This window comes from Vairimorpha necatrix, chromosome 3 (genome assembly GCF_036630325.1).
Source record: "Vairimorpha necatrix chromosome 3, complete sequence".
NCBI lineage: Eukaryota > Fungi > Microsporidia > Nosematidae > Vairimorpha > Vairimorpha necatrix.
Genome location: NC_088818.1, coordinates 975,743 through 1,040,595, shown reverse-complemented (window position 1 = coordinate 1,040,595; position 64,853 = coordinate 975,743). Strand labels below are relative to the sequence as shown.

Below are 64,853 nucleotides of genomic sequence, written 5' to 3'. Positions count from 1 at the left end.
GTCCATCACACAAAAAGCATTTGTTTCTATAACTCATTGGTATTCTTTTTGAATATGCTATTGCTGAGGACCACTTTACTAGATTACATCTCAATCTAGTATATGTTCTAATTTTTCTATTATTTATTTTGTTCATGACATATTTTATTTGTGAATTTCTTATGTCATATTGGTTTGCTATTGATGCAGCTAAGGAAGTATTTAGAGTTCTTCGACTTCTTAGTACATCAATTATTTTTGAAGTGATAAATTTACTATCACTTGATTCGTATTCGTCGCCGACAAATCGTTTTAACCATCTTTGTGTTCTTGAACACCAGGTAGTTTTTCTTTCTTTCGGATTTATTGCAATTATATCCGATATGATTGTCTTATTGTGTTTCCACTTGTTGTATGCTCTAAATCTACTTAAAGCTGCTTGTATATGAATTCGTTCGATACTGAACTCGTCCATTACTCTATCTAGTGGAACTAATACTCTTTTGAATATCATTCTGATAGATTTTCTCAAGATCCTGTCAATCTTACCTGCTCTTGTACTTGACATTCCCCACAGTTCACTACCATACATTAGTGTGGGTACTAGTACACATTTGATTAAGATCGCCTTGAAGTAAAGGTTGATGCTATTATTCATCAACTTGGGCATCAAGGCGTCTAAGGCTTTCTTGCCACGCATTGCTGCGTCTTTGACCAAATGTTCTTCTAGCGTGTTTCTTTTAATTAAGACACCTAGATATCTGTATTCAGTGACTTCTTCAATCACACCAAAGTCTGTACTGAGAGAATACAAACTTCGGAATTCTTGTATGTTAGAATGAGCATTCCATTCTAATACTCCGCTTTTTGTGCAGTTAATCTTCATTCTGTTATTAACCGCCCAATTAGAAATTCTATTGATCTTATTATTAAGATCATCAATGTTGTTTCCGAAGACAACAATATCATCTGCGAACATCAGTCCCGGAACTCTCGTATTTGATCTTGGGATCAAAACTCCTTCTATGCCGTCAAAAATATCATTGATGAATATATTGAACAGCATTGGAGAACAAGGGCACCCTTGTCTCACTCCTTTTCTGTAGCTATAGCCACTTGACGTGTCACCACCAATTTTCACACGCATGGTGGTATATTTATAAATATCCTTTATTGTATTGATTAAATACAATGGGATATTAAGTTTTGTAAGCTTCTCAAATAATAAGTCATGACTTACATTATCATAAGCTTTTTCAAAGTCAATAAAACACATTATTGTGTTCAGGCCTCTGAATTCTCTTCTTCTCACTATTTCTAGTAGAGATGTAATCTGATTCATACACTCTTCACCTGCTCGGAATCCTGCTTGGTATCTAGAGAGTATATCTTGTTCTTCGACAAATTGAGTTAACCTGTCATTTATTATCTTGAGATAGATCTTACTAATTGTGTTAATTAAGGAGATTCCCCTATAGTTATTTAGATCTGTCTCATCTCCTTTTTTGTGGAGGCAAATCATGTTTGCCATGCTCCAGTATTCAGGAGGACTATTTCCACAAATATATTTATTAAATTCATGTAGCATGAATTTAAAGAATTTATCTTCTACTGCTCTAGTCAGTAAGTGTTTGTATAGCTCGGTTGGAATCTCATCAGGACCGGCTGCTTTGTTATTTCCACATTTATTCAGTGCGGATAGAAATTCTTCATCTGTTATCTCTGGGGGAAGATCAACAAGATCTACTTTATCATAGACATTGACATCTATATCATTCTCTGACGCCAAATCAGCGTAAAATTTATTCGCTATTTCTAGCTTCTTTGCTCGGCAAGTCTGAAGAATCTTATTGTGGTCAATTAGAGCCACTTGATCCAAACGAATGGAAACACTTCTATTTTTCAGCCATTGCCAGAATTCTCGGGATCTGTTACTTTTAAAGAGCTTTATTCCTCTTAAAGCCCAAAGTTTCGATCTATCTTTGCGAATCAACTTTTTAGTTTCGTCTACTCTCTTTTTGAGATATTCGAATCTAATTGAGTTGATTTCGTTGTAATTTTTCATAACAGCTCTTGCTGCTAGACGTCTTTCTTTGAAGACTTTTAAATATCTCCATCTCATTGTAAGTCCAGTATGGACTTTTTTCTTTCTGTAAATCTTTAACGATGTACAAACTTTTTGAATAATCTCAGGAAGATTATTCATGTTTAATTGTTGATTACTCAACTTCCTTTTAAGCTTTTTAATCACTTTTAGATTTTCCAGCATCTTCTTATCATAAACTAGTTGATCTGAGATCTTATCAACGGCAAGTTTAATTTTTCTTTTGAGCACTAAGTGATCACTTAATACCCAAGACTTGGATATAATGATCTTCTCATTATCATTACTTTTTAGTCGAAAGATGGTATCAATTTTCCTCTTAGATCTTTTACCATCTTTGAGGATCCTTGTACCATCGTTGCTGTTATATTTTATTGTAACTGGCAAACCAACTACATTTAGTTTTTTCTTGAGACTAGAACTCTGCATATTCATATCTCCCATCACTATGATCTCACTATAGTTATTTCTGAAATTCTCTTTTTCTAAAAGAGAAAGTAATCTGGCCAAGGTCTCCCTCTTGAGATCCTTGTCTTGTGGTATGTAGACATTTAAGACTAAATACTTAATCCATTTGCCTGCGGAACTAAACTCAACTACGGTTTGCAGGATATTTGAGTCTGTTCCTTTTTTGGAACATCTGATCGCTCCATTATTTCTAACCAGAGTTATTAATCCTGGTTTATTTTTTCCACCACTAGGTGTTTCAACTGTAGTGTATTTTTCAAGTTTTAAAGGTCTTGTAGATTGTCTCCAAGTTTCCTGTAAACACATGATTTCTGGCTTCTCCTTCTTAAGAAGAAACTCAAGTTCTTCTCTCTTATTGGAGAGATGATTAATGTTTAGACTTAAGAGTTTTATGTTCTCTTTGGTCTTTTTATTTACTTTACTAGATTTCTCTAGTTCTTTTCTATTATCATTTAAAACTTTAAAGCCTTTAGCTTTAACTGTCTTAATCAATGAATTTGCGTATAGTTTTTCAACTATTATTTTTGTAAAAGACGTGTCTCTTCGTCTATACTTTCTTGCTGTAATGATGGAATTCTCCAAAAGAGATTTCTTCTTACATAAGTCTTTGAGGAGATCTTTCACTCCATAAGGAATTCTTTGTATCTTGACAATACGATATTTTTCTTGTACTTTCTTCCACCATATATTCTTTCTAATAGAAAAATATTTGAAACTATTCAGTCTCCTTGGTGTTTTGAAAGTATTTTTTAATTTATAATAACCAATTGGATTATGCATTTTTTTATTTAAAGATTTAAAAATATCGCTTTTGTTATAAGAAAATAATTTCCTATAAAAACAGGACTTTAGCAAAGATACTTTATTCATTATTAAAGTCCTTGAATTCTCGGGCAGGTTCACCCATCATTTTTTTTAAGTAAATAAAGGAATCGTATTCGGGACTTTCTTTATTCAATTCTTTAGTTATGTACCTACATGCTTTCACAAGTGGTACAAACTTTTTATGTGTTCCGGAGAGTCTCAGTAGTTCTCCAAGAACAATTGATTTATTAAAAGATAAGAAGCCAGCAAAGAATTCTTCATCATCGCAGATGTCGGAACCTACAAATCTTTCTTTAATTTTTTTAAGTACCTTTTGGCACACGTTTTCTCTAATCATCATGAGTACTACTTCTGACTCTTTAAATTGTTTTATAAGGGTAATATCTTTGCTTTGCACTTCCATCATCGCTGCCCAGGCATCTCTAGATTGGGGCTTCCCTTCCAACCCGAGTCCAGACACAAGAGCTAACTTGAACTTGCATTTAGATATGTATCTACCACCCTTAATAATTTTCATGAGAGCTTCGTCTGATAGCCCTTCAGCCCAGTTTTTCTTTGGTAAAACTGAGCTTCCCTTTTTCTGAGATTTCTCACCTTTTTTGTTCTCCATTTTGGGGGTAGAATTTTTTTTACGATTTTGTGATCTTCTTTTTTCATGATCTTTTTTAGGAATGATAAATTTTCTCCTTAAAACTTCATAAATAGTATTTTTGGGCACTTTTATATTGCCACCGATTTCTACTTTAAGTGATTTAAATCTATTAAAGTTGGATTTATACGTGGGGTTGACACTTCTGTTTTTCTTCAAGTCTATCTGGACTTTAGGCTTGAATGTGTGTTTGACAGATGTCCATCCGTCTTCATTTGTATGGTAAAGTTTTACTCCATTCTTAGGAGCTTTTCTTTTACCAGCTATAATAGCAGAGATAGTTGACAGATGTCTAACTACTGCTTTTTTATTAATGGAGGCTAAGTCTAGCTTAACATCTTTTGTTTTAATATTTTTATTAATAACAATATTTGTAGACGCATTTGAGACACCTATACATTTTCTTTTGCCATCTTCCGACAATCGATCTTCCTCTTCTGCTTTGACAGCAGACACGATATTTTTGACATTAATTAAAACATCTTCATTGATGATTTTTAGTTGAGAAATATCATTGTTTCCAGTAGCTAACTGAAGGGTTTCGCTACTGGTATCATTTGGAACATCGGAGTTATTATCCTTTTGTTCTACACATTCTTTTGAGTGATTCTCAATCATTATCTCGATTTTATTTTTGGATGATTCGGTAATTTGATTACTGTCATCCATCAGATTATTTTTAATCAAATTTTTTAATTTGATATTTTGTTTTTCTAGCTTGTCATGGAAGAGCTCCAAATATGTCTGCTGAATCAATACTAATTCAGTTGTGCTAGATATGTATCTTTTAAGATCAATAAGATCTTTGTTATTTTCTTTTTTTGACGTGTCAAAAATATCATTTTTATTAATTCTTTCTGAGAGAATTTTGATTTTCTTGAGAAAATATTTCATTTCTCCATCATTTTTGAAAGTAACACTTGGGAAACTTTTATTAGCATATACATGCTTAGTTTGTTGTTTTAAATACATTTCTGTATCTAAATTGTTGTTTGGACTACCAAAGTGGTCACTTTTTGCTCTACTGAGCTCGCTCCTGGTTTGTTTTGTCTCACCCTTCATACGTCAAAATTTTCTCTACTGAGCTTGCTCCTGGTTTGTTGCGCTTTACCCTTCATAGGGTGTTGGTAAGACTAAAAAAATAAAATAAAATTGTTTATTGTAAAAAAAGACAGAATCAGCAAAACGAAGAAAAGCCACCAAGCCACCAAAAACTCCACCAATAAAGAAAAACATCAATAATTGCGATTACACGCCAGCATACCTCAACGGCCTCGCTTGTAGGAGAAAAATTTGTTCCCGTAGGTAACAGATCCTTAGTCATCTCTGACTACATATTTCGCGGACCTGACGAAAACACAACGCCTGGTTCAATACACCATTTAAGAACACGACTCAGTTCAGCGGAACAATACAGCTTCAGTATCATGCCCAACCTCTCCCAGGTTAAAAATATGAAGAATTACTCGAAAGTTAACGGTGTCCTTCTCACCAGCAATGGGTCTCCCACCCCTAGAGTATAGCTGACCCTACTTACCAACCAGCAGCCGAAGGTTGGTAAGACTTAGAGATCTGCACCTAGTTAAAAAACATCGGTCCCGCCCTCCGCGACGTAGACTCTCTCTTGTAAGGGTACCAAATCTAGACATAAAGTACGCTCTCTTATAGTATACAACACCTACTTTACATACAAAAAAAGCAGTAACCTCAAAATGTCGGCATACACCTTCATTCTTACAGTTCTGCTTAAAAGAGTAGTATTCTCCTAAATGTATCTTTGAGCTACGCTTCAGGCTTAAGAGGCCTTCAGCCTTAATCGAAACGACGTAGCTAAGCAACATAACTTAATAGTTAATCGCACTACCAGTGGTCATCACTTAGAGTTCCTCTCGTACTATCAAAGTTCACTCAAAAATACTTACAGTAGGGTAAAACTAACCTGTCTCACGACGGTCTAAACCCATCTCACGTTCCTCATTACCGGGTGAACAATCCAACACTTCGTAACATATACACTACGATGATCAGAAGAGACGACATCGAAGAATCAAAAAGCAGAGTCGCTATGATCGCTTGCCTGCTACAAGCCAGTTATCCCTGTGGTAACTTTTCAATCACCCAATACATAATGAATGTAATTGGGATCGCTAGGCCAAGGTTTCCCTACTAAATACAGTCATATGCATAAAGTAAAGCAGATTTATTCCCTTATAATAAACTGATGGTTACCATCCATCATTCATCTACCTTAGGACAGCTGTGTTACTTTTTAACAGCTGTACCGCCCCAGCCAAACTCCCCATATATTCTAATAAATAAATATTCAAACATACTAGTGGTTTCACAATACTTCTCCCACCTCTCTACAATATACCGAATATTTATTAAAACATACTAAAGTCAAGCTCAACAGGGTCTTCTTTCCCCGCTGATAAATAACAAGCCCGTTCCCTTGTCTCGTGGTTTCACAAAATTGTAAGTAGGGACAGTAGGAATCTCGTTGCTCCATTCATGCGCGTCACCAATTAAATGACGAGGCATTTGGCTACCTTAAGAGAGTCATAGTTACTCCCGCCGTTTACATTCGCTTACACAACTTTAACAATAAATGCACTGGGCAGAATTCACTTCTTGTAAATACAAAAAGCTATGTTTTTAATAAACAGTCAGATTCCTTACATAGTAAAAGTTCTAGCATGCTAGAGCCAATCTTTATCCCAAAGTTACAGATCTAATTTGCCGAATTCCCTTACTTACTTTAATTTAAAATATTTGTTATGATACAAAGACACCTGATGCGGTATAGGTACGGTTAAAATTATTTTATTTTTATCAAGTATATATAATTAACTATTTCTTATCATGACAATCCATAGTTAAAATAAAATTTAATTCATTTATCTTAAATTTATTGAAATATACTGTCATTATCAAGTTACCTTATAATAATTTAATAAAGAATTATTAATCTTTTTTGTTTTTATAAATAACACCGATTCACTTCAATAATAATTGAAAACCCTAGTCTATATCTATACAAATATATTGTTACTGCCTCCAAGATCAGCTCATTTGTTTCTTCTATATACACTCACATATATACTTCAATACAAACAAATTGCACAGCTACCTAAATATTTATTAGAAACATCTCATAAAAGTAGTAATCTTCTTCCATTTTATACAATAATACATTCGGTAGGTACGTTGTAACACGTTTCTTAGCGGATTTCTACTTCCATAACAACCGCCCTACTGTCTCAATGTATTCATCATATTTATGGTATAATATCTACTATTTAGAATATTTAATGTTTCATAAGGTTCATCCCTTTTTGCACATCATTCTTACAATCATGTGCCCACTAGTTATACAATAGATTCATTATATAAATTTAATTTATATAATTCCATAGAATTAAAGATTTCTCATAGTTAAAAAAACTATAACAGTGTCCTACATCTATGTCCTATATAATAATAACTGCTGTCCTGAGAGACATTTCGCTGTGAACCAGCTACCACACAGTTCGATTGGTCTTTCGCCACTATACACATCTTAAATCATCGATTTGCACGTCAGAATGATTATGGTCTTCCAATAAACTGTTGCTTATCTTCAACCAGAACATGTATAGTTCACTGTGTTTCGGGTCTTATAATTATAACTAATCAAGTTAATAAAGATTAAAAAATTTAATTTTTATCTTGCTATAATTATAATCTCCTTGGTCCGTGTTTCAAGACGGGTCCTTAAAAATAAGGCTAAACTCCACACATTTTCACAAGTTCCTTCGCAGTACTTATTTTCTATCGGTATACCATTATATTTAACCTTAGATATTTCATTCTACCTTCATTCAAACTGCACTACCAAGCAGCTCTACTCAAGTACATTATTCTATTCTATTAATAACGAATATAATATTCTCTATAAATATAATTAATAGAATAAACCATTTACAACTCCAATTAAGGATTACAATGGAGGGTTATTTCTTGTTCACTCGCTGCTACTAAAGAAATCCTAGTTAGTTTCTTTTCCTCCTTTTAATGATATGCTTAAGTTCAAAGGGTTATCAATACATTATAAATATTTTAATTAGGTAAATAATATACTTTCGTATTCTATTACGACCTTCATCGTTATGGTATCCTATTGATCCCATGTGTGGGTAAATTTAATAATTAAAATTAATTTAAATTTAACTTATTATGATCCTGCTAATGGTTCTCCAACAGCAACCATGTTACGACTTATATCAGATCTAATACATATTGTTCAAGTAGTTTTCACTAATTTCACAACACATATCATCTTAGATAGCGACGGGCGGTGTGTACAAAGAACAGGGACACATTCAATTCTACTTATTTAATAAAATTTACTAGCAATTCCAAGTTCAAATATCTCTTACAAAATATTATCCCATAAAGATTATATATCTATTGTATTGCGCGTGCAGCCCAAAATGTCTGAGGGCATAACGGACCTGTTTTAATCCTTTCCTTCCTACACTGATTGTGTCTGTCTATTAATAAAAGGGTCTCACGTCTTGTTGAAATTAATCAAAACTTCACAGCATCCATTGAAAACGGCCATGCACCACTATTATCATTCTCAGATTATAAATCTTCTCTGAATAATAAAATATTGGTAAGTTACCTCGCGTTGAGTCAAATTAAGCCGCACAATCCACTCCTTGTGGTATTCTTCCGTCAATTTCTTTAATTTTCAATCTTGCGATCATACTATCCCCAGAGCCAAAAAACTCAAATTTCTATCATCTAATACAATTAATATCATATCACATCGTCGGCATAGTTTACTGCTGGAACTACAATGGTATCTAATCATCTTCGCTCCTCCAGCTTACGTCCTTGTTCAAAAAATACATACAAGTGTACAGCTTTCGCTTCTGTTCGTCCAGTCAGGGTCGTCACATTTCATCTCTCTCCCAACTATACAGTACACCTCATATTGCTTCTTAAATATAAACTACGGACTTTTTAACTGCATCAATCATCATACACACTCTTGGAACAAGTATTACCGCGGCTGCTGGCACTTGATTTGCCCTCCAATTAATCACCTCATATACTTTTACAATATGAAACAATAGAATATTACTTCCCATAACTGCCTCAGATAAAATCCATAGGTCAAGTTTCGCCCCTGCTGCAATCCTTAGACTTAGTAGCCGTCTCTCAGGCTCCTTCTCCGGAATATTACAAAGTAATACCGTTACCCGTCATTGCCTTGTTAAGCCATTACCTTAACAACTAGCTGATAGGTCTCACTCTTACTGTATATGTCTTATGCTACACTTTAACGCAGTTATACTAATTTAATACATTAAATAAAGTGAGTATTACTGAGCAGTCCATTTTTCCATATCAAAAACATGCATGGGTTAATCTTAGAGAATAGCGTCTACGTCAGGCAGAATCAACCTGGTGTTGTGTATTAAAAATCAATATATTTGATTTTAATCAGTATTTATGAAAATATTAGAAATATATATATTTCTTAATACAAATTCTTATAATATAAAATATGAAAACTATAATTGTTTAAAAATACTTAATAAATGATATAATATCAGATTGGATGAAATAAAATTTTACAAGGGTAAAAAATTATTTTAATAAATCAGCAAATGATTGATTAATCACTGATTCACTGATCAAAAGTGTGATCTGAGATTAGCAACATTTATAATTGTGTAAAAATTGAATAAAAAGGGATTTTAAATTGTTTTTATGAGTAACTGAGACTGTATGATTTTACAGTATTATACATGAACACAACTTATATATTTATCTTAAACTATGATTATTCTGACAATTAAATGATCTATTTTCTATTTCTCAGAAATAAAATTATATTGTCTATTGCACATACGTTTTGTTTATTTGCTGGGTTAACATAAAAATAAGTAACTTGACATCTATATGATGATAGATGACAATTTGACGTCGATTTACACATAATAAAAATATTCTAAACCTTTTCCATGGTGAGTTTGTGATGTATAATACAAATATTACATCATGTATAATTGTATATTAATTTATGTTAGTAAAAGTAAATATGCTCTTAAAACATATTTTTATTGCTTCACTTACTGAAAGCTTTATTGGTCTTGCTCTAGATTAGATTACATGCCTTTCTTTTATTTTTAATGTTTATTTGTTTAACAAGAATACTAATTGTTTGTATCGTACATTATAAATATATCTCTAAAAATATTTTTTGTTTATTTATCGACGTTTCACGGTCAATGATAAGATGTTTAACAGATTTATTTTATGTGATATGTCGTTATGACGTGACACGGGCATTGCAAAATATATTCACATACGTCGATTATATTGGCTTTTTTTTAAACCCCAACGCTACGGAATATGAAATTTCTTAAATTTTAACATGAACCCAAAAGAGATATAAAAAATTATGAACCCACGGGAAACCCCACTGTAATATGAAAAAATATAAAAAAGAACATACTAGCATAATCAACATTAGAAAAAAATGATTACATTACAACGCTGCTTTAAATTGACGATGTCTTATAGGGTCATCGAGTTATTGACTATTTTAAGGTTAAAAAGAAAATGGGGCTGCAAAAATATGAAAATAATAAAACTAAAAAAACATCCATTTGCTGGATCTTTTTGAATAATTATTCTAATTAATTCTAAAAGTAAATTTTTGAGATATGAATCAATATTACTATGTTTTACTCCGTGCTGTTTAATCATTTTTGATTTCGTACCGAATCAAAAATTTTTATTGTTATTTGCGTTTAATCTTCTTCATTTGTATTTCCTAGTGTCGTAACCTCGGATGAGGTGTCCGAAACGAAGTTGTTGTTCTATGAATGAACAAATAAATGGTTTGTTTTTAATTAAAGGTTTATTATCATAATCTCGCTGTGGAGTCATGTACGTAGGTCGTCTGTCTCTTTGGTTTTTTCTTTTCATTTTGTATGCCCTTCTTTGAATATTTTTTATTTATAGAAAATATTTTCTAAAAATTGAAAAGGAAGAAAAATTTAAGAAATAATTGTGGTGGATACCACATCCTGCCTCTCTCATGGTTTGACGTTTCTTACGTGAACTTAATCTTCAATTCCTTGTACCTTTATCTATCGCTACTTTTTGCCTACCTCTGTTATGTAGTGCGGTCCGATGTATTCCTTATCTGTAAGCTTAGTATTTTGATTCTTAATGTAAACTTCTTGTCCTATCTGATATTTTTTCTTGACTTCTGAAGACGCAGTATGGGGCTTATAAGTAATCTGGGTTAGGTTTAAATAGAAATTATATCCTCTTAATATTGATTTAGGTGACAGCTTGATTGTACTATTCGTATTCTCATTAAGTCTAAAGTTTATCTTTCTTGTTATTGATTTAATCTCTTTTCCTTTATTCATTTTTATCACTTCCGTGATTGTCTTATTAATCGCCTCACTTATTCCATTTGCATAAGGCGCATAAGGGGAATAAGTATGTAAATGATGTCGTTTTCTGTTAAGTATTGTTCGACTTCTTTGTCTTAAACTCGGTGCCATTATCTGATATAAGTGATTTAGGTTTCTTATGTTTCTTAATCCATTTCTTTAAACATGATAACACACTTTCGCTATTGGCATTATATGTAAAGTAAACTCTTGATAACCTTGTGAATATGTCCGTTATAGTCATGTAATATACTTTTTCGGTAACTTCATCGTGTGATATTCCTTCTAAACTGAATGTTCCGTATGTATCTGTATAGATCTTTTCAAAAATATTAGAGGCTCCTATTTTAACGCTGGCCTTTTCTTTTCTTGTTTTATCTTATAGTGTTTACACTTCCTGCACTCTCGAATTACTTCTACAACTTTATGTTTTATATTTTCAATTTTGTAATATCGATAAATGTTTTCGTACGTCTTCGTAACCCCTACGTGTCCACTAAACTTATGAATCAACTTTATAAAGCGGAGGTCCTTTTCCTGTTTAATAATTCTCCTGTTTTCCTCGTCTCTTTCTCCTGTTAAAAATTCTTTTACTCTTTTTGCAAACTTTCCTTCTTTCGTCAGTTTTATTTGATTTATCATTGTTAATCTTGATGATGTATCAGCTACGTTATTTTTGCTCCCTTCTATTTTGACTAGTTCAACATTGAAGTCTTGTAATAACAAATGCCATCTTTTCATTCTGGATGTCGCTGCCGTGTTTATTGTAATACAATTTTTATTATCCGAATAGATTATGGTATGATAACCTTGTACTATATTTCTAAAGAATAACACGCATTTTGTTGTTGCATATAATTCCTTTTCGACAATGGAGTAGTTTTTTTCTGTGCTATTCAATTTTTTACTATAATAACCTAATGTTCCATGATCTTGGTAAAGTTCCTCTAATACCTATGTTAAAAGCGTCGCATTTCAATTTAAAAACTCTTGAAAAGTCGGGGAACTTCAAGGCACTTCCTTCCTTAATTTCGTTGCATATCTTTTGTATGCATTTGTTATGGTCCTCGTTTATTTTTATTTCCTTTGATTTTAATAAATCTGTTATTTTATTGATACGTGTACTTAAATCATCAACAAATGGTCTATACCAATTTAAAAGTTCTATTGGGCATTGTAGATCTCTTTAGTTTCTATTTCTTTAGTGAATATCTTATGTTTTAAATATTTTAAGTCTGGTTCTATGCCTCGTGAAGATATGAGATATCCTAAAAGGGTTATCTTTTTCTGGTAAAAATGAAATTTGCCTAGATTAATTTGTATATTATTGTTTTCTAATCGTGTAATAACTTCTTCTAATATTTTGTCGTGTTCGTGTATTGTATTGGCAAAAATTACTATATCATCAATGTAAACGAAAACATTAGGTAGGTCTCCGAGAACACTCAAAATTACTCGTTGGAAAAGTTTCGGTCCTATTTATAACCCAAATGGTATCCCTACATATTGATAGCGTTGATTGAAGAGTATAAATGTAGTTAGGGGTCGCGACTCTTTGGCAGCGGTATCTGGTTAAAACTATTTTTTAAATCTAATTGCGTAAATATCTTCTTTTCTTCAATACCTTTTATGTTTTCTAAAATGTTTGGGATACTGCAAGGTTCATCAATTAAATAATTATTTAAGTAACGGTAGTCTATGACAAGTCGTACTTGCCCATTTTTCTTACAAATCAAAAATCCTGGTGACGTAATGTGGCTATCAGTTTTCACTATAATGCCTTCGTGTATTAACCGTGTTATCTCTTCTTGAGCCGGTATTTTAAATTTTTCTGGTACCAGATAGTTCTTATATTGGGTAACTATGTCCTGTTCCGTTATATTTAGATTTATTGGTTTCATGTATATAGGTTGACTTGTATTTAGTTTTTCAGTATACTCCTGTGATGCCCTGATCAAACAAAACATAGCTCATCACATTGTTTGTTTACTATTCTTAACAAATACTCCATGTCCATGTAATGATGCACTATGCTATTTTTCAAGAATGGTTTTCTAAGACTTCTTGTTGTTTGTTTGTTTACAAACAAACATGTAAAACTATAAATAGAAAAAAAGCCCAAAAGGGCATGGTGAGTAAGAAGGTCAAAGCAAACTCAATTAACAAAAAAAATAATAGTTTTGAAAACACCTCTAACCTCATCGAGACGTATCTTCGCCTAGGATACGTCAAGTTGAATTCAACCAGAGAAATCCTAAGCAAGGTACATCTGTCGAAATACGAAAGGAAACAGACAGAAAGTTTCAAGGGAAAGTTCATTACATTCGAAACCAAATAGAAGGCTTAGAACAGAAGTTCACGACGTACCTTTACATCATTGAAGATATACTAAATATGAATATCATAGAATGGTTAAAAGATATTGAGAATGTATCTGAAGATAATATATGGACACTGAAACAACTAATGATGGTGACAAGGAAAATGAGCAAAGACTCATTGATCGAAAAAGAGAAGATAGTGGAAGACTTTTTTTAATACACGAGATTATCTGATCGGTCTTAGATTTCCGATAGAACATAGTAGAAGCATACTTTCTAAATTAGCTTCAATTAAACAAACAGACTATGAAACCATCGAAGAATATATTAAAGAAATTAAAGAGCTTGCAAATATATATGCCGTAACGCATAAACTCACTAAACCCGAATTTAATAGAAGAGTTGAAGAAACATTTTACAGTGGGCTTGGTCCTTATACAGATGGTGAGCTTTTCAAGCACGATTTCAAAGACTATAATGATGCTATAAGTTACCTGTACACACTTGAAAAAAAAAATAATCTCTAAACAAATAATGCTAGAAACTAAAAATGGCAACTTTATAAAAAAAGAGTCTATAAAAGAAAAGTCTGAAGTGATAGAAAACAATAAGTTGTGTAGATATCATAAGAATAACGATCATGACTCGAAAGAATGCGAGACCTATCAGAAATTTTTAAAAGAAAAAAGTAAAAGACATGAAGAAAAACGTAAAGGTGAGACTAAAAACTTTATTATAGGTGAAAAGGGGCTGAACACAAAAACACCAGTGTGGACGGCGGATAGTCCGGACCAATCAGATTGTCTTCTTGACATCTGAAACATGATAATTCTGAAACAACGTTTCAGAATTAAATATAAATACATCCTCGAATTTATGAGGATGGGCAATAATAAAAAGAATACTCTAAAACCTCATATTTCGGCCAACGTCAACACTGGCGACAACGCAAACCAATCTGTTGAGAAGGACAGATTAAGTACTTTACTAGAAGCAGTGGGCTTCAGGAAGGATGGCATAAGACCATTCAGTGGTAAAGGAGGCATGGAAGTTGAGCTATGGCTGGAACAATTCTCGTATTTAGAAGGGGAATGGAAAGGCGAAAAACTTCTATCCTATATGAAACCCTATGTCGTGGGAAGAGCGAAAAAATGGATGATAGCGATGGAAGACATCGAATATACTGACTTCATCAGTTTTAAACAAGCTCTTATAACTAAATTTGGTGTAAATAAACAAACGACAAGAAATGAAATCAAAGAGTTATACAGAATATTAATATCTGGTCCTAACGAAAGTGGCCTGGAAGATTTCATAATGGAGGTTATAACCCAGAATAGGAAAGCTAAATTAGAGTTTAATACAGTCAAAATGGAACTGATCGAGTTTTTCCCAACTGTTCTTCACGACAAAGTAAAAGAGTCGATGGACTGGAAGAGCATCATCAAAATCTTAAATGATAACGAAGATTTTATTAAAAGATTAGGTAAATATAATAAAATTACACCAGAAATAAAGTCTAAAAACTCATCTTTAATAACAAAACAGAGAAAAGATACTAAAGCAGAAATTTCATGTTTTAACTGCGGAGGGCAACATTATGCGAGTAGATGTCCGAGCAAAAACCAAAATCTGAAGAAAGAAAAAGCGGCTTATTCAAGTTCTAGAAGGGCTCAAATTATTTCTAAAGACACTAAAAAACTCAACGAAGTCAATGAAAATAAAACTGATTTAGTTTATTTAAAAGTCAAAATTTATAATAAAACTGTTAATGCCTTACTAGATACAGGAGCATCGCATTCGTTTATAGATAAAAGTCTCATACAAGAATGTAAGTTAGAAAACATGAGAAGAGAACGCATAACAACTGCCACTGGTATAGTTTCTAGTTATGGTAGCATTAATGGAGTCCTGGAGATTGAAGGAAAGAGGTACAAAATCCCCCTCCAGGTGATGTGTCCATTAAGCGAAGATGTAATATTAGGAAGAGATTTCTTGGAAATAAACAAAGGAGCGATTGATTTCCATAACAAAAGAATTACTCTTGGGAAAAATATATTAAAAACCGGAAATATAAAAAAAAATATGGATTGTCTGGAGTTAAGACATATATCTAAAGAGACATCACGACAGCCAAGTGTTCACAGCACATGTAACACAACGTTGGAATTAGTCAAAGACTACTTTGAAAGGCTGAAAGGACGTGAAGAAGGTCTCAGCAATACGTTGGGAATAGCCCATAAAATTGATTTACGCCCCAACGTGACAATAGCTAATATGAGAAGTTATACTATGAACGGTAAAAAGAAGGAGTTCATAATTAACGAATGCCTAGAGTTGGCTAAAAATGGAATCATAACAGAAAGCGTGAGTAGGTGGAATGCACCTATAGTAGTGGTTAAAAAACGCACGGGAGGACACAGGATGTGTATAGATTATCGAGAATTAAATAATCGAACGGTAAAAGAAGTTTGCCAGCCTCCAACTATTGAGGAGTGTCTTAATTCATTGAGTGGAGCCAGATATTTCACACAATTAGATCTAGAAAAGGGGTATCATCAAGTGCCCATGGATCCAGAGTCACAAGAGTTGACAGCCTTTATGTCACCAGTAGGTAAGTTTCAATATAGAATGATGCCTTTCGGCTTAACTAATGCCCCGGCAACATTCCAGAGACTAATGTATGGAGTTTTCAGAAATTTAATAAATTCCAAAGTCGTAGTTTATATGGACGACATTACCATATATAGTAAAACGCATGAAGAACACCACAGAGATGTAAGAGAGGTCCTTCAAGTCTTGTTAGCAAACGGACTTAAAATAAGTACTGAGAAAAGCGTTTTCTGCACGAAGAGGGTGGATTTATTAGGTCATTCAGTAATGGATGGAAAGGTATTCCCAGATGAAAAGAGACTAGGTCCTTTTAAAGATAAGCTAAAGATAGAAACTATTAAACAGTTACACTCATTTGTTGGCGGAATAGGCTACTTCAGAAACTATGTTAAGAATTTTTCTAGTAAAACATTTATATTAAACGAAATAATCAATAGGAAAAGAGAATTTTCAAAAATTGAAGTCGAGAAAACTGTAAATGACCTACGACTAGAATTAATAAATTCGGCGTTTTTAGAACTCCCAAATATGGAAGAGATGTTCATAATAGAAGCAGATGCATCAGATTATTGTATAGGCGGTGTTCTCAAACAGAAAAAGAATCAGAAGGATGTGGTCATCAGATTCTGTAGCAGAAATCTAATGCCTGCTGAGAGGAACTATCCTACACTTGAAAAGGAAACTCTTGCAATAATTTATGCGGTGAAGACTTTTAAAAACTATTTACATAAAAAATTTGTCATAAGAACAGATCACAAATCTCTTGTATGGCTTTATAAAGTAAAGAATCCACAAGGAAGGATTGCTAGATGGTTGATGTTCCTGGCAGACATGGAATTTGTGATTGAATATAAGAAAGGGAAAGATAATGTAGTAGCAGACTGCCTTTCAAGAGTCCAATTAAAATCAATAACCAAGGAAGATGGCGATGGGGCGTCTACGAAATTAATCTTAGAAGCTCATTCCTTAAAAGGACAAAGTTGTGCCAATAACACGTACAATTTTTTGAAGATACATCATGCGGGATCAGGAATATCTCGAGATAGAGTGAAAGATATATTGAGAACATGTGGAACATGTTTAAAATTTAAAAGGAATAGACCGTTCAAACAATATCCAACAAATGTAGAAGGAACATTCATGGAAATTGGGATCGACTGCATCGGTCCACTGCCAAAGTCGAAATCAGGACACAAATTCATTGTTCTCGCAACCGACTACTTTACTAAATGGGTTGAGGGTAAAGTTCTAAAAGAGAAATCGGCAGAAGAGATAGCAAGATTTCTAGTGGAAGACGTATTCTCAAGACATGGGACGGTCAAAACGATCAGGAGTGATCAGGGATTAGAGTTCACAAATAAACTAGTGAACTCAGTAGCATCGTTATGGGGAAGTAGATTTAAACATTCATCTCCATACCACCCACAAGCTAATGGTCTTGCAGAGAGAACAAACAAGACCATGATAGAAAAAATATCAAAAGCCATGGTAGATCATGAACAGAACTGGGATAGAGTATTCCCGTATGTGTTAATGCAATATAGGATTGGTATAGTGGAACGCTTTAATGCGTCACCCTTTATGTAACTATACGGCAGAGAGCCTTTAGTTCCAAGCAATTTAATTGAGATACCATCAGACTTTGATTTATATTTTGTTGATCCAATTGAATATGTAAGACAGAAAAGAGAGAAAATAAATATTATTAAAGAAAGAATAATGGAAGTAGAAGATAAGAAAAAGGCTAAGTCTAACGAACGAAACTTATATAAAGCAGACCCCAATGACTTAGACATAGGAGATACAGTTCTTTTAAAGAAACACGCACTATTGAAGAGAAAATTCGAATCACCATACGAAGATGAAGAGTTCGAAATTATCACTAAGAAAGGCAAAGGTGCTTATCAAATAAGAAGTTGTAATGGAGGGAAAACATTTGATATTAATCGAAAAGATTTAGTTGCTGTAACCGAAACTGAAAAGACGATATCTTATTTGATGAAGGGGAGAGTGTGGACGGCGGATAGTCCGGACCAATCAGATTGTCTTCTTGACATCTGAAACATGATAATTCTGAAACAACGTTTCAGAATTAAATATAAATACATCCTCGAATTTATGAGGATGGGCAATAATAAAAAGAATACTCTAAAACCTCATATTTTGGCTAACGTCAACACACCAGAATTACCAGGGACAATTAAAAATTTCAAAACATCGTTTTTAATAGACACGGGAGCCACCAGAAATTTTATAAAAAGTGACGTTGCTGTAAAATTAAAACTGTCGATCGTAGAAGATTCCCCTATAACTATAAAATACGGGAATGATAAGAAGGAAGAGTGTACACAAACTGTGACCGAAGAAATACTTCTTGGAACCAAGAAAACAAGCCATATTGTAAAACTCTATTTGCTAAAAAATTGCCCCGTCGAATTCGTATTAGGTAACGAATTTTTTAGTGGAAATAATGTAATAATAAATTACAAAAATCAGACAATAAAAATCAACATTAAAATCCTTAGCACGAGATGTCAAGAGGACGGCGAAGATGACATAGATAGCACGAAATATGTAAACGAGCTTAATCAGTTCGTGATGAAAACTAAAGATGATCCCAATAAATGGGCTAAAGACACAAAAAACAGAATAATTATCGAAAACGACCAGACGAGAAACTTTCTGCAATTTATGCATTGAAAATCCATACACGTAGGCTCTACTATTCTTCATCACAATATTAAGCCCATATTCAAAGTTTTAGGTATTAAGAAATTGATTAAAGAAATGACCGGAAATTGTATCGATTGCATTAAAACTAAAAAGAAAACCAGAAATACCAAATCACATAAAAATATTGTAGCCTCTTCACCATTCGAAAAAGTATCGAGTTATGTTTATGGACCATTTAGTCTAGAGAACTACATGCATAATGGTATATGTCAAAGATGATACTATATTACCATTGTAGACGTATATACGAGAACTTTAAAAGTATATTTTGCGTACAAGTCTACAGCTGAGCGCATAATTGCATGTCTAAAAGACTGGATAGGTATCTATGAAAGGCCGAAGACCTTTATTTGCGATAATGGATCACAATATGAATCTGAGAGACTAGTAAAATTTTGTAAAGAACAAGAGATTCACAAGATAGCAACTCCGATATACCATCCAAGTAGCAATGGAATTATGCTAGCGACTAAACCAAACTATTACGCAATGCCTTAGATTATACAAAGGTAGAAACATCAAATCAATAACAGAAGCAATCCATCTAAGACACAATTTTAATTATAATACCACACTAAAAATACCGCCAGCTACTTTAACGATAAATCACAATCCATGTGATCCTTACGAGGAGGAAATTTCTAAATTTGACACTAACTGTAGAAACGCTACTGAGTTAAAAACCAGCACTACCAAGGCCACAGCATTTGAGGTAGGACAACAAGTCTTTGTAAGAAATTTTAAAGCGAAAAAATTAGACGATCAATACATAGGACCCGTAGCAGTGACTAAAGTAGGAAGAAAGGGAAAATGGTATAAGTTGGAAGGATTTGAAAGCGAAATTCACGAGGATGATATCAAATCCGGAGGAGTGGGCAGGATGTGATGACCTGATCAAACAAAACATAGCTCATCACATTGTTTGTGTCGTAGCCCATCAAAAACTAGCCAATCATCTTTCGACAAATGTTAGTATTTGATTGGCTACTAAAACTATTTAAAAACATTTCCAAAAGAGGGGATGGAAAATTATAATAAACAGTTTGACATGGCGACAACTACAAAAAATGCCAATTATTTTTCGGGGGGGGGCCAAGTGAAGACGTTAGCACTTGGATAAGAGATATCATGTTGTTGGGGGAAGTCTCTGAATGGACAGAGCAAGAAATAAAAAAAGCGTTAATTTTCAAAATGAAAGGGAATGCATTATCTTGGGCATCCCAAATTTTAGTAGGAAAGATAAACTCTATACCTCTCGAAGACTTGGTAAAAATGTTAAAAGTCAGATTTGGTGCAAGCAAGGACGATGATATTAATCTAAGCAGATTCCTCTCTCTCTCCCCATACCAGAAACAAGGGAAGATTTTTCCAAAATGCTAACACAAGCGACTATCATCTCGGGAAGAAATTTAATATACCTAATTGCATTGTGTAAAATGATCATCAATAAATCCCCATCTGTGATTTAGCCACTGTTATTCCAAGCTTCAAAATCCGCCGAAACATGGGAAAACTTCATTCAAATGGCAGAAGAAATATCTTGGATAGCTTATCCAGATAAAATGTTGTCAAGGGTGGAAGATTACGGAAATAATAAATTAAACGCGTATAGTTATGGCAAAGGGCCAACTTTTAAAGAAAACTATGGCAAGGGGCCATATAACAACAGAAAATACGGCAAGGGACCGTCTAACGGAGGGAGACAGGCAGGAAACTCCTATAAAAACAAAAAGTATTGTATTGTACATGGAGAAGGATCCCATGCTACTAAAGAATGCAATAAATTGACGAAATTCATTGAGGACGAAAGAAGAAAACATCCTAGCAACCTTAATATAGTAGAAGAAGAAGCGGAACTAGACAAAAAAATAAATGATGATATTTTTTATTCATTATGCAGAGTTATCAACGACGACAATCCTTTTTTCATAGAGGGTTATATATTTAATAAAAAGAAGAGCGTTTTATTAGATACTGGTGCTGATGTGTCACTCATTGGTTATCCAGACATCCCGAAACATCTACATAAACATATCAACACATATTCGGGGATCGTCAAAGGAGCGGGAAATAACACGTTAAAAATAGTTGGACAACTAAAAAATTGCACCATAACAATAAAAAATAAAACTATTACATTCTCTCCATTGATAATGCAAGATACGCGGTATATAATCCTAGGATCCGAGGTTATAAAAAGAAATTTGAAATTAGTCACCGAGATATTTACAGAAATATCTCCAAATGCTAAACAAAAGGTTAATTACTGTAACGATCTAACGAAATCAAAAATAGAGGAAGAATTTAAAGACTTATTCAAGACAGAAATAGGAGAATTTAATCTATGTACAGCTGGTAAACATAGCATAGAAGTTAATTGCAAAAAAAACAATTTGCCAAAGAAATGGTAGGATACCGGTTGCACAAGAGGACATAATTGAAAAGGAAATTCAGAAATTACTCAAGCTGGGAATAATCAGAGATAGTAAAAGCCCCTGGTGTAGTAGGATAGTCATGGTTCCGAAACCCGATAAAACTTGGAGAATGTGCATAGATTATAGGGGATTAAATTCTATAACAGTCAAGGACTCATACATGTCCCCTAGAATTGACGAAATTTTAGATAGTTGTTGTAAAGCTTCATTTTTTAAAATCTTAGACGCCACAAGTGGATTTCAACAACTCCCCATGGAAGAAAAGGACAAAGAAAAAACAGCCTTTTCATTTAGGGGTCGTTTATATGAATACAATAGGATGCCGTTTGGACTTTGCAACGCTCAGGCCACATTTCAGCGAGCGATGGACAATATTTTTAGATGTGAAAACAGAAAATTTATAATACCCTATTTAGATGATATCATTATTTATTCTAAAACCAAGGACGACCACGATAAACACTCACAAATAGCGTTAGGAAAAATTAGAGCCGCTGGGTTATCACTCAATTTAAAAAAATGTAAGTTCTATAAAAATGAAATTAAAATTTTAGGAAACATCATAGGAAACGGATATATAAAAGTTGATCCTGAAAGAATTAGTCAAATAAATACCTACCCAATACCTACCACTATAAAGGAACTAAGAAGCTTCCTAGGTACTGTTAATTACTGTAGAGACTTTATTAAAAACATAGCATCCCTTACAGGACCACTATATGATATATTAAAAGGAGAAAAACTAAGTTCCAATAAAAAGATCCACTTAACCGAAGAACAAACAGATTCATTTAATAAAACGAAATTAGAAATGGGAAAAAGCACAATCAGGACGCAGCCCGATTTTCAGAAGCATTTCATACTTATGACGGATGCTTCGGATTCAGGAATAGGAGCTGTTTTATTGCAAGAGAACGAAAAAGGCGAAGAAAAAATGATCGCGGCATACAGCAAAAGACTTGATAAATGCCAAAAAACTATTCAGTAACTGACAAGGAATTATTGGGCCTAATAAAAGGAATAGGCCACTTTCGCCATTACCTATTAGGGAAAAAATTTATCCTTAGAACTGACCACAAAGCTCTTATCTATCTCATGCAAACAAAAGACCCATCTAGCCGACTTTTAAGATGGTCATTGAAACTTGCCGAATACGATTTCAAAATAGAACACGTAAAGGGAGACGATAATATAGCAGACGGATTCAGTAGATTCTTTCAACAAAAAGAAATAAATAAAGTAAATACACAAGAACTAAGTGTAGAGGACAGAAAGCAAATTCTTATAGAATACCATAATATTTCGGGCCATGGTTCTACAAACACCATGAAATTCATGATTTCCCAAAATTACGCGTGGAAAAACATGCATAGAGATATAGAAAAATTTTGTTCACAATGCGCAATATGTCTTATGTCAAGGGGACCAAGAACTAAAACAAAAAATAAGGTAATCATATCAGAAAGACCCAACGAACTCTGGGAAATTGATTTACTAGGTAAAATGTACGAAAGTACGGGATCGAAATATGTTTTTGTGGCCATTGATCATTACACAAAATGGATAGAGACTAAGATACTAAATAACAAAAGTTCTAAAGAAATTTATCGCGCTGTGGAAGAGCTAATTATAAGAAAACACGGAATACCAGAAAGGATTTTGACGGATAACGGATTGGAATTTAGCAACCAAGAAGTATCTTCGTTACAGAAAAAATATAATATAAATTGGGAATTTGGCTCCCCATACCACCATCAGACAACAGGTGCAGTAGAAAGAGTAAACCAAACTCTTAGAAATGCGCTAAGAAGAATGTCGTTGTTCGGAGAACGAGATTGGAGCCCCTTCTTAAAAAAGGCAACATTAGCTATCAACCTCTCTTTTAATCGAGCCATTGGAACCTCCCCGTATATTATGAAACATGGACATCAGATGCAAACGGAAGTAGATAAGAAACTTGAAATTATTCCTAAAAGATATTCCAAGCAACACTTGCTTGAGAAAAGAAATAAAAACTTCATTAAGTACAAAAAAGATATAATCAAAGGGAAAATTGACATTAAAGAAAAACTTGAAGTTGGTGAACTCGTGATGATCTATAGGAATCTACCTGGGAAAGATAAATTAAGCTCAAAATGGCTCCCTGGATACAAAATATCAGAAATACTATCGGAAGACGCGTACATGGTGAGGCCATTTGACAACAAAGGCGAATTTAGAGTTAATAAAAGCCACATAAAAAGGGATACATCAAAAACTGAGTGAGGGGGTGTCGTAGCCCATCAAAAACTAGCCAATCATCTTTCGACAAATGTTAGTATTTGATTGGCTACTAAAACTATTTAAAAACATTTCCAAAAGAGGGGATGGAAAATTATAATAAACAGTTTGACAGTTTGTTTACTATTCTTAACAAATACTCCATGTCCATGTAATGATGCACTATGCTATTTTTCAAGAATGGTCTTTCTAAAACTTCTTGTTGTTTGTTTGTTTACAAACAAACATGTAAAACTATAAATAAAAAAAAGCCCAAATGGGCATGGTGAGTAAGAAGGTCAAAGCAAACTCAATTAACAATAAAAATAATAGTTTTGAAAACACCTCAAACCTCATCGAGACGTATCTTCGCCTAGGATACGTCAACTCTTTACGTAATTTGTCAGTAAATTCATGTTCTGTATCAAATTCTCGATGACAAGCGAATTTTTCGAAGAAAATTTTGTCTGTATCTGACACTTCCTCTTGTGGTTGACTTTCGTGAATCAACGGTATTTTTATTTTTTTCAATCTCATTTCATAATTCTCATAGTCGATTATGCATCCATTGTTGCTTAAAAATACATTTCCTAGTATTAAATGATGTGCTGGATTATCCATGAGGTAAAATTCACTAATGAAGGGTTCCGCGCATTCCTTGGTCATAAATTTCATATCTGCTGTTTCATTTAAGGTAAATACTTGGCTGTTCCCGAATAATACCTTTATTTACTGATTTTCGCGTTTATCAAGTTTAAGTCTTTCTACTAGATTTGCACTAACAATGTTTCTAGTGGACGCCGTGTCTATTAATGCGGTAATTTCTTCATTGTTGATCAATTTTACTTTTATAAAAATATCTGTTATTGGTTCTGTGGGTTCAATATCATCGTATTATGTCGTTCAGTTTTTCTAAATGTCTTATTTTCGGCACTATGACCAACATAGTTTTGCTTCTCCTTAGGTAATATGCTAGAATTTGACGCGTTAAACTTTACTGGCTTGTTAGTTTCCCCGTTTTCATTCCAGCTTTTTGTAGCGAAATATTTTTTTTGATTTTCTAATTGAAGATTACAGATGTTTAGATTGCTTTGCTCTTGTTCTAGTAAGTTGTTAATTAATTTCTTTTTGTATTTAATAGGTAATTATAAAGGGTATCAAAATCTTCATCCTTCTCCAGGGATTAACCGTGGAGTTTTGTAAACCGTCCTAGGTTATTTAAAAGGGGGTCGTGTAATTCTCTAGCGTACTCAGTTTTGGTGGTTTTTATTAAGGTGGTATAAATCTTCAGGCAAGTTTCTATCTCTTGCAAATATTTTTAATAGTTTTGTAGTTATTTTGGTAGATTCTGTCTAGTTTCTTGGCGATCAAGGAGTAGGAACTCCTTGGATACTTCAATTTAATTAATTCCTCTTTCATGCTTTCGTAGCTCTTCAGAAAATATATCTCGATCCACGTCTGGATCTCGGAATAGATTGTTTAAAATTAGCTGAAGATTTTCTTCTGTCCAAGATTGCTGTTTCATAAGGGATTCAAATTCTTTGAACCAGTGGTAAATATCAACAGTCTCTAGATCATCTACCTGTAATATATCGACAGTATATTTAGTCGTTTTCCCAAGGATTGGGACTAAAATTTTACGTATTTCTTATTCTTTGTAGTTTCGTTCGTGGGATCTTTTTTCTTATTTGATATCAAATTGTCGTAACCTTGGATGAGGTGTCCGAAACGAAGTTGTTGTTCTATGAATGAACAAATAAATGGTTTGTTTTTAATTAAAGGTTTATTATCATAATCTCGCTGTGGAGTCATGTACGTAGGTCGTCTGTCTCTTTGGTTGTTCTTTTCATTTTGTATGCCCTTCTTTGAATATTTTTTATTTATAGAAAATATTTTCTAAAAATTGAAAAGGAAGAAAAATTTAAGAAATAATTGTGGTGGATACCACACCTATTCAATAAATAACATTAATGTATTCAAGATTTATATTTGCTGCTACACTTAAATAACTAGTATGGGCATTGGAAATAAGAACTGATTCTAGTAAAACTCTATCTCCTATATTCCTTGTTAGAATATTAATTTTCGATCAGGAACATGACGACATAGAAATAAATTTTTATTAACTGCCTCAAACAACCCTAAATCCATACAGTATCTTTTGCTACATTGTCAGTTCTAGATGGAACTCTAATAGTTCCTCTTCTTCACAATTGACATATCTTAAGCGGAGATACGTCCTAATATGATTAAGGGTATTTTTAAAAGTATAGTTTTCATTGTTTTTAGATTTTGTATCAGTCTTCCTACTAATTTATCTTAAGGGGGGGTTTCGCTATTTATAGTTTTACATGTTTGTTTGTAAACAAACATACAACAAAAAGTTCTAAAAAGACTATCCTAAAACGCAGTAAAGATCAAAATACATAAAAATGGAGTATTTGTTAAGCGTAGTAAACAAATAATGTAAAGACCTTTGTTTTGTTGAATCAAGTCATCACAACAATACAGTTCACTCTCCGCCCTTGCACCTCTTTCCCCGACTTGCAGTCTTTTTAAAATTTCTTTTTAATTTATATTCTTAATTTTAGCTATATATTAAAATATTGTCATTTAACACACTCGTTAACCTTTAAACAATCTATAATTGCTGTTACAAAGGATTAAAAACACAACAAAAAAGATAATTAAGAATGATATTGACTGCTGGGTAAAAAACTATTTTTTTGCCTTACGTTCTCGTTTTATACATCTATAAACAAATCTTTCCTTTTCTTTTTCCGAAGATATTCTAACTTTGCTACGACATAATCACAAGAACCACAACGTCTAATAAGGGCAATAATTTTAGTTTTTTTCATATAGTCTTTACATAGGCCAAGTCTATAAAACGAAGGATGTATCTGTGACACGGGCAGCCTCCCTGACTGCTCGGTGTGTCTTAAAATGAGTTTTTACGAAACTGTTTATTAGTTTGTTTTTTTTCTTGCAAGTAAGAGAAAGGGAGAAACCTTACATAGGGACCAGAGGGATTCGGGTGTGATCCTCATCCAACTGGTACTGTGAGATTCTTACTCACTAAAACTCCCTCCATACAACTTGCCGGAGCAGCAAGCTCCGCCGTATCCATTGGACTTTGGCTCCGGGAGAACACTTTCCATTTATACCTCAAATCGCGTCCAGAGTGACCTCACAGCGGATATACTTAAAAAGCATGGTTATCTATAATCCGAGGAGAGACATCATTGTACTGACTCAAAGGTCCCTTTAATCATATGTATTGCACACACACAACTCCTTATACGACCACATCACCAGCCCGGTGTTTTTATTGGGCTGCGCTGACCACCAGTCTCCCACTAGTTTCGGCCACCGTGTTACAGATTCTTTAGGATAGGGTCCACGAGACCTTTTATTGCCCTACTTCGTCTAATCTCTTAGTAGCTCAAGTATCCCAATCTAGAGTGCACCAGCCATGGACTCCGACCAGGCCTTTACCATTAGATACATTTATGTATCATACAGCCATCACAAGGGTGATACTGTTTATGGCCTTGAGGTGCGTTTCTACACTAGATGCTAATCCCCTTGTGGCTGGGTACACACAAGTTCTACTGAATCAACTTAATGATTATCGTAAACATTTTCATCATCTGAGTTGTTCCAACTGCATCATAGAAAAAAGAAACAATTTTGGTGTCCCTGGGAATCGAACCCAGCCATTGCTCAATAGAAGCATCGTCTTCTACCACTGGGCTAAAAACACCCTTTATTGGTTTGTTGCTCTCTCATAACAAGGCAAATGGCAGAAATTCGGTCTTTTTTGTTTAAATTTTAATTAATGTCAAAGTTGTCAAGAATAGAAGGGAAAAGTATTATCTTAAGTAACTTTTCATATTATGGCATTATAGATAAAAACATACACTTTCTAAGTCGTTTGCTTGGCAACGATGACGTATTTAGTTTACGTCATTGACACGGCTCTTATTGAGATTTGACGGCCGAGTGGTTTTAGTTTAGATGTTTGTACTGATTTCTAGAGCCCCAAGAAGGTTGTCGTGTGACAGTATCAAACTATGAAATTTTATTTTCTGTTGTTTTATGAGTCTTTTTTTAAAAAAAATGTAAATTTTTGCTTTTCTCTGTTTTACGGTCCCAAAAATGCGACCAAAAAACAGAGAACATATTTTCCCGACCAAATGTGATATTGTTATGTCCTTTCATAACATAATTTTATTTTATTTATTTTATTTTCCCTCCAAGTTTTTAAAAAAAAATTATAAATAAAATTTTAAGAAAAGGAGGGCATGATGAATTTAGGAAACAACCGTAATCAAAATAATAAATATAATAGTAATAAAAACATTAAAAATATTAAACATAACAAAAGCCTCATAGAGGCATATCTGAAAAATGGCCATGTCCCCATAGGACATCTCAATTTGAATTCAAATTGAGAAGAATAAAAACATTTATAAGGAGAAGAAATCTGATAATGAGGATGACTTTTTACAAGTAAAGATTAGAATTCCAGAAACAGAAACGGAATTTAACAAGAAAATAAGAATAATTAGAAACATAGATAACTGGAACATTACAACCTGGTTCATAGAATTTGAATCAATAGCGATCCAGAATGCTGGACAAATGAACAACAAGTTTTAATTTTAACGAATTTAATCCCAGATTCACGATTAGATAATGAGATTTTTGCAAAAGATTGCGTAACCATTAGAAGGAATATAATTAAGATCAAATATGGAGCTAGTAACTGTGACATTTTGAGCGAGGCATTTCGAATTTTGCAAATCAGCTACCGAACGATAACCGAGTATTACGACGCTATTTATGAGAGAATTGTCATATACAGCGCTTACTACGAAATAAGCAAGACGGAATTTAATAGACATATGAGTGAATGTTTTTTCAGCGGACTAGGAAGAAATAGTAACTTCGAGATAGTAAAGGCAAGAATACAAGATAATTTACAGGAAGCTTTAGAATATTTAAAAAACCTTGACAAAGTAATAAACAAAGAAATTGAACGTTACGAAAATAAGATTACAAATAATATTGTTGATAATGATGAACCCAAAAAACATTTTGATGCTACCAATACAAGAAATAACTACAACACTCGAAAATGGTGTTCCATTCATAAGAATAACTCACACCAGACCAAAGAATGCTTTTATAATCAACATCCAAATAGTCGACCAGCCAATAAAGGATCAAGAAATCTTGAAGAGACGAAAATAATTACCGAACCTATGACAAAGATAAGTACCATAATACTTTCTGGTAAAATCAACGGAAAAGATGCTAAGTTAATCTTAGATTCTGGTGCTACAAAAAACTTTATTGGAAGCAAGCTAGCCACCGGCCTAGGACTAGATATTAAAGAAGATGCGACCGTAGACGTAAAGTTTGCAAATAATCAGACAGAAACCAGTTGTAACTCAACATTGGTAAAATTGGAAGTAAACGACTTAATGGAGTGTCGATTAGTGAAATTACAGGTGTTACAGGAAGGACCTGATGAGGTGATATTAGGAACGGAATTTTTGCATGGGAATGGATTTATCTTAAACTATAAATTAGGCCTAGTTGAGTATAAAAATAGGAACATATCATTTCACGATAAGAGCAAGGAATGTGAACTAGATAATCTATTGTTCGAGAAACTCAACTTGGCAACAGAGAAAGAACTAAAGTTAAATAAAACAATGGATCTCTATAAGCTTAATAACGATAAATTTAAATGCATTAAAACAAACACTTTACAAAAAATAGTTTATGACAAAAGCCTCAAGTATTATGAAGCTCATCCTTATAAAGTTCCATTGGCATACGTAGGAAGATTAAAGGAAGAATTGGCACGATTGGAAAGTGAAGAAATTATAGAAAGATGTAATTCTAAGTTTGCCAGCCCGGCATTTGTAATAGAAAAGAAAAACAAGGATTTAAGATTGGTGATAGATTACAGACATGTGAATAAATATATACTTGATGAAATATATCAAATTCCGAATATTCATGACAATCTATTATTACTATCTGGGAACCTATACTTTTCACAATTAGACCTCACTAACGGATTTAATCAAGCCCCAATAGATGTAGAGAGCAGAGTAATAACAGGGTTTTACATACTAGGAAAGCACTATCAATATAAAAGAATTCCTTTTGGAATAAAATCGGGTCCGAAGCTATTTCAAAGAATCATATCAGAATTATTAGAAGAAATTGATAATGTTTTCGTGTATATCGACGATATCGTCATATACGGGAAGAGTAAAGATGCGCATGACGAAACTTTACTACAAGTTCTGAAAACACTATATAACCATAACTTACGAATCAACTTTGATAAATCAAAGTTTTGCAAGACAGAAATAGAAATACTAGGATGTATCGTAAACAATCGCGGAATACGCGCAAACTTGAAGAATTTAGATGAGAAAATACTACTAAAAGAACCAAAAACAAAGAAAGAACTACAGAGGCTTCTAGGAATCATAAATTGGTTTAGAACCTTTGTACCAAACTTAAGTACAAAAATCAATCAAGTAACGAACTTATTGAAGAAAACCGACACCCAGAAAATAAAATGGAGCTCGTCGCATACAATGGAAATCAATAATATTGTAGAAATTATCAAAAAGAATATTAACCTAGTTAGCCCAGATTTTAATAAGAAGTTTATATTACAATGCGATGCATCCGATACAGGAATGGGCTCCGTATTAATTCAAGCCCACGGACTCATAGGGTGTTATTCAAAGAAATTTCTAAGTTCGGAAGTGAATTATTCGATAGTAGAGAAGGAATTATTCGCGATAGTTAAGTCAATGGATCATTTTAGAAGAATAATACAAGGTAATTACGTTAGAATTGAGACAGACAGTAAAAACTGTACATTTGAGAATAAGAAAATTTCGAATAGATTAGAAAGATGGAAAGTTTTATTGAACGAATTTAATTTTGAAATATTTAGTATAGATGGGATGAAAAATAACATTGCAGACCACCTATCGCGGTGTTATATTATATCGCAAGGTAAAGCAGATAAACAGAAATACGACGAAAAGGTACGGAGCTATTGCACATATGCAAATAATAGCATGGGAGTAAAAGATTTATTAAAAGACAATAAGCAGAGAATAATTATCAGTGAAAATAAAGCAAAAGAGTTTATAAAGTTTATACACGAAATTTCTGAACATTGCGGCGAAGTAATTATGTATCTTAATATTAAGAAACACTACTGGGTACATAACATCAAAAGAAATATAACTGAAGTATGTCATGAATGCAGAAAATGTTTAATCAACAAAGAGAGGAATAAAAAAAAATACAGCAACGTGAAAATATACAGCGAGATAATATTTGAGACAATCAGTACCGACATTTATGGACCTTTTAGTTTGGAGGAGTTTGAAGGTACATACTACTCGACCAAAGGGTTCATACTAACAATTACAGATGTATTTTCCAGATATACAAAGATATTTTTTAATGAAAAAATACGAAGTCAAGAAGTTATAGAATGCTTAGAAGTATGGCAAGAACATTTTACTAAACCAAAAAAGGTAGTTTCAGATAACGGAACTCAGTATACAAGCCATTTAGTAAAAAATTATTTGCAGAAACAAGGAATAAAACAACAACTGATACCGGCGTATCATCCACAAAGTAACGGAGTGTCAGAAAGAATTAACAGGACAATTTCCGAAATGTTGAGGATGAATAAAAAAAAGAATATGAAGAGTATAGTTAAAAGCATTGAACATAGAATTAATAATAACGTCAATACGACGATAGGCTGCTCTCCAAGGGAAGTCGTATTTAAAAGAAGTTTTTATGATCTAGAATCAAAGGAAATGGAATACAGTCAGCCAAGCAGAACAGAGGTTCATGACACTGATATCGTAACATGTGGACAAGAAGTCTACAGGAAAAATCCTTCTACTAATAAATTAGAACCAAAGTATTGCGGACCCTATAAAGTCTCAGAAGTAGGTATAAATGGAAGATGGGTAAAACTAATTGGATATAACGACTGGATACATCTAAGTCAGCTGAAGTTCTAGAGGAGGCAGGATGTTATGTCCTTTCATAACATAATTTTATTTTATTTATTTTATTTTCACTCCAAGTTTTTAAAAAAAAATTATAAATAAAATTTTAAGAAAAGGAGGGCATGATGAATTTAGGAAACAACCGTAATCAAAATAATAAATATAATAGTAATAAAAACATTAAAAATATTAAACATAACAAAAGCCTCATAGAGGCATATCTGAAAAATGGCCATGTCCCCATAGGACATCTCAGATATAATATCATATTTGAATTTATAATATTGTCATGTCCTCAAAACCATGACATCTGTGTATTACTGTGTTAAAACTTTAATCAGTAAAACACTGCTCCGAACGAATAGTCAAGGGCGGTGATCTCTAACTATCGGACATGAAACGTTATGTTTCATAAATAAATATAAATAGTCCGAAAAAGTTAGAAAACACCGAGCATGAAGAATAACAATAAAACAGATTAAACATAAATAAATATAAATACAATACAAATATTTTAGAAATGTATTTAAAAAACGGAGATATTACTTCGGTTTATGTCAAATATGTGCTGTGAAAAAACATTGGCTATTAAATCTGTATCGCACAAAAGAAATTTGATTGAAGACTATTTTCAAAAAGATTCCGAATTTAAATGTCGTAGAAGCGTAAAATAATGGCCATGACAGCCCTTGACTTCTTTATCTACATGTTTCTAAATAATGTCGCATATAATATTTATTTTTTTGAAATGGCTGCCGCCTTCACGTTGATTTGTTCATATTTATTAATTTTTTTAAAATATATAAATACCTTAGCTGTAAATAAACTTACGAGCATAAGCAGTATAACTACGTGAAAGGCAATAAAATGTTGCTATAGACGGAAAAATAAAATTATTTACTTGTCCATTGGAATATAATTTCTTTTGCCAAGCTTTGGTATGCCTCGAACATTATTTTCCGATTTATGAGCCCAATATTCTTCAACGACGATTGCTGGCTGTTTCTTCGATGATATAAGCTTCTCGTTTTCAACATAGTCAAATGTTAACTTAAATATTGATCCATCTTCAGAACAAGGCGACTTCATAAAAATATCCTTTTCTGTATCGTATCCAAAGCATTTCTCGTTGTTTCTGATCGTATACTTTTCGTAATCAAAAAACACAATATTAAATACTTGATTTGTTCCTCCATGTTTCTTATATAAAATTAGTTTTGTTCCATTTCCCGCAACATCAAACACCTTTTTATATTTTGGTACCTCAATAAAAATTTTACCATTATCTTCATGTCTTATTACTGCCTTTATTATGCTATTCTTATCCGTGCATCCATAAATTTTTACACCATCTTGACTACACAAACTCAATTTTGACTTAGTGTTTGTAAAGAGCACCTTAGATGATTCACTGCGGTTTAAATATAGTTGTATTAACAATAAATGCATATCTTGGTTTCTTGGAAAAAGCTTTTATTTTATTATATACAGACTAACAAATTAAAATTGAAACTTTATAATCAAAAATGTCAGCTTTCATACGCTCAATTCTAATTGGCGCCAAGAATTAAGTCATATGTTGTATAAATAGTTTTGTTGAGAGATTAAATAATGACAATAAACATATTATTTATGGCCTATAGATCTACAATTGCATATCTAATCTGTAGAGGGGACGTAGAACATAAATTAAAAATCATATCTTTGTAAACGAACTGTGAGAGAGATCTTCATTACTATAAAACGTACCACTTATAGGATAGCATATACTTTGTTCTTTATTTTGGGGCCAGAGAGTTTTATTTACGTAAAATATGATATCTAAAATATAAAAAAATAATCTACATTTTTTTCATCATTTATTCTTATTTAAAAAGATCTTAATTTCAGTTGTGCTTTGTTTATTCATAAAGAATCATTTTGCTTTTCAATGATTTTAATTTATCAACTTTTTATTGCTGAGAATTTATGGCATTTGTAAGGTTACATGTTTATATAAAGTTTGATGCACTGTATCAATATGTTCTTCATAAGGGCATTCATAATAGAATAATTCCAGATTTTTATTGTATGATTGTATCTCTAAATACTTTCTTCAGATATTCCGTGCAGCTGTCCGAAGTAGACTCCTAATATTCCACAATAAATTCATTAATATTTGTTTATCATTGTACAATGTATGCTGCACATTTTGAAAACGGGATTAAATGTTGAGTTTTATAATATGTAGCTCAGGTTTTTTTAAATTTCCATTTTGGGAGAGAGAATTTAAAATGAGATTGCGAGTTTTTAAAACACTTTTTAAGTAACATTTAATGATTAAAGTAGAGATAAAATACAATTAAATCATAATTGGATGATTTTTGACATCTAAAGCCCTACTTTTGCATTTATATTCAAATCTTCATTGGTTTAGTGTTATTGCAATTTTTTGTGGAGAGGTTTAATTAATCCTAAAAACGATTCTAACGGTATTTAGAAACTAATTTTTGATTGAAAAATAAAAAAAATTTATTGTAATATAGTTGCACAATTATATTTTTAAATCTATATTTAAAATCATTTTAACATCAAAATTCATAAGTGTATTTTTTAGGGGCTTAAAACCACAAAAAAGAGGTAAAAATTGAATGAACTTCTTATATATATATATGATGATATTGGTGCAGTAATCGCCCATTCTCAATCGAAAAAATATTACAGAAAATATCTATTCAAGTTTGTCGTATTTGATTTTTTCTTTTTTTGAAGCTAACAGTTATAAAATCTAAAGTAGCTGGAATTTAAACTCAAGCATTACCTTCCTAAAGGGCTCACCAAACTGCATAAAAAATAAGTTTCCAACGTGTTTGATGTCTCTAAATTAATATGATCAAAAGATTTATTATCCATTATGTTACTTGTATGTAATTTTCCGCGACCAAGGATGAAAGAAATTAATCTTATTTTTTTTCGATACCGTCTATAAACTTGTACCCAATCTAAACGCAACATCAGCTTTGCCTTTTACGTGCGTCGAAAAATACCTGATATATAAAATAGTGGACTGGTGGTTGTTAAATTTTTTTCATTGTAGACAATATGAAGTATGCTATAATGTCAAACAGTATAACGCTACATAAGATCATACAAGTTATATTATGGGATACATCATGAATTGAAATCGTCAAGCAAAATGTATGAAAATTTGTTATTATACTATTTTTGCATTTACCATTTTGTTTATGAAAATATCGGAAACCGATATTTTATCCATGATTTGAAGCATTGGGCTAGCTTCGAACTTACCATTAGGCTTTTGTTAATAAGAAAAAATATATGAAAATATAAAATTTCTTTTATTTGATTCCACAAGAATTTGTTTTGCGATATCGGGCAAAGTTTTTGTCTTTTTGTAGGTTAGACACATACCAGAACATACATACCTATTTTTAATCGTCAACGTTGATTTTTACAAATTCGAAGTCTTCTAAACTACCAAAAGTCAAGTTGTTTTTCGATGCTCTAAATTTTTTTAACATATCGTTTATGTTTTTATGTATTCTTTCTTTTCCACTTTAACCCTTAGAATTACTATGTATACGCAAAAATGTTTTTTATCGACGCTGCTCAATTTTACTTATATTTAAAAATCGATATATAGTATTTCTTACATTAAACATAATTTGTTTACGTTTTTATTTACTTTCTTTGAGTAGTAAATCTTGACCGATTTTTATACTACAGACGACAATTTCGCTGTAGATTATAATCTATTAAAATATTATATGCCCTCATAGACCGAACATTTTGAGATCCGCACTTTATTGTATGTTTTTCTAGCGTGAAAAGATTTTATAATAGTTGTATCTTAAATGTATAGATTTTTGTTGTTGATTCTACGAGCTAAAATATTTATAAAGTCCTATAAAATAATACTATTATATTTTTATGCATGGATTAATTATTTGATATTATCCTAAGGCCATTATTTTTTTAGTAAAAATGTTTGTCGTTACAATTTTGCTTCTCGTAATAACATATATATTTCATTTTCGCTTAAGTTGTTCTACTCTTAATAGATTAAAAACAGCAGTAATGCTAATGTTTAAAGCTCTATTGGTATTTGGGCTTTTCTTCAATTTTTATTCTTAACTCGGGCTGTTTCCCAGATAGTGGACTTACGCTCTAAGCAGTTTTTCCCAGCGTCTTCCATGCCAAACTTTATCGTCTACCCTAGTATTGGACTCTTAATCAATATTTCGCACAATAGATTAGATGTTAGTTTAGAACCGGTTAGTACTTATATCTTTCTGGTGTACATTCTGTGATATAATGATACCTCTAAAAATCATTCTCATTACATATACTACTATTCTTACCTCAGGTGTTTCAATTAGACCTAATTTTTTTACAGGGTGCCCATCACTTTTATAATATAATTCTCGACTATCATAAAAAGAACATTATAATTGATAAATCCGCATAGCATTTGTTGTATTATTTAAAAATTTATATATTTACCTCTTAATTTTATAAATAATGATCTTAAAAATAAAAGCATTTATTATATTTGCTTCGTTATAAACACATGAATTAAAGAAGGAAATTGTTAATTTATATATCTATAAAATTATTGTATTCACACATAGTATAGCTGATCATCCTACATGATCTCCTGTAATGTTATTCACGTTTCTTTTTATTCTTTTAAACCCCATTTTATACACATAAATAGTAAAACGTATACCTACTATTGTGTGTATTTCCATAAACAAATTTTCAGAATCGATCACATGCTAGTATAATGATTTATAGTCTATTATTTATCACAGTACAGACTTCCCACTCTTTTTTCCAAAACATATTTCTATTCTGTAGGAAATAATGAGTTTATGAGGACCTATCATGATTGTTCACTTCAAACAACCAGGTGGAAGATACATTGATGTTTGGCGTGTTTACCGGGGAGCTTGCCTGTGGCAAGGAAGCATTTAATGATGCTACGGGTTGGAGTGCCGTGAAAACCGGAGTTTATTTAGTTTGAAGAAAAAGATTATTTATTGTTACAAAAAGAGTTTGGCTTATCTGAATTATAGAAGGAATAGTGTTTGTTAGTGCTCGAGTGATGTACCATAATGTTGATTGATTTTCTTTATTTATAGTTAGAGTAACCAATAGAAGCAAATGTGATATAACTAATCAATAATAGCTGCCCATCATTGATCGTTCCGGTGAAAAATCAACGTTTTAGTTTCCATTGGTTAATTAAGAACATGTGGTATAATCCATTATACCACAAAATTTATCTCATTCTTCATAAAGTTAAATAAAATTCTATGAGTTGTTATTTTGTTGTATTCTAAAACGTTGTTTGGGGGTTATACATATTTCTTGATGTGATTTCTCTTACAAAACTCTATTTAATTTCTTTCCTCATTTATAGTATCTAAGTAAGATTCGGTCTTCAATTTTGTTTTAGAGGCATAGTTCGTCTTATGGAGCTAATATTACTCCGTAATAATTTGTAGATTGATAAAAGCTTGTTTTACTTTTAATGCTGACGAGATCTTCCAAATTTTTATAATTGATTTTTGACATTTCATTTTTTAATCGTTTATTTTTTGTTAAAATTTTATTAATTACCATATTTATAAACAAACCTGAATTGTACTAGTCATTTAGTTAAATAAAATAAATGTCAGAAATTTCTTATTTAAGTAAAAATTTAAATATTGTAAAAATTGTGATGTTTTTCTAATTTATCACCAAATTTATATCCACGTTATTGTTGACTAATAGTTTTATTAAATTTAAAAAAAAGTATAGAAAGGGGGAACAAGATTAAACAATTACAAAGGCCCTTAACATAATTGTTGGAAATCGTTTCAAGTTCATATAATATAATTGAGAAGGAAATATATTCTGCAGACTAGTATGCACAAAGTATAAATAATAAATCGAATCGCCATTTATCATAAACAAATTCCAATTAGATTATTTGATTGTTTTTGTTATAATTTTGAACAACGAATAAAAAACTATAAAAATATAACTATATTCGACACTCATACGATTGAATTTTTTTTTGATTATAGTAATGAAGTTTTTAGTGACATATGCTCCATAAAACGTATGATAGCATTATTTAATACATGACTGTTAGGAACCCGCTTTGAAATTTTGAATGAACCCCTATAAAAAAATGACAAAATTGGTAAGAACAAAAGTTGTCGAAAAAGAGTGTTTTTTTGAATAGCAGATAATAAAGTTCATTTAAAAAATTGAATAATGCATAACCAGCGTGCGCCTTGCTTGTCCTGTGTCTAGTAGAAATGTATCTTTTCTCCTTGAGGGGAAACAATATGTATAACTAGTCCTACTGTGATCATTAGTAATGGTATCATATGATTCCGCATTAGATAAATCACTGAAATGGCGCACAGGACTGTGAATCGCGTCATCAATTTTGTAAACCTTAACTATCATGGGACACAATACCATGCAAATTGTGTGGATTTGGGGGTTTTTAGAGAAAAATATAGGACCTAGACATGGAACAAACCAGGAAGAACACTATGAGCTCCTTTTACTCATCCTTTTGTTATACAAATACCAGAAATTTGGTCTATAAACCATTATTTTTTACTATCTAAAATAAATTGTAAGTCTTTTTTAATTTTTTTTATTTTTTTCTTTTTTAAATTATTCTTACATCCCGATGATAATATACAAATAAATATTTGCATAAACTAATACTATATGATAATTAAAACCTATTTTTTAATACTAGAAATATATATTTTGGAGAACATATATATACATCTTAGTTTTATATTAGACAACGTCATATAAAAATTTTAAAAAAGCTATTACCTTGCTAATATTACATGTATTTTTTTACTTTTAATAAGATGAATGTGATCTGCTCTCCTTTGACAATAAGTCATTATAAATAAATTTTATAAGTCTGATTTATCTTTATTATCGATTTTTATCAAGATGTGCTTCATATGTTAATTTAGAAAATGTATTACATTATTATTACGAAATAAAAGAAGAAGTACTAAACCCTTCCATTAATTGAACATAAAATTTATCAATAACTTTGAAAAGACCAAAGAGAGCTAGATCAGAGTTATAGGAGAAAATACCGATTAAAGAGCAAAATATAGATGTATTTAAAAACTAGTGACACTGAAAGCCGAAAAGTTATCAAATATTTGTTGTTTGTAAATAAAAAACTAGTTTTTGCAATTTTAGTTCTTAAATAGAATCCTTTTATTATTTTATCTATAAGTAAACTGAAAATGTTCATGTCCCAAAGAAAACTATATACTGCAAGATTGCACTCGGTATAAGCATATTATTTTCATTTCTTTATCGTTTTTTCAAAGATCAACATAATCTCATAAGTTTCAAATAATGTTGATTTCATAAACAATGACAAATTGTTATCGTTCTTGGCACAACCCAGAGGAGGTACTTCTGAGTAAATTGAATGCGATGTAACAATAAATTCTATCGTCGGGCCATTTTGTCAGGATATTATTGACACTAGCGCTGCTGCTCTTCTTCCTTATCAAATCACAATGATAATAGTTTTTATGTGGTATTCGTTGTAGTAATATAAACAAGGTCGTTCTTTTTTTCATAATTTTTTTTATTCTGTTGTATGTAATGGTTAATTCTATGAAAAAACACTTTTTGTAATCGGTTTTATTTACCATCTAACACCAAAATGATTGAGAGTAGAAATAAAAAATAACAGGTTCTGTTTTACAAGGCCCAAAAAAATTTTAATTATTTTTTAAAAAAGTCCCCAAATGCCAAAAGTAAATTTTTATGATTTCATTGTTGGTGGTTTCGTTTTTGGCTCGCATAAAGGCTACATGATAAGGACTAGAGTTTTTTATTTCGCTGGACCTCATTGTTTTTTCACAAATCCGAAGTAGAGAGAAACCAGAATAGAGACCAGAGGGATTTAAAAGCGATTCTTATTTAATTTGTAATGTGAGATTCTTAATTTCTAGCCCTCATCATATAACTTGTCGCTGCGGCAAGCTTCGCGTTTCCATTGGACTTTGTCTTCAGAAGAACATTTTACATTCATATATCAAATCGCGTCCAGAGGACCTCACATCGGATGTCATAACGAGAATGGTTTTCTAAAACTTAAAGAAAGACATCATAGTACTAACTTAAAGGTTCTCAAATCATTTTTATCCCACACATGAGTTAGACGTCACATACAAGACCGGCATTTTATTAAACTGCTTCGACAATAAATCTCCCACTTATTTCGGCAACCGTATTACAATCTCTCGTAGGTTAGGGACCGCGAAACTTTTTTGCCTACTTCGTCTAAGTTCGTAGTTAGTTTTAGGATCTAAATCTAGAGTGCTTCAGTTAAGCTTACTCATTAAATACTTTTATGCAAAACTAAGTCATCACGTGGATTATGCTGCTTTTCGGCCTGTGTGCGTTTCAAAACTAGATGCTAGTCTCCTGTGGCTTAATCCAAACAAGTTCTATTAAATCAACTCAACAATGATTGTGAACATTTTAATCATCTGATATGCTATTACTGTACCGTAAAAAGTAGAACACTTTTAGATATATATATAGATATATATATATATACTCGAACCGTGTCATTGCGTAATGAACGCATAGTATTTGATCAGGGCCAAGAGCACCTTGTGGTTTCAAGGAGGACCTCTGAGAACTGCCTAAATAAATAGTGAATGTATCTTGTGAAAAGTAATAAGTAAGTAGGATATTGTCCCCAAACAAAACATATATAACTACTTACATTTATAAATTTGTATTATAATTGTTGTACCTCTAGTTACCAATCATCGCTTTTAATCAGATATCAAACTTTATCACCACAAGTTTGGTAAACCAAATTTGATATCACAGATCAGTGTTTCAGTCTTTAATATAAAAGCAAAAGTTTTCTAATAAATATGCAGTTTCGTACAGACTCCATCTACTCTTTTCAACATGGCGACAACGACAAAAGAAATACAAACTTTTAGCGGGAATGGAATGAAGATTTATCCATCTTAATCCAAGACCTACTATCTATATCAAGATTATGAAGCACTCGGATGCCGAAGCATCAAACTTTATTTTACTACAGTTAAGAGGAAGAGGCCTAAGCTGGGCTGCAGAACCCTTTGATGAAATAATTGACGATATGGGACTTCTCGAGCTTAAATGACCCTTAAACGCGATTCAGTTGCCCGAAGAGCACATATATAGCATTAAAATTCTTGCTACAAAATCCTCTAACAACAAGAGATGAATTTACGGAGTTGCTAAAAACTCAACAATACTATAAAAAAACACTATATGAACATAATACCACTCACACAGATCGTTATCAACAAATCCCCAGCTGAAATCAAAGCCCTTCTTTATCAAGCAGCAGAGACGAACCAAACTTGGGATCAATTCGTAAAAAGAGCCGAGGATATCGCGTGGATACCATTTTCAGATAATTTGGAAAATGTAATTTAGTTTAAATCAAAGGTGAATTAGCTGCGTCATCGAAGTATCAATTGGGAATACAACGAGACATCCAGACATCATACAAAAGATTGCATCGTCTTCTAAAGACTAAAACAACAGAAAAAATTTAAACAAAATAAAATCGTTACATACTCAAAATCACGCAACAAAACGAATTAAGGATAACGGTCACATGAAAATTACAAACGATTTAACAACGAACGAATCAACAACAACGAATCAACAACAACGAATCAACAACAACGAATCAACAACAACGAATCAACAACAACGAATCAACAACAACGAATCAACAACGAACAATATTAACTTTTATCTATTATCTAGTTTATTGACGTATCCGTGCTGGTAAAAATGTTCCAGTACACTTATAGAATTAATGTTAGTTTTTTAAATGGTTTATTGTTAATAGTTTTTGTTTGTATATGGTTAGCTGTAGAGTGTTCGTTTGAGTTTCTCTTCATAGATTTGTATCTACAACATAATTTTGCTTTTTATAGTTGTGGATCACGAAACACTCTTTGATGTTTCATACTGGACCATTAGCTTTTTCTAGTTATTGGCGTGTTTTAAAACTGTTTGACGTTTCCTTATTGATTTGTCACTCTGAAAACATGTGGTCATACCACACTTATGCAACAAGACAAAATCCCTTTTCGAGATTATGTTACTAAACTTGAAGCAGATTAAAGTTTAAGAAGATACCGCTGACGATGAGTCAATCAAAAATGACCCCTGCCTGGAAATACTAATTTTAACGTTGAAAGAAACAAAAACAATACGGGAATCAGGATTACATGCGGACGCAAATAAAAAAGATGACAAGATAAACCAAATTATCATACAAAAAAGACAGAAAAATCATTTGAAGTTAGTCCCAATCAAGTATAAATGATCGTGCTTACGCAAGCTTAGGCATAATAGTGTCGGAATGAAAACATGGGTTTATTTATTATAAAATATTTATGAAACAATGTGTCAAATTTATCAAAACAAAGACACAATATATTTGACATGTGTGGCACTTCCTACACTACCCCTCCTTTAAAAGCTTTACATAGTTTCGGCTTGCCGTAACAGTCTTTCCACCATCTAATAAAACTTTAAATGAATGAAATTTTTGTTCTACTACCACTCCTTTTCTTCCCATTTAGGTTCAAGTTTCCCTCTTATCAGGAGAATTAAATAGTACCAGACTCTATCTCTTACCTTGATAGTTTCCTTACTCTCATCATTTTTCTTTCCGCTCGTGTTATATTCACGTCTGTAGGCTTGTAAATTTTAAATTGCCTGTTCCTGATACTCTTCCTTTTCTTTTGAGGTCTTAATCCCTTCCTGTAGGTCCATAACATTAAGTGTCATTCTTGTGATAAGTTCTACTGGAGCGCAGCCTATAGCTCTATGGTACGACTGCATATAAGCCTTGACCAATTTAGGAACGCATCTCGCCAATCAGATTTCCCAAATTCCGTAATTTTCCTTAATTTTAAGCCTATTGTTCTGTTAAATCTCTCCACAAGCCCCGTGGTCGTTGGTTTATAGGGGGGACCATACTTCCAGATAAAATTATTAATCTTTGCATATTCATCACAGATTTTATTTTTGAAGTCTTTGCCATTATCAGTTAGAATGGCCTTCGGAATATCATGTTTTCTGACTATATGTTTATCAATCAAATGAATAACCGTATTCATATCCTTTGTATAAACCGGCACAACCCCTGCAATTTTTGAGAAATGGTCAATCATTGTTAATAAATACTTATTTTCTTGCTCACTCTCTTTCAGAGGACCTACCATATTCAATTTCCAGTTCTCTTCTAATTTATTATTACCACCGGCATAATATCCTTAAATTTTCTCTGTGGTTTTTCCTTTTGACAAAAACAACAATTGTCAATATAGTCTTCTATGTTTTTATTCATATGCTTTCATGAGTATTTTTGTCCGATATTAAACTTAATGTTCTGTTTTGATCCGTGACCTAAATAATCATGATAAACCTCAGTAATGCCAATGTTCTCTCTTTTTTAAGGTTTTTATTTTGTACTAAATTTAATTGATGAACCTTCTCTTCTTCCTTTATAAATTCTCTGCTTAGGTGATCTGTATGATTTGATGGTCCTGTTATATATTCAACATCAAAGTCAAAATCTTGTAAAATCAACGACCATCTAGCCAACCTGGCTTTAACGTTTCTAGACTTAAACAAATATTCCAGAGCTTGATGATCAGTTTTTAATGTAAATTTGCCTAATAATAAGTATTATCTGAAGTGTTAAATAGATTTTATTACCGCCAATAGTTCTTGTTCCGTCGTGGATTAATTATTTTCCGTCTTCGAGTGTAAGGAGCTGTAATGAGAAAAAATTGTTTCTTTTTCTCCAATTATTTGTGCCAATGTGGCACCACATCCCTCGTTTGATCTAATTGTAGTCAGAATGAACTTATCCTTCCAGTTTGAGATAGTCAACAAGGCCGTTTTCTTCATGGCCTGTTTTACCTCTTTAATATCCTTACGATATTTAGTATTTTGTTCTACATTTTTCCAGAAACTATCTGCTTCCTCGTTCTTGAGCCTGATTATATCAAATAGTGGGCTAACCACCTTATGACTATTTTTTATAAATTTCGCACAGTAATTATACAATCCCAACAATGTTTGTAGCTTTTTTTTTTATTTTTCGGGATTGGTAGCTGTTGAATACTTCTCACTCTTTCTTCAGCCACCCTTATTCCTTCCTTTGATATTACATGTCCTAAGATTTTTAAGTCGGTCTTATTAAATTCGCATTTCTTCTTATTAAGTTTCAGTCCTACCGACTTGAGCTTTTTTATACTATTTGAACGTCTATCTTATGATCTTCTACAGTTTTACTACAGATTAGTATATCATCCATGTATAATACAACAAACTTAAACAAAAATTCCCTCGATATATCATTCATCACCCACTGAAATGTAGCCGGGCCATTGACAAGTCCAAATGGCATTTTTGTAAATTCAAATAGACCTTCTCTACAGGCAAAAGCTGTCTTCTCAATATCACAAGGCGCCATATCTATTTGGTGATGGCCATATTCAGCGTCTAATTTAGTAAAATACGTTGCTCCCTCTCGGGCATTGATGAACTCTTCTACGCAGGGCATTGGATACGCGTCATCGATGATCGCATCATTTAATCTTCGATAATCAACACATAACCTATGATCGCCATTCTTTTTGGAGACTATAATAATCGGACCTCTCATGCGCTTACACTGGGTCTAACCATTCCAAGTTTTAAATACTCTTTCACTAAATGAGACGCAATATCCTCTTTTGCTCCCCCAGCTTGTATAAACTGAGATAGTATTGGGTTATCATCCTTCGTTATAATTTTGTGATACCCATAGCTTTCCCTTTTGCCAAATGTCCAGATTCGATTTCCATTTTGTTATTTCCGAATTTTAAATTTATCTTATACTTGTCGAGTAACCCTTGTCCTATAATGCAGGGAATTGAGATATCCCTAGTAATAATAAATTTATCTTCGAATATCATGCCCTCAATTTTAATATTGATTACTGTTTCCCCAATGATCTTTATTTTCGATCCATTGGCTGCCCCAAGCTGTTGTTTCGAACGATTAACAACTGTTTTCTTTGGCAAAAGCTCTGGTCTGATCAAATTTATATCAGCTCCTGTATCGCTGAGTACTTTAAACTTAACTTCTGCATCGTTTAGTGACGCAGCTTTAAGTGTTGTTCTAATGTCATTAAACTTTGAACTGGAATAGTTAAAAATAAATTTATTAGAGTCGTTTTCCTCGTATTCTTCTTCCTTCTCCGCGACCTTTTCTACAACTCTAAGATTCTTACGGAAGGTATTAAATTTGCATTGTGCAACTATATGGTCTCTTTCCACAAATAAAACACTTAATCAACCCATTCTTACCCGTTTTTTTCATTATTTTTAAGCCAGACCTTGCCTTTAATAGCATCTACTTTCAAAGGCTCTCCACGCATTACTTCTGAGTGTCTTGGAACATTCTCGGACTTTACATTACTCAAAGCTCTATAGATGTACCCCCACGATAACGAATCATTGTTATTCACTAGAATTATGCTTGCTAAATCATTGGATAGCGCCTTTAGCGCAAAAGCAATAAAATGCTCATGGGAACGTTACCCTTGCGTGCTAGTCCCGCCATCTTATCTAGATAATTCAAAATGAAGCCCCGTTGTATCTTAAAGCGAAGAGTTTATCAATGCAAATTTTTAGCTGCATTTTACTAAAGAACCTTTCTTTAAATGCTCCAATCACCTTGTCAAATCCAAGTCCTAAGGGCAGTGAATTAACCCAGTCTCTCGCTTCTTCTTTTAAAGACATTTTAAACAGGGGCATCAGTTTACCGTCACTGTACTCCTGCAACCTCTACACCTCTAGCATGTCCTCCAAGAACTGCTGTGGGTCATCCATGTCCTCATTTCTAAATATTAAATATTTCTTGTCGTTCTCGCCAAATTGTTGGAATAAAAACATGAGTTTATTCATCATAAAATATTTAAGAACGAACAAGTCAAATGTATCAAAACAAAGACACAATATATTTGACATGTGTGGCACTTTCTAAAGTATTAATTAGCGCAATTCCCTATAGTTGTTGAGATCTGACAAATCTCTTTTTATGGAGGCAAATAATGTCAGCAGCACTCCAGCTAACAGGAGGGCTGTCTCCTGTTAGTATTCTGTTATACTCGTTCACTAGTAACAGAGAGCTTTTTATCCACTAAACTAGGTTTAAGTAGTACCTTGTATATCTCGGCCGGAATCTCATCCGGCCCAGCTGCCTTGTTGTTACCACAGATATTAGTGCTCTCAATAATTTCTCCATGGTGATGTTCTCTGAAGTATCCCTTTCGATATTCTTTTGATAGACATTTTCAACGTCTGCAATTGAATTAGTTGGATTAGCGTAAAAGTCATTGGCCATCTCTAACTTATTTTTATGCTCGTTATGAGCCATGCTTGACACATCTTTCAGAGTGCCCTTAGCACAATGGTAGAATGCAATGTTTTATTGAGCAATGGCTGGTTTCGATTCCCAGGGGCACCAAAATTGTTTCTGCTTTCTATGATGCAGTTGGAACAACTCAGATGATGAAAATGTCCACGATAATCATTAAGTTGATTTAATAAAACTTGTGTGTGTCCAACCACAAGGGGATTAGCATCTAGTGTAGAAATGCATCTCAAAGCCAAAAAACAGCATCACTCTTGTGGTGACTTATTGATACATAAAAGTATCTAATGGGTACGGCCTAGTTGGAGCCCATGGCCGGTGCACTCTAGAGTGGGATCCTAGAGCTAACTAAGAGACTAGAGTAAGTGGGGCAATAGAAGGTCTCGTGGACCCTATCCTACAAGATTCTGTAACAAGGTGGCCGAAACTGGTGGGACTGGTGGTCAACGCAGCCCAATAAAAACGCCGGGCTGGTTATGTGGCCGCGTAAGTAGCCGTGTGTACAATACGGATGATTGTAGGGACCTTCGAGTCAGTACGATTATGTCTCTCCTCGGGGTATAGATAACCATGCCCGTAATGAATATCCGCTGTGAGGTCACTCTGGACGCGATTTGAGGTATAAATGGAAAGTGTTCTCCCGGAGCCAAAGTCCAATGGATACGTCGAAGCTTGCTGCACCGGAAAGTTGTATGGAGGAAGTTTTAGTGAGTAAAAATCTCACAGTACCAGTTAGATGAGGATCACACCCAAGTCCCTCTTGTCCATATGTAAGGTTTCTTCCTACCTCTTACTTGCAAAAAAAGAAAAAGATACATCTTTCAAGCAAACGTGTCTAATCTAACAGTGACGTTAGAAGAACTTAATAACCATTTCCAGAAGTCTCTGGATCTGTTACTTTTATAGAGCTCATTGCCCCCGAAGGCCCAAAGAATGGCCCGATCTTTCCGAACTTTTATCTTTGTCGTCTACCCCTTATCCTTCAGTATCATGTACCTATGCACAGACGTTACGAACCTATTCATTAGCATACGCTTAGTAGCATATCTAAAACTTTTAAAAACATTTAAAATCTCCATCTGGTGGGCAATCCTTTAAATGTCCCTACTTTACTGTATATCTTGGAGAATATACAAACTTCTTTTAAAACTCTAGAGAGTTAATCTAGTGTGAATGTTTTTTCATCCAACTTTCTTAAAAGCTTAGCTTCCATTCCTCGATGCTCAAGTTTCTTCCTATTGTAGGCAAATGGCCGTTCTCTCGCAGGAGGAGGAAGATATATCATTCTCTAGCAAGAGATGATCAATTACCGCCCATCTTCGAGAAATTGTTATTTTCTCGTTGTCCTGATTAAAGACCCTAAATATCTTATCAAAACGTCTTTTAGAGACTTGTGCATCGCTCGGGATTCTTGTCCCTGATAATCTGTTATAGCTTATTGCAGGGGTAAGCCCTGCAATAGCAAGCTTCTTTTTGATGGAAGAATCACTAGTATTCATATCTCCCATAACTACAATCTCCTTGTAGTTTCTTTTATCCTTCTCAATACTAAGAAGGTTGATTGCTTTACTTAGTGTTTCGGCCTTTAACTCTCTCTTGTAGGAAGAATTCATTGACTATTAAAATCTTTGTCCATCCCGTACTAGTTTTGAATTCAACGACAGTTTGCAGAATATTGTCGTCGTTCCTTTTCTTGGAACATCTTACTGCCCCGTTTTTTCTAGCCAGAGTCATTAGACCCGGCCGATTTTTTCCTATGGCTGGTGTCTCCACCACCATATACTTTTCTAGTCTCGTAGAACCTAAGGATTTCTTCCAAGTTTCTTGAAGACATAAGACTGTTGGCTTTTCTGCTTTACGGAGAATTTCTCATTTCTCCTTCTTTCCGTAGAAATAATCGATGTTAATACTACAGAGTTTATCCTTATCTATGGACTTGCTTCTTCTTTTATTCTCCACTCTATCACGAGTTGAAATTTCTTTTAATATTTCCAGGCCAAGTATATCCATGGCTCCAGGAATTTCTTTTTTTCTTGACCTTCTGACTATGCAGAAGGTGAAGTTAGCATCTTTTCTGCGATGCTTTCTGGTATATATAAGAGAGACCGACAATCCCGTATCACTCTGTCAAACTGTTGTCGGAGTTCTTCTCCTTTTATATAGTTGGCCATTATTTTGACCAGACAAAGACTTTTTTGAATGCTTGTTCTCGGCATTCTTGCTTTTTTTACGATGTAGACATGAGATTTGAATATCAACTTACATCCATTACTTTTATTAGTAAAGTTACCAACTTTTGGTATATTGTAGGGTAGACAATAATTTTAGGTAAGCTAAGAAGCCGTATAACTTGTTTTTTATATAAATATATATTATATAATAGAATACTTTTAATAATAGGATTTTTATAACTGTCCATTGTGATGTTTACTATCAACTTTCATGTCTTTCCCGAGCTGTTCTATATTCAGCTCGGAAAGGAAAAACTCTTTATGGCTTACTGTAGGATTATCAGATAGGCCGTTTTTTATAACTTTTATTGCCTTATCAACGGGCACATACTTCTTCCGATTTTGACGAAGATCGGAGAATATTTTCGTCAAAGCTGATCTGTTCCTAGAGATATAGTCGCCTACTTCGTTTTCGGCAAATAATACTCTTCATTTTTTGAAGACTTTCTAGAGTTTCTGCAGCTTGAAGACAGAATTCATCTCTAATAAGAAAAATCCTGTCCTCGCCTTCAATATCTTTACTAGAGGAATATTCTTTTCCTCTATGCTCTATATTTTGGGCCAGGTCTCTCTAAAAATGTGTTCCCCTCGGAATTTACCATAAGCGACTACAATTTTGTATTTGCAGTCCTTGAGCCTCTTTCCGTTGATTGCTAGGTCTAGCAACTCTTCTCTGGATAGCTTATCTATTCAATTCGGCTGTTTCTTCCTCGATGTGGGAGGAGGAAGTACCTTAGGCGAAGAATTTTCTTCATCTTGGATTTGCGCTCAGTCATAAATTTCGACTTCGCACGAACCTTTGTAGATGACATTGGCCAATCATCTTCCAGTATTTTATTACAAGTTTTAAAACTTCAAACGGGCACTTTCAACTGTTTCTTATCACAGTCGAAATCCTTTTTTACACCGCCTAAGAATGGGGCAAACCCATTGTATCGACTATTTTTAATGTTTTTGAGACATCAGATTTCTTTGAAACCTTTGGTTTCATATCACAATTTTTGAGAATGACTGTCCAGTCATTCTCCGTCTTTTCTGTTAGAAAAATATTTGGCTAAAGTGCATTATAGGAATATTTTTTGAACTAGGGGTTTTTTATTTTTTTTGCCCCTTTTTGAAAAATGGAGGAAGGAATCAAAACAAGAGAAGAATTAGAAACTATATATAATGAACTGATAAGAGAAAAAACAATAAATATTTGTGATCAATGTGGAGGTAAAATACGTAAAGTAAGTAAAAAGTAGTATTTATTAACTTGTACTTGGAAGGGATGTCGAAAGACAATTTCTATTTGGAATGACTCTTTCTTTAGTAATTCTAAACTTTGTCATTTACTAACATTACAAATACTTAATCTGTGGATTCTTGGGTATCCCAGTAAGTATATTTGTCAAATTTTACATTGTTCGAAAAAATCTATATCTACAGTATTAAAAAAACTAAAAGAAATGAACATTTACGATAAATATTTGTCATCACTGACCATTATTGGAGGAGAGAACATAATAGTAGAAATTGATGAGACGGAGATAGGAAAAAATAAAAACCACCGAGGCAAGCTAGTGAAAGGATTTTGGTGTTTTGGAATGACCGAACGTACATTGGAACGTAAAATAATACTAGTACACATCAAAAAAGGGATAAAGAAACTCTAACAGCACTTTTATTAAAATATGTAAGCACAAAAAGTATCATACATAGTGATATGTGGAGAGCCTATAATTCTTTAGGTACTTTATTTAGCCAACACCATATGGTTAACATACATTACACTTTAGAGACCCAATCACGGGAGTCCATACCAATGCCATAGAAGATAATTGGCGTTCTCTAAAAAATTCTTTACCTAATAGAAACAGATCAGCCAATAGTGCAAAACTATATCTGTTTAGGTAAATGCTTCAAAGAAATTCTTCTACTATAGTCTTTGCTGCTTTATTAAAACTTTTATTCTGCTTGTTAATTTTCTTTCTTCCTCTCCATCTTCCTTCCTTCATTTTTCAAAAAAAGAGGCAAAAAAAATAAAAAACCCTAGTTCAAAAAATATTCCTATGCGCACTTTAGCCAAATATTAATCTCCAACAACTTTTTGTTTTCTTTTTACGGCAGCGGTTACCTTCCGTAAAAACACATTAAAGGTATTGGATGATGGGATCCTTTTACCAGTAACCTTTATTTGCTCTTTATCTTGAGCTTTGGAGAAGCCACCAAACTTCTTCTTTTTCTTTTTTGATCAGTCCTACCAACTTTTATGGTTATTGGTTCTTCACACTCTCCTTTTTACAGTGAGAATCATGTCAATTCTCTGCTCTAATCTTTCATTTGAGCCTTTAGGGCATTAATTTGTGTGTTGAATTGGTTTCTAATTACAGAAATCTCAATCTCGGGCTGTTTCTTCATGTTTTTAGCTTGAATCTTTGTTCACTAAGCTCTTCATAGATGGCATCTAAGTACTCCTGATGAATACTAGTCCCTACATGCGAACTCTTACAGTAGTAGCAAGGCTAGCCATCAACCCCGCTCTCCCACAGTACCCGTGGTTGGCATTTCTGCCTTCTTCTATCTTTATTCTGTTGAATAAAGTCTCTGTTTGTGACCAGAATTTTATCAATTCTTGGTCTGTGTAAATAGCAGCCTTGCGGAAGCTGCTAACTTCACAATCTGGTTTGTAGCCTCTTAATACTAGTGAATTAACACTTTCTTGTACTCCATAAATCGATAAGCCGGCCTCAATCTCGCAAGTTTCTTCCTCCTTTTTTTGCGTTTGGTGAACCCCATCTATATGGATCAAACTCCTATTTACATTGATATGTTTCATTCGTGGACATTTTCATTCACCGCCAAAAACACTGAGGCACATTGAGGTTATCACTGGGTATTTTGCCAAGTTTAAAATACATTTCTAACAATTTTTCATTTGAGGCTCTTCTGGCCTGTATTGGTCTTTGTTTAGTTTCGACCTGTCATCGCTTTACTTATGACTTCTCTTCTCGTAGCTCATACCCTTCTTTTCTTAAATAAATATTTATAAAAAATAAAAACCTAGAAAATTCATTTTTCCTAGAAAAAGTTTTTATAAGAAAAAATGATTTTCTTGAAATGTGGATAATACCACACATATACATGTGGTATCCCAGGAAAACCCTCCCGGATATAAGGTAATATCCTAAAATACTTTTAATAAATTGTTTTTTATTCATAACAGTCCCTCTGGACTCTCTGCCATACTGTTCTTTCATTCTCTGTTCCATCTCCTTTTTACGTACCCTTCCTTTTTCTGGAAATTTATTTACAGTAAATATTTTATATGAAAATTCAATGATAGTTTTGACAAGGAGGGAAATAAGATAAATGTTGAAGACTAACAGTCTACAACAATACAACTGGAAATCTGCAGACTAAAATTTTTGTTATTATTACTATTTCTTCAGAAGGACTGTTTTGAGGGGAATGGCTATTTTAAAAGGCCTTAAAAACCCGCCAAATGCTTTGTGCAAAATAATCTTTTTGTAGCTACATCTGATCGAGAAACATGGATCAAAATTTGATGTTATTATGGATTCGAGCATGTTTAAACAAATATGGGTCATTTGAAAATAAAAAAAAACTTCTTATTCTTGACAACTATAAATCTCATTATACTGAAAAAGTTATGAAAAGTTTTGCTAGTAATAACATTGAAACCTTTTTAATTCGCCTAAAGACTACATCTTATTTACAACCATTAGATGTTTAATAAATTCTTCATTTAAGGTTGAATTAAAAAGAAAATGGCAGGAATGGCTTGCAAACGACCCAAAGGAATATACAAATAAAGGTTATAGGCGTAGATCGAACTGGAGATATATTTTGAATTCAATGACGGATGCATAAAAAAAATAACCCCCGAAATGGCTTTTCGGGCTCTTAGATTGTAAGGAACAGATTCATGTTTTCTTGAAAACAATACTTTTAATTTGAACAATAAACTTCAAGATGTTCTTTATTGTGCTAAAATTGAATACAAAGGCCTAGACTTTTAAAATTTATTTATAGATTCTAAAGAAATCTAAAGGTTTATTGTAATAAAGGGTTCATTTTTTAAATTATTTTTTTACCATTTGGCCGAGGGGTGGATCTCTTATACTATTATACTAGCATCAGTTTCTTTTTAAAAAGTCGTAAAATTCAACTTTTTTTTGGGGGGGGGGTGTTAACTTAACCCGGAACCCCCGGTAATAAAAAAATAATTATGCAGAAAGGAACATTTAGAAATATATTTACGTACAGGCCTCCTACCTGGTGGCAACACCACAAAACTACTTTTAAAAAATTAGAAAGGAAGATGAATTTTAAATCCTTAACTGATGAGGAAAAGATTGAAGAAATCTTAGACAAAGCAGATACGGATATAATTATAGCACACGAACGCTTAAAAGAGACAAAAACTAAGGAAGATCATGTACGACGCATGAAATGAATACGGCTTCCCCATTTCGATAAAAAACATCTAAAAGAGAATTTTAGAAAGAAGAACGTGTTACGATTTTTTATAAGGATAGAAAATGGGGAGAAACTATCATTAACGATTACGAGCTAATATTTGAGTTTAGTTACTTTGGATTAAGGATGTTAAGAGAAAAGTGGAAAAAGCAATAACGGAGTTAAAAAAAAATTGATGAAGTATTATAGACACTATAAAGAATATAGAGATTATCAAGTGATAATCCGACTACAGAAGATATAATACAAAACCAGGTAAAGGTAACACGATGAGAACGATCAAAAACAGCTGAATTAAGTCGAAACGGCCAATGCAATATTTAAAAGAATTAAGTTTATATCGAGGGTCATCAGTTTTGGCTATTTTGACAGACGATTAGAATATAGATTTATAACTGTGGTATTATCCGCATGTTAAGAAAATTTTTTTTTCTTTCAAAAACTTTTCTAGAAAAAATGAATTAACAAGAATTTTATTTTTTATAAATGCATATTTTAGAAAAGAAGGGTATTAGCTGCGAGAGGTGAAATTCTAAGCAAAGCTATGACGGGTCAAAACTAAACAAAGACCAATACAGGCCAGAGGAGCCGTCGCCTTCAATAAAAAATAATTAAAAACTATTAAAAATGAGCAAATTACCTAGCGTTAACGTCAGTTAGGTTATATATGTAGAAATATTACAAAGGAATATATGTTTATTAAAATTTATAGTTGAATCAGATACAGTAATTGTTTTTATAAAGTTAAAAAATAATATCACTCATCTTAATAGGAAGAAAAAAATAAAAAGCTTAAGAGCTTGCTATATATATAGCACAGAATAATTAGTGACTAATCTTGATCTTAGGGTTAAATATGGAAAAAACGTAATAATGTCAGCTGTCAGAAAAAAATAATTTTAGCAAGCATTATAAGTTACACAAGGAAAAAATGATTTTATGCGAGTGAATGATTATTATTTGTCATTAATATCTTTAAACTACTATTTTCTAACTCAATATACAATTTTTTTTAGTGTGTAATCAATCTTATACTTACTTTTTACATGGTTTTTTTAATAGTGTAGAAATATATATGACCATAATATAACCAACAGATATTCTTTTGTTTGTATTTATTATCATGTATTATTGTAAATATGTTTTTAAAATATTACCTTTGTAAAAACACAGTTTTAAAATAGTATAAAAATGTTTTTAGAATTTTTTAAACCGTAACAAAAATTGAATAAACATTTAACCATCGAAAAATGCAAAAATGTATTGATCAAACAATGAACTTTTAAATTTTTGTTTGAAATTATTGTATTGTATTTAATTTATGATTTTAATTTTATTTGATTATTGATATGTTGCTTAGAAGTACTTTCTAAATATCATGTTTTTGTAATGTCAATCTTGTGTTCGGATTTTGTTAATATTAATGCGTGTATGAGTAAAGTAAGAAGAATGATACCATAAACCCCTCCTTATATTCATAATCAATATTTGTCTGGTTTATATCTATTAATTACAATGGCCATCTATCGTATCTTTTGTATCTAATTGATAATATTCATTATCCATTCTTATATATCTTAAATCTTATTTTATATATCCACAGAATCAAATTTCTTGTTTGTATAATATATCTATAATCTTTTCGTATGTATCTATAATCTTTTTCTGTATATATCTGTATCTATAATCTTTTTTTCTATATATCTATATCTATAATCTTTTTTTTCTATATATATATACAATAAATTATATTTTTTGTGTTCTTTAATTTAAATCGATTATCTATATTATATGACGTATATTACTTTCATCAATTATACTTTTGAATTTATTCCCATACTAATGAAAATATAATTGATGAAAGTAATATATGTTAGTAACTATATAAAAAAGAACATCGATTTAAATTAAAAAACACAAAAAATATAATTTATAATATATATATAGTTCAAAACATAAGAAGTTTTTTAAAGCATCAACTTTTCACTTACTGCATACACGCATTATCATTAACAAAATCCGAACACAAGATTGACCTTAAAAAAACATTATATTCAGAAAGTACTTCTAAGCAACATATCAATAGTCAAATAAAATTTAAATCGCAAATAAAATACTGTACGAATGTTTTCAAACAATCATTAAAAGTTCATTTTTGCATATACATCTTTGCGTTTTCATTTTTCGATGGTTATAAAGTTTTTTTCAATTTTTAAAAGGTTATTAAAAATTCTAAAAACGATTCTAATACTTATTTTGAAACTGTGTTTTACGAATATAATAACTTAAAAAGATATTTACAATAACACATGAGAGTAAACACGGCAGAAAAAAATATCTAATTGTTTCAATATGGTCATATTCACCACCATACTATTAAAAAATAGGCAAAAAACAAATATATTAGAGACACAATTACAAATAATAGAAAAATATGAGTAATAAAACTAAACAAATCCTTTTTTATATAAATTTCTTCTTTTTCAATACAAAATTTATATCAATAAGTAAATGTTTATATGAATCATGTAGACATGACAGCCTTTAGGCATTTTTAAGCAAAAAAATGTAAACGAGTAACAATTTTTAAATAGCGCTTCGGACCAATTTGCGCATAAACAAACACCTTTAATGAACAAAATATTCAATCGACTGAAAAATATATAAAGAATAATTCTTTCTTTGATTTTCTTGTTATTGTTTGGTTGAATATTTATGTTTGGCATAATATACTTAAAAAATGATATAATATCAAATTGGATGAATAATTTTTTTAAGGGTAAAAAATTATTTATGTAAAGCAAGACATGATAGGTCAGTCACTGCTTTACAGTGCAAAAAACCTAATGAAGATTGCTAACATTTATAATTGTGTAAATTTTAAGGGCTGCAATTCTATGACATGTCAATTCTCTCATTTTTATTAAAAATTGAATTGTATATAAAATTAATTTTTACAAACATTTTTCTTAGAAAGAAGGGAACAAAAAAATCAAATGAAAGAAATGGAAATTAGAAGTCAATACAGATGAGTTTTTTCCAAAATTGTGTAAAAAACAGTAGAGTTTTTTTTACTCACCGATAATGTTTCTGGCACCACAGTAAATAAAACAAACAAACATGACGAAATTGAAACTAACATTATGCAGAATAAGTATTTCAAAGATCAATATCATGCACGAACTAAATATTTAAATGTGTAGAACTATGTTTACCTCATAGGTATAAGTTGTGTTCTGATTTAAATGTTTAATTGATATCTAATGTACCAAAAACTTATCTAATAATTTTTTTAAAATAACAAGAACCTAAAAAATATAGTATTTTGCTAAATTTAATATAAAAAGAAGCTAGTGTCATGTGTGCATTAATTAGGATATTTTATAGTATATGTATGAGGGTGCTTTTCTTGAAGGAACATGGTACTGCGTTAGTCTAGATTTTTGAGGTGTAATTGTATTGATTTGTCATTAAAGACTATTTGTTAATTAAGCAAAAAACATTTAACTATGGCTTTTAAGTGTATGTTTGCCATTTGTAAATGACTTTATGAGTTGCTCTAAAAGATGCCTACAAAACAGACAAAGTTAGAAATCTACAAAGATAATTTCATGATAATTCGAAACTGGGAATTGGCACTATTATAAAAAAAACTTAAACGCGGTTTACGAAACAAAAATTTGCTGTAAGCAACTTCAAGCATACATCAAAAAATTCAGATTAACAAACAATAAAAATATTAGACCCTTATAAAAAACCTTTTGACTATCTGAACTTTGTTCATGATTAGGGCTGCCATAGAACTTATTTTCTTAATGAAATTTCTATTTTTTATATATGCGTAAGTATAATACTAGAACGTATTTTATGTGTAAACCAAAAGCTAAAATTTTTTTTAGATAAATCGTCAATACCTATATTATGATTTAAATTTTATATAGATGTTAAAGTATGCTCGCACTAATATTAAACTGTAACAATTTTGCTTTATTTATAATTTTATTAAATCATAGCGACGTTAATTAAGGTTGTTTCGCTGTAACATCTAATTAAATATTGCTATTAAATTAATAAGGGTTAAACATAAGGTAACAATACCTCTCCCTATGCGATACCCTCTTCTATAAATATACTTAACTACTGATTTCCTAAATTCATAGTGTCTGTTAGTTTATGTTCCTCGTTTTTAAGAACATTATAAGAATATTTTGTATACACTTCAGCATATTAGCCCACATAAAACGGAGTTTATTAAATTGTCAATTTTTTTGTATTTACAAATTTAGCTTAAATCACTTGTTATAATTTAACCATTTTCTATATCAATTCAAAAATATCTAGAATTTTTTTTGTAAGACTATTTACTAACATTCATACATCGGCCTTATATTTCCCTGAATTATCAAAAAAGTATTGTATAGCATGATAAATTAAAAAAAACACGCAGATCTAAGATTGCTTTATTGACTCTATATATTATTTCTAGTGGTTTGGATATTTTTCTAATTCTTTCCGTTGCTTCATATTCCACCCCTTTTTAATAGCCTCAAATTCATACGTTTTTTATCCATTTATTAAATCTATTTTTCATCTCATAATGCTTATTTTCACGTTTGTTTTGTTAAATTTAAATTAAATGAAAATTTTCTTCTCAATCAGTTTTTGAACTCTAGAAATAAAGAAAGACGATACGAAGAAAGACTTAAAACTTATCTACATAAAGCACTTTTATATAAATACTCACAATTTTAGCTAGTTAATATGGCGCGCGAGCGTTGATTCCTTAGGATTTCTGCCTTGTTCAAGCATTGTCGCCTGAGTTTTCCTCACGGAAGGCCCTGTCTGAATCATAACTCATTTAAATGTCAAACACTCCAAACTGAATTCAAATCTACGGACTGTGCACAGAAAACTCGTTAGTATACAACCAGAACATTGAATTTTATTTATAAATTTTTTCAATAAGAATATACTGGCATAATAACATTTTGGCCAAAATAAATTTTCCCATCTAAAAATATTCTTTCTCTCAGAAAAGCTGTTGAACACGAAAATTTAACATTAATCTTACAAGACAAAATTAATAAAGTTGTTTTAGAAAAGTAACAAAAAAAGTGAAAACAAAAGGCTGCCAATTTCTTTCTTGTAGATGAGGTACTATATTTAATGTATGAGACATAAAGAAAACCACCTACCGGTTTTTGTAGTAAACATCTTGAAGCCATCGAAGTCAAATGTTGAGCTTTCACTAGCTTCGTCACAAAGGCGTTAACAGATTTAAGTCACCATGCAATAAGGTCTTCTCTGAAAATCCTTAGAAACAATATTGTAAAAGTTCTTTCCGAATGCATCGTATTATACAATTGCTACTGTAAACAATAATAGCCAAGTCTATATTACGGCCTCTAAACCGATGGAGCTATTATGATCGATTTAATCGCTATTGCGCGCTATAAAAAGTTTATCAATGAGAATTGTTGGATTTTAACATTAGAAATGTGTATTCTAAGTTTGACTGAACCTTTCTAAAAAAAATAAAACGGGAGGATAGGTTATAGAAAACATACTATTTATTTTACAATATAACTGGTCTCTCCAAGATTCTTTAAAGCAATAATGAATGAAAATTCTATAATTCACATATATTTAACTTTTTGCAGACTTTTTTATTGATCAAAAACATAGTGTGCCCATCACTCACAATCAATTTGGTAAATAGAAAGATTTAACCAACATTAATTAGTACTATTTAAGAACATGTTTTTATAGAAGGGTTGTTTGCCCTTGACAATTCTAGAACAGAAAATGAAAATGAATGGCTTAAACATTCTATAAAGTTTTATACAAATTAAATTTAGACAATCATAGTGAACAAAACAAGTTCATTTATTTTTTTCTTAAAAAAATACCAGAATTTAATTTCGTTTTTACGTATGATTAGAACGAGTCTCTAATTTATAGGCTGAAAAAAAATAGAATTTTGACTTGAGACAGTTAATAAAAGAGATGTGTCGAAATGTTCTTGGAGAACAATTTAAACTATGTAAGAAACTTTAATCTACCTTGCATATTTGGATCGTATTTCTTAGTTCCATTTTTCAAGATACACTTTAAATAGGTGACGAGGTCATTTTAACTAAAGACATGATAATAAATCAAACCCAAAAACCTAAAATTATCTTTGTTTTTTTCTAAAGAAGTTACGATTGCGGAAATTCTCATAAACAACAGAGTGAAACGTAAAACTATATAAGATACAGAGATTTTCACTATGTCTAGTCTTAAAAACTTATAATACAAAACAATCAATTATTAATGTATTCATGTTTTTTCTATTTATTATTTTTGTACGTTCGTAAGAGGAATCAACACTCGCTTTCCACAATACAAAAGTTTTAAAGAACGTCTTTTTAAAATTTAGACGGGAACAACAGTAATAATAAAACCAAAAGCCAAAAAATATAAACACCTTTACAATTTATATTTAAACATCAATTTTGTTAATGAGGCAGTAGTTTAAATCTTTTTTGTGTCTAACCTAAGTCTTCTTTCTTGCTTCGTACAAACTTTATTTTACAGCATTAGTGACGCAAGTATCAGATTTTCATAAAAAATCATTGTAAAGTAATAGTTTATACCAAAACAAATTATCTTTTTTAAGCAAAATTAAGAATTAAAAAGGTTTTGTTGTACAAGCAATCAGAGCACATATGATTTTCTAAAAAATTTCAAGAGAACTTTCATCTGTTACTACAGGAGTCAATTATAATTCTTCATGCGCAAGTTCTTACTTCCATTACCAACTTCTAATCACCATCGACATAGTATCATCCAAAACCCTTTACATTACTGAATTTAAATTATCTCTTGAACCCAAATCTCGGTTCTTTTATTAATTAGTTAGTTTTCTAAGGCTAATTTTACTTACTGCTATTGTTTTCTCATATATCGTTAACTACTATTTAAGATGTAACTATTATAACTATTTGATAACTCTATCACTATAATTTATTGCCAATAAATAGCCACTACTTCATTTTCTTGTCCTCTTAAAAAAAATTTATTCACAATAAATTTATTATTCAATCTAACCTACAAAGTTCAATTTTGATTAAAAATATAATGATTCATTATTTGACTGGTTGATATTTCTTTTTTTCTTGAAAATTCTTTTAAAAATAAATTAATTCTTTTCCTGTCAACCCACATCTTGATCTATATTCGTTCTTCTTATGGTACCACAAATTTTTTATATAATTTGTGTTGTCTTCTTTTGCCTCTATAAAGCCAAGCGAGTGATTTACTATGTAGTGTTCGCTTACGAAATTTTCTGACGCTTAAGAATAAAAAGAAAATAAACGGTAATCAGTAACAGGCTAGCTTTTACTCTAAGTTCAAAAAAATCTCCAATAGTAGTAGATTGTCGATTTTGAAGAAACCAAGAACAATTTTTTTTAATTTATAATAACGCCTAAGATCCATTGAATTCGGGCATAGAATACAAAGTTAAAGAAAAATTAGATCAATAATTCCGCTGCATATGACGAATTCATCAAATTGTACTCAAACAGAAGGACCTCCAATTTAGTAGCTAGCTTCACTATGCAGAGCAATTACTTCAATGACTGTATTCTTGATTTTATCAGATGAATTAATACATATTTTGCAAAAATCTATTGATTATTAAGTGGTAAAATTCAATACCTAGCAATAGAATGCTCTGAGAAGTTTGTGAAATGGGTAGCTTATCCCTTTGAAATTCTCTATTTAAATTCCGCTTTTCATTAACATAACGATAAGCTTTACTGTAAGTAAAGCTGGAACATCTCTAACGTTCATAAGAACAGGTCGTTATGAAGTCGAACAATGTCTGCAAGCAAACAATCACTATAGAAGACCCTTTACTAAAAAGTTTAATTGCTGCTTCAATGTTCCTAAAGCACATATCTTCACAGATATTCATTTCCAAAATAGTCTCCTTGATTTTTAATCTTAAGGAGACTGTTACCAGAGGAAGAGCTGGTTTTTTAAGAAGTATTTCTAATAGAATGAGAACTATATTTATTGGAATTATACTCTATTAAAGATTTCTTAAATACTTTAGTTTCAAATCATTAGCAACTGTTTCATCTTTCAATTTCAGTCTGATTTTTGGCGTGTGCAATGCAGCCGGTAACACTCTCCCCTCCTTAGAACAAGGCTTCACTTCCCGGAAAGATGTTATATTTCCAGTAGATTGTCAACCGTTTGTATATTACAAATTCATTTTTGTTAATAAAATGTTTCAATCCACCCCCAATACTCCGTAATTCATAGGCACCTTTAGGTTTTTTTTGGATCATGAGTATTATACGACATATATAAAAAATAAAGATTTGGCATACTAAGAGACAAAAAAAATCATGATGCATACTAAAAAAATTCAACAACCTTAGTAAAATTGTTTTAGAACCTTCTATATCGATCTCAAAACTTAATTTCTATAAAATTATTTTGCAATATTTCTTTTAAATACCTTTCATTATTGATAATAAATTTTTGCTTAGCCCCGTATGATATTACATGTTGAGTAGAGACTTCTGTGTTAAGATTCATAAAATTGAGAGAATGATATACCATTGATTTCTGACTTCTAATGTTTTCTAAATTTTTTTTGTAGATGACCCATTAATTGCTGTATAAAATACTCCTATATTTATGATATTTTAATAATAGGTAACAGAATTTCCTCAGATCTATTAGTTACGACTTTCAAATATTCTTTTGCCGTTTAAGGTGGTATCGACAATACCGAAAATTACACTTGATGATTTGAACTTCTACCAATATGACATTTCTGCTTGACGCGAAATAATGATTCGACCACTTGGCATACAATTTTCGTTACTTCTAACAAAATAGAGTTTCATAAAAGTTTTATGAAACTAGAACCCCCAAAACTATAATTTAGAAAGATTTTTTTCATTCAATGACAGTTGACATTTAATATTATATTTTCATTTCTCAACCACATTATTTAACGGCCAAGACGTCAGATAGACTCAATTTAAATAGTAAAAGAGTTAATCGTACGCTTTAAATCAAAAACGAGAGCATTCCCACTTTACACCCCTACATATATAAATACCAATTTAAAAAAATATCCCAAACTTTTGAAATTAAAAGCAGAAAGAACGAGAAAGAGAAAAATCCCAAAACAAAAATTTTAATAAAACAAGATAATAACTGAAAATAAATTGTCGTAGGAGATCTTGGGATCCTACATGTTTGACATTTCTTAATATTTAAAACTTTTACATTTCACCCCGAAGCAACATGGAAAGAAAGGAAATAAAAATAAATAAACAACTAAATATCGACATTGAGACAATAGCAAGAGCTATTAGTGATTTCAGTGGTGAGAGAGGACATTGAGATGTGGCTAAAGAACTTGAACATCTTGTCGCGGGCTGCAGAATTATCAGAGAACGCTATTTGGGGTTGATCATATTTAAACTGACTGGAATTGTCCAAACGTACTTAATATCTCTGACAAATGAGACATTGCCAATATCACCTTGACAAGTTTAATAATGAATTTAAAAAAACGGTTTGGTAATCAAACTAACGCAGACGAGATTCTTGGTCGTTTTCTGGCCATCAAAACGGCAAATTCATACGAAGAATATGTAGTACTGCTTAAAGAAGCTACCACATTGTTTGAAAGAGAATGCATATCACAAAAATCACTAATAAGGATGACTATTTCAAAGTCACCGCAGGAACTTAAAACCTTGTTATATCAATACTCATGTTGCGCTTCAGATTGGAATCACTTTGTCCAACAAGCGGAGGAGGCGGCCTGGATGGCTTTTCCCGAGAAAATCAATAATAGAATAGCATCTACTGGAGCAAAGACGGTTTATCAGAAAAGATCAAAGACTCAGAAGACTCAAGGAAAAGGGCCTTTCCGCATTATCCACAAGCAGGGAAGTCACACAACAGAGAATTGCTACGTTTTTAAGCAATTGGAAGAAAAAGGATGGAAGAAAGGAAAATCGGCTAATGTGTTGGAAGAAATAAACAACATAGAAAGAAACATTGACGAAGACAATAAAGACTTTAACATCAACTCAATGAATTTACTTAGTTTTAAAAGAAACCCCTTCTTTATATATTCTACTCGTTCAAAGGCTGCTCCTCATCTAACACTCATTGATACAGGAGCCGATATCTCACTGATAAACATTAATCAGATATCAGATAAAAATAAGATAACATCTACAAGTGCGAAAATTAGATCAGCCTAGGCGCTTTCATCAATATAATAGGTGAAATTAAGGACCTTAGATTAAGAGTGCTCGATCTAGAAATTATTTACTCTCCATTGGTTTGTAAAGGACTACCTGACTATTCTATCCTTGGAACTGATGTTATAATAAAATATCCACGCTTAGTTCAAAAAAATTCTAAGAAATTTCTTACCTTCAACCAGAATAAATAGTATTCCATCGAGCCGGAGACTAGTGCAGAAACTAAAACATATTTTACAGAAAAAATAATGGATCTAACACTAGTCATATAAGTGAGAGTATGGGCCAACCAATCACTTCTGAAATTCGTCCCAAAGAGAACTAAATAATTACTAAATTTTCAGGATGCTTTGGAGAAACCATAGCACCAGACCCCATCAAAGGAGCAACATTACACTTTATAGACACAGGAGATCATCTTCCTATAAACCAAAAGAATTATAGAATCCGTATACATTATGAACAAGAAATTAGCGAAGACATTCAAAAAAATTTACAATTGGGTGTTTTAAGAGAATCTAATAGCCCATGGTATTCAAGACTCGTCCCGGTTCAAAGCCCGATAAATCGTTAAGACTATGCATTGACTTCCGAGCTATTAACAAAATAACGATAAGAGACAAATATCCACTTCCTCGAATTGATTAAATACTAGACAGATTGGCTGGAGCAAGAACATTGTATACCCTAGATGAAACATCTGGGTACTACCAGATAGGTATGAACGAATCAGATAAACAGAAAACGGCATTTGCATGGAAGGGCGGACTATATTAATACAACAGAATGCCTTTCGGGTTATGTAATGTTCCTGCTACATTCCAAAGAGCTATGGATAGACTAATCGGAAATCCGTGCAACGACTTTGTTATTCCCTATCTAGACGATATAATCATTTTCTCAAAAAAAGGAAAGGAACACGGAAAACATCTTTTAATTGTGTTAGATAAATTAAAGAAAACAGGTATAGTTTTAAAGAAACCAAAATACACATTTTTTCAAAACGAGATTAAAATACTAGGGAATATTGTTTTAAGGGGTTACTTAAAACCCGACCCTAAAAAGATTGAGACAATCCAAAAATACCCCTTCCAGAGAACCTTAAAAGCTTACGGTCATTCTTGGGGTTAGTGAATTACTGCCGCGAATATGTAGCATCTTATGCCGAGTTAACAGGATCATTCTTCGGTCTTCTTAAAGGAGAAACTAAAAATAGCGTAAAAAGTGAACACTGGTCAGAAGATTTACAGATTAAGTTTTTAAAGTTAAAGCAAGCTCTCGAAGGCGAGATAAAATCGAAACAACCAGACTTTAAAAAGAAATTTATTTTAATCACGGATGCTTTTAAAATTGGAATTGGTGCTGTCATTGCACAAGCTGACGATAATGGTG

The 64,853-nt window shown here is 32.1% G+C and overlaps 3 protein-coding genes and 2 non-coding genes across 5 annotated transcripts; 1 reads left to right on the top strand and 4 right to left on the bottom strand.

The window, feature by feature from the left end:
- Positions 1 to 5,721: 5,721 nt before the first annotated feature.
- VNE69_03806 lies at positions 5,722 to 8,206 on the bottom strand. The gene has a single exon (XR_010573991.1). It is a non-coding gene; the product is annotated as a 5.8S-23S ribosomal RNA (ribosomal RNA).
- A 33-nt stretch (positions 8,207 to 8,239) lies between these two features.
- On the bottom strand, positions 8,240 to 9,484 carry VNE69_03805. Its single transcript, XR_010573990.1, has one exon. It is a non-coding gene; the product is annotated as an 18S ribosomal RNA (ribosomal RNA).
- Positions 9,485 to 28,162: 18,678 nt separating this feature from the next.
- Positions 28,163 to 31,945, top strand: VNE69_03259 (DDI1-like protein; the record flags this gene model as incomplete). Its single annotated transcript, XM_065473121.1, has 2 exons — positions 28,163 to 28,181; positions 28,488 to 31,945. The coding sequence occupies 2 exons, from the start codon at positions 28,163 to 28,165 to the stop codon at positions 31,943 to 31,945; spliced, it is 3,477 nt and encodes a 1,158-aa protein (XP_065329193.1).
- Positions 31,946 to 32,830: 885 nt separating this feature from the next.
- VNE69_03258 (ricin B lectin (RBL4b)) lies at positions 32,831 to 33,382 on the bottom strand (the record flags this gene model as incomplete). Its single annotated transcript, XM_065473120.1, has 1 exon — positions 32,831 to 33,382. The coding sequence occupies one exon, from the start codon at positions 33,380 to 33,382 to the stop codon at positions 32,831 to 32,833; it is 552 nt and encodes a 183-aa protein (XP_065329192.1).
- Positions 33,383 to 48,861: 15,479 nt separating this feature from the next.
- Positions 48,862 to 49,442, bottom strand: VNE69_03257 (uncharacterized protein; the record flags this gene model as incomplete). The annotated part of the gene is made up of 4 exons (XM_065473119.1): positions 48,862 to 49,061; positions 49,114 to 49,236; positions 49,287 to 49,360; positions 49,420 to 49,442. The coding sequence occupies 4 exons, from the start codon at positions 49,440 to 49,442 to the stop codon at positions 48,862 to 48,864; spliced, it is 420 nt and encodes a 139-aa protein (XP_065329191.1).
- Positions 49,443 to 64,853: the final 15,411 nt, after the last annotated feature.